This window comes from Bidens hawaiensis, unplaced genomic scaffold, assembly GCF_021521415.1.
Source record: "Bidens hawaiensis isolate Kalapana, Puna unplaced genomic scaffold, B.hawaiensis_p1.1 tig00012327_1, whole genome shotgun sequence".
Lineage (NCBI taxonomy): Eukaryota > Viridiplantae > Streptophyta > Magnoliopsida > Asterales > Asteraceae > Bidens > Bidens hawaiensis.
This window is the reverse complement of record NW_027492002.1, coordinates 391,815-449,108: the sequence shown is the minus strand read 5'-3', so window position 1 is coordinate 449,108 and position 57,294 is coordinate 391,815. Positions and strand designations below refer to the sequence as shown.

Here is a 57,294-nt window from a genome sequence, read left to right as displayed (position 1 = left end):
GAATATGATTGTGAAAATTGGGCCGTTAAGATAAGAAAATTGGGTTTTCTTTTGTTTATTTATATACCAGATAATTGCGGTTTTCATTATTATGGTTTACGGTTTTAATATGATAGTTATAAATTTAATTTTTTTGTCCAATAGTTTTATTTTCACTTGTAATTAAACTTGATCTAACTAATCTTGTTAACTCTGGTAGTTAAATTCATCAGTAGGGATGGCAATGAAACCCGAAACCCGACATAAATGGGACAGGTAATACCCGACCCATTAGGATTTGGGACGGGTTTGAGATTTCTAATATACCCGATAACATAAACTCATTTACCCGATTATATATCCAGATATATTTTATTATATTATATATATACTATATTCCAAATATATTATTTGTCAAAACTTGTTTATGTTAATTATTATAAACATTTTATCTTTATGGTAACCATCTTTGTAATCGATTAATAATATTTTGTCAAAACTCGGAAGAAACTTAACGGGTTTTGATCTGGGTATACCCGGCGAGAATTTTATCAAAACCCAATAAGAAACCCGAAACCCGACGGGTAATTACCCGATTAAAACCCGATGGGTTTGGGACGGGTTTTGGACGGACTTTCATAACCGGGTATGAGTTTGGAAATACCTAAATGCGACCCATTGCCATCCTATTCATCAGCGTGTCCCTTGCATGAGGGGCAATTTTGTTCTTTTTCTACCCAAATAAAGCCAGACCTAATTCCCAAATCCCATTTTAATCTTCGTTGTTCTTTCCTTTTCCTTCCACAAACTCTACATGAACAAACGAGAATTAGGATTCATCTCTGGTGGCTTCGATCATGACACATTTGATAGATAAAGGGGCCAAATGATTACACAAGCTGACGGGTTCAATGAACATAGTTAACGGGGCTAGTTGGATCAGGTTTAAATTGCAAATGAAAACAAAACTATTGGATGACAACCATATATTAGAAATGGTTGGATTAAAACCGCAAATTTGATCAAACCAAAACGAATGCAACAGTTCTCTCTCTCTCTCTCTCTCTATATATATATATATTGACTTTATATTGTTTTCAGTTTTACAACAAAACATTTTAATACTTCAAATGATGTAACATACTTCAATTTATTACATGTAGCATGTAAGAGTTCTCTATTAAATGATACAACTTTAAGCGTAACGAAATTAAACGTCACTTTGACACATGCTCACTCCGGGGCATGAGCGGTGAGCCTGGAACCTGACCACGAGAGGCGGACGAAGTTTTGCCCCTTTACAAAAATGCATATACATAATCAAGGGAAGGCGATTGCACTCTAGAGAACGGTCTTTAATTAAAAGATGTCCTTTATGACCCAGATTTTAAGTGTAACCTTATATCAGTTGGACAACTGACTGAAAATCTGCAATGCTCCTTTTTCTCGGTTTTGTATTATGCAGATGCTTGACACGAGGAGTTTGATTGGTGCGAGTATACAAAAAGGTGGTAAAATGGGGAGAGAATATCTTCTTTTCAATCAAATAAAACATATGATTATGTACGCAAATGCATATGATGGTTTTACATCTACGTATCTAAACTCTTTTCATAATTTTATTTAATATTAACTAGACTTTTACCCACAGACGTATTTAGTGTTTTTGTTGACTGGAAGTTAAACTTATACAAAACAGATGCTAGATGTTGATGTACACAAAGCAAAGTAAGTACTATCGATGAATAGTACTCTTTTGTGAAACAACACCAATTTCACAATTAATAAATTTTAATGAATAATATGTCACACGTTGATTTTTATAACATTGTACAATTCTTTTCGTACCCAATAAGCTAGCTACACATATGATTGTTCAAACTTGTGCAAATACCCTCTTGACACATAATATTTTCGTGTTACATCTTATGTGTCATCTTATATAACATGTTACGTGTCGAACTTTCCCTTAAATAACGAAAAAAGAACAAAAGATGCGCACTTTATACACAAAACACGACGGTCACAACTCATGGGTGTCAACAAGATAACAACTAACAACATGGGTATATGTTGATCTTATTATGGAAAACAACAAAACATGCCACCATACATATTTTCCCACACCTATGTAATGGACCCTTGAATACTTCTAAAATCATCAACTAGAACTTTCATGTTTGTTAAATGATAATGAAGTTTATGGCCTATATTATCTCATCAACATTCACAAGTTCACACCCATTTTTCAAAATTCAATATTTTGATGAGTTAGTATGAGTTTAAAGAATCTTGATTTTTAAGGGTGAAATCAAGAATGTTGGAAGGTAAAGCATATGTGAAGGACACATATATGCCATTGAAGATGCAAGTTCATGCAATGGATTCGGCTTCTCAAGCTCTTGATCTTTATGATGTCGTTGAGTGTACCGCCATTGCGGCATGCATCAAGAAGGTAGCTTTTTGCTTAAAGTTTTACTTTTTTTTGGCTTAATCTGGACCAATGTCATAAAAGTATGCTTACGTAATCGCTACAAGGTATGGCACTGAGGTGACTCTCTATAACTCCGCCTAGTTATTAATTATCGATCAAAGGTGGTTAACAGAGCCGGCTCCGAGAAAGCGAAATAAAAATTGGGCCGAAGACGAATTTTTTTTTGGGCTTTAAGTAAGAGGAGTATTTTGTTGGGTTTAAACAATTTAATTTTTATATGAGCTTACTTTGTTATAATTTGGGTTGTGTAATTTTTTCTTTATAAAAATAGGATTAAACATACCTCAAATGAGACTCAAACCCGTAACCTTTGGGTTATAAGTAATATTCATTTGCCACTAGACCAAGCTAGTAGTTATGTAATGTAATTTAAACACTAAATATACATATTGTTTTAAAAGAAATACATATAATTTAAAAAAAATGGGCCTAGAGGGGTGTCGGACATGTGGCCGTTGACCACCCAGCCCCACCTTATGGTCGGTCCTGGTGGTTAACCTCACTCAGAATTGATATAGTCGGTTAAGTTTTTGATCCTTGTTTTAGTAAAGATAAGGTATATTTTTTTAGCTAACATGGGTGGATGCGACGGGTTTTGAGCTAACAAGGAGCGTATACGATGAGTTTTGAGCTAACATGGTGGGGAGGCGACGGGTTATAAGCTAATATGGAGGGGAGGCGACGAGTTAAGAAACATATCGTCTCGATTTCCTAACGTAAAGCTGAAGACGAGTTAATAAAGGGACAAAAAAGGAATTTGAATTTTGAAGGGACATATTTGGAATCTCTCTTTTAAAACGAGACATTTTGGGAATTTTCCCTTTAATTTTCTTCATTTATTATATATATATATATATATATATATATATATATATATATATATATATTATGATTGTAATATCCAATCTTGAATGTTACATGCTTTGTGACATATTGGATTCATATCCATGATTATCATAATGTGTCAATTCCACCATTCCACCATTAGATTAGACCGGCTAATGATAAGATGTTTGGTTGGGATTGTGCTTAATTAGTGTCCAAGATTAGATCCACTAAATCAATGCAAATTATTTATATGTAACAAGATGAGCATTCTTATCAAATATCAAGTTAACAAAAATAAAACAAATCATCCTAAAGAAGAAATGATTGCTTACGTTCTATTTTTACAACCAAATTAACTATATTGTGTTTCTTGTTTTCCCAAACTGATTATGAGCAATGTTTAAAAAACGGGTATTTTACTTGTGTTGGATTGGGTTAAAAAATTGTACAACCGCTTGAACCGGGTTATGAATTCATTGTTTTAAATGGAATTTTGCGTATTATTCAGGAATGAATCAAGCTGGACTGGCGGAATGTATCTTTCGAGCGGTTAATTCTTGTCACCCTTATCTTCATCGTGTGGTTTACGAAAGGTAATTGGCATTTGACGTTTAATTATTATTATTCATTTCGTGGGTCGCGTGAATTTCACATCTTCTTTGTCTTTCTTGATTTGATATATGAATCGTGATTTTAAGTCAAAACTTGTGTTTCAGTATCATATTGACTGGTGGAAGCACATTATTTCCCGGTTTTGCCAAAAGATTGTGAGTTTCACTTTTGTGTTTAAATCTTTATTCTTATATCCACTAGGGATCAAATTTGAGTAGATTGCAGAGAAAGCGATTTGCGACCGCTTGTTCCAGATGTGTACAAAGTGAAAATAACAACTCAAGAAGAGTGAGTAATAATCATTTTCAGCAATTTTTTAGTATCTTATAATTGGGAAATATATATCCTGTATTCGCAGCCCTATATTAGGTCTTTGGCGAGGGGGTCGTTATTGCCATCTAGCCCTGATTTTGATGGCGATGCGTGTCACGAAAGCCGAGTATGAAGTGCATGGATCAGCCCGTTGTCGTAGGCGATTCTTTCATTAACCCGCATTCGAAAGGTACTTTTTTTTGTTTTGGTTTCTTGTGGTGAAACAGCAGGAGTAGGTAGATGAAGATTGTTAGTGTGCCTGTAACAAAAATGCTACCTTGTGGTGAAAAACCAGATCTGTAGATAAAAACAAGCATTTTTATTGACTATTGTTGTTCAAGATTTTTTTTTGATAGTTTGATCCAAGTAAGGTGGTGTTTGGTTTATAATTCGTATGATTTAGAAATTAGGCAAATTGGATTCCAATAATCCGATCTATATTCGTCTTATAATCAATGCCGACAATCTGACTCGGTGCACATCCAAACCGGTTTCTCTAACTGGTTAGTAAGTGGTCCCTCTCTAGCCGGTTTCTACCAGGAAAAAACCGGAAGTTAGTACCGGGTTATACATTTGGCCTAGAAACTGGAACCGCTTAACTGAAACCGGTTTTAGGTTTTTTTAAATATATTTTTCTAAATCCGGGTTTTCTTCAGTTATTTATCAGTTAACCATACCGGTTAGGGTTTTTCTGCTTGAAAACCGGTTGGTACCCGACCTGATTAACTGGTCTAGTCGGTTAGTTGACCATTGACCACTAACCGGTTATTAAATTACCTAAATCTGACTAATAACACTTTTATCTTTCACCTGCGGTATCAACGTCAAAACCTACCAAACAGAATTGAAGATACTAAGGCTATCCAACATCTCAAATTGAGCCCATAAAGTGGGCCCAAATGAGTACAAAACACAAAGCTGGTGAAATTTTCTTCGAGAGGCACCACAGTACCACCACGTGCAAATATCTTATCTCAGTACATGATGATATTTTTGTTTTGATGGATTTTTCCTTTACAAGAAATAAAATAAAATCTCTATGTAATATATTTGATAGTCACTAAAATTCTCACAACAATGATGATGAGCGAAATGGAAAAACGAACTCGCAAAATCAAGCATAAATCAAATGTAAATTGAGTGTAAAATCTATGATTGATTGAATTATATAAATTCAATTCTATTTTACTTTTTCTTAGACCATGCGTAGTCAAAACTACGCACCCGGGCATTTTACGTCATGTGGCGCTTAGTCAGTTTTTGGGCATTTTGCAAAATGTGGGTGTAGTGAGAAAAAGACTCCAAAACGCCCCCTCTCTCTCCTCCCACTCTCACAAAATCCTCAGAATTTGTGCTTTCTTTGCGTTTTATAAGAAACGCCTCCCCAAAACACCTAGAAGGCGGTGTTCCCCGCCGTTTTCACCCCTCAAAACGCCACAAATTGGCCGATGGTCTTAACAAAATACTCAGTCCTGACTCTTGATTAGATGCTATATAGATTATAGAGCTCCTTTTATTGGAATGTAGGCATCAAAAAAGTTTTATTTTATGAATTAAAAAAATAGCCTTTTATTTGAAAGTGAAGAAACGCATGCATTTTTAATGTTTAGACGTAGACCAGGACCCCTAAAATCGTAGAGCGGTGGAGCATCAACCGTTGTGTTTTATTTTAAATGAAGTGTTATTTGTTCTTATCTTAAACATATATGAACAAAATCTCTATAAATTCTCTCAAACTAACATATAACTTTATTTTAAATTGAGACTTTTTATGTATTTGACCTGAATTAAAATGTATTGATATACCAAACTCAGATAGTACTTAAACGAGTAATAGCATCTCATTAAAATTAAAAATTAGTTGATATCAAAATCCTATATAATATGGATATACTAAAAATTAGTATCCGATTTTTTTCTTAAATTTATTTTTTATAATCAAGAAACAATTTAATGGTAAAAGAATATGCGGGTCATGCGTCTCATCAAACCCGTATAGCTTTTAAACCGGGTTATAGCATCTCATTTATTTGTGAAACTCTTTCATCATCAAATCTTAAGTATATTATTAACAATCTTATAATAAATAAATTAAAATCTGAAAAATATATAAATATTAGAAACGAATACTGTAATTAACTTTTTTAAAATAAATAAATTAAAAATCCTAAAAATATATAAATATTATAAACGAGCAATTTAAAGCAACCCTATAATACGAGAGATAAAAACTAATTATTATTTATATTTTTATGTTTCACAACCACCTTATCTTTTAGAATTAGACCATGCGTGACGGTTAATGTCCCTTAAGGGGTATTTTCCACAACCACATCATCATCACCTTCTTTTTAGTTAAAAACATGTATAATAAATAATGTGCATTTAATCATTACACTTTAAGATACATATGTGGTTTATTGTAAAAACGTACATACCCTTATAACACTCCACAACTATAATTTATAGGAATGCGTATGTTAGATAAACGTTTTATCATGTATAACCCTCCGTTAGTTATGTTTGATAATCTTCTATAATAGTCAACCGTTATTTATATTCAAACAAAGAAAAATCTACTCCCGTTGTTTAAGTAGGCAAGTAGCCCATATTTCGTCTCAAAAAAGTTCAACCGGGCATTAAAGCTAGTCTAAACGATGTTAAATAAAAAATAATAATAAGAAAAAAATAGTAAATTTATTATCCTGGGAATCATATATCATGGTAACTTACTGAAGAAACACTAAATGACCCCGGCAGATTACGGATAATCTTAGGGTTAAGTAGATGTTTCCCACGAGGGTTAGGTCCGGCAAATATGGTTATTCTTCTTGACCTGCAAAACAGACACCATGAGCTCGTCACTGAGAAGGGGGGGTTCCTCCTTGTGACCACCCTCCGGCGTGAGAATCAGACTAGATTTATTTGAATATAAGTGTATATTGAGAGAAATAACTAGAGAGAGGATAAGATGATGATACCGTTCCAAGATGTTAGAGTATTTATAGCTGAATGTAGGTTTCCAAGCAGGTACGGCCAGCTGTATAATATTCCTTTTCCACCAACTACGTGCTACGTACGTGCTACGATGGGAGTTGGTGGGTAGGCAGCGGATGATAGTGACATTTTGTACTGGAGCGTGCTCCTCCTCGTACTATTGTCGGTGAGCAGTCACCCTGTGATTGGTTCATGGGCTGCTTTGGTTAGATCTTGTCTATTTTGTCCATACCTTGGCAGGTATAGTACAAAAGATCTTCCAGAAGCGTACGGACTGGCTCTTTTGGGCGGGAATATTCCCGCCTTGCTCATTCCTTCCTCAGGTGACATTGCTGAAGTATAAGAGTTAGTGCCTTATGCGTGTAGCCTTATTGTTAGTGCGGGTAGCCTTCCTTCTTGGCTTGTACCACAGCTGCGGGAACAGGTAGGGTACTGTACCAAGGGAGGCTTTCTTGCGTGAACAGCTGGCTTACTGCGTGTAAGGTCTTCATCTCTCTGAGCATGGTGGGTCCTGCGGAACCAGCTGGTCCTTGCGCAGACGTACCTCTTCAAGGTGTGTCTTGCGGGTCCAACTGGGCTTTGCTGGGACCTACCTCTTCAAGTCCCCCCAGTCCATTGTTCTTCTCATGAATTGTTAATGAGGTGAACTTTTGGACTTTAAGCAAGGGGTTTTAAAGAGGGGTTTTTTTGTTTTTTAAGGTTTTTCGTGGGGATTATTCCCGCATTTTCCTAATGTCACTTGCAGAAATTCCCGACTTTTCTGCCTGATCTTTGGTCATGATGCGGGTAGATGTTTAATCTCTTCGCAAGTCGGGAGCGTTGAGTTTCACTTGTATAGATTCTTCACGAGGTTTTGGTAGTTTTGGACATAGTGATCAGTTATGTTACCACTTCCACCTTGAAGTTTCAAACAATCTAGTTCTCAACGTTCCCGCCATGCGGAGGTGTTATTTCTCTTTCCGCAAGCATGGCCCATAAGATCCTTCTTGGTTTCAATTCCCTGCAAGTGCTAAGTATGTGAAGGGTTTCGCCTTGACACTGTACCCGCACTTGTCTTACGGTTTCTTGCTTTCCAAGGTAAGGGGGTATATTCCCTCTTATTTTTGAATCTTTTTGAAATTCGAAGAGTTGGTGAAAGGATAAGGACAGTCTAAACGGTTGAAGTGACGTTGGCGTCTCCTGACGGTTTCTTCTGACGGCTTCAGGACGTGCAGGAAGTTATGACGACGTGACAGTATATGGTCATTCCAGACGCTTTTTCAGGCGCGTGGGCGCGAGTTTTACGGCACGCGTCCTTTTGACAGCTGTTGCCAGCTTGCTTTTTCCACGTGTCGCCGTTTCATTGTACCTGCGCTTTCTCTCTCTTCCGCATTAAATTCATCGCATTCATTGCGATGCGTATATAAAGGGGGGAGAGGGTGCATCTCAATTCATACCTTCACTTCACTCTTCTTCTTCTAAGCGATTTCCGGCGAATACTCTAACTTTTCCGTCGAGCATTCCCCTGAAATCGTTCTCTTTCATACCTAAAAGATGTCTTCTACTCATGATCTCGAGGTTACTGTCGAGGAGTCCGATGCATACCTCGAGAACCCGACGTCCACGTCTGATAAGGACGATAAGAGTACTGTTGGCGAGTGCCAGTGTACTCTTTCTGTCGATTTGTATCACTGTATCGTCAAGAAGTTAATGCTCGAGCCTTACGAGCCTGAGTTTCCAGAGCCCCACCAGACAGTGTATGAAGCCCCTAAGGGCAAGATAGGGGTTTATGCCTCATTCTTCATATATGGGAATCTCAGATTCCCATTAACGAAGTTTGTATACCGTGTTTTGGAGAAACACGATGTACACTTGACGGAGGTGCACCCGATGGCGATCGCCAAGGTTCGCCATTTTGAATGGGTGTGCCATATTCTGGGCATCGAGCCCCGCTTTGACCGCTTGATGACCTTCTACTCCTGGAGGTGCATCCAGGGTTGGTATACCCTGGTCACTCGGATCAAGGGGTTGAAGATCTGCGCTACCAAGCGCAGTCTTCGGTCTTGGAAGCGGGAGTTTTTCTACATCCCCGCTCGCGTCGTCCACATCGCGATGACGTTCAAGAACGGGAGGGCGCTCCCTAACCTACACGCCTCCAATTACCAGGAGACGGAATGGTTCGCCAAGATCTCCCAGATCCAGACTCCGGTTTACCGCTTCGCGGAGTCTGGGATGGTGATGCTCGGCATGAGCCGCGTGTGGAAGGATGCCGGGTCTGGAACACGTGTAGAAAAGCAAGGTTTTTCTAACTCGAATAGAAAGAGAGTATGAGCTTAGGCTGAGGAACATCAGCTTCGAGACAATAGCAGAAACACAATCAACATGTGTGTGTGTATGTATATGAAATAAATACACACACATTAAGAACAAACATGGTCATAACTTAGGTAAAAAAAGAAAAATGTTAATTACATAGGGGTTTTATAGTAAAACGTATCTGTGTGGATTGATGGAGGGGGCAAAGTGAAAGTTGATTTATTTAATATTTAATTTTATTATATGCACCTTGTCTGTTTGTTATGTTATGTTATGTTATGAACATCTGTTTATTTTATTAATCTGTCTGTTATGTTATGTTATTCTATGAATGGATTTCTATGGTTTTTAGTACTTCAATATCTCTTATCTGTTTGTTATCTTGTATAATCTAGTCGCTATGTGGATTAATACTAATCGTAATAGATAGCTTGACAATGGAAGAAAATCATAATGACTCTATTATTATTATTATTATTATTATAAAGGGTTGTTTTTGTTCAATTAAAGTGTTGATACTGCTAATAGTATCATCAACATATTTATGCTTGCTTGCTGTTGGTTGGTTATTACTACAATTTTTAATCTTTTAATTTTTTTTATTTTAACATATTTTTGTATTAATATTTTTTAATAGGTGGAAAGCAGCATGATCATCCAAACTCTGCATCACAAGCAACTGCTGATTTTTTTTTTTTTTTGCTATATTTAGGGACTTCATAGAAACATCCAAACGATTTACAATGAAGTGGCAGGTAAGCGGGCAACAAGCTGCGCCGCAACCCCCTTTTGGATAGCAAACCCAATCCGACTAAAAACAAAGTTTTGATTCTTATGGGCTGATACGTTACTATACACAACTTTTTGAACCCTATTCAAAAGGTCCACGGCATCCGGAGCTAAGAAACTGAAGAGGTAGGTCCCAGCAGAGCCCAGTTGGACCCGCAAGACTCACCTTAAACAGGGACGTCTGCGCAGAGACCAACTGGATCCGCAGGACCAACCATGCTCAGAGAAGTGACGTCCTTACGCGCAGTATGCAAGCTGGTCCCGCAGGAAATGCCTCCCATGGTGAAGGACTCCGCCTGTTCCCGCAGCCTCGGATACAAGCCATGAGTGAAGGCCACCCGCGCAGCATGGCTACACGCACTAGGCACTTAACTCTCCCCAGTGTCACCTGAAGGAATGAGCAAAGGCGGGAGGGGGAAAACTCCCGCCTAAATGAGCCAGTCCGTATGATGGAGGATCTTTTGTGTGATACCTGACGAGGTACAGACAAAAGATCTGACCAAGAATGCGACAGCTCACTGACAGCAGCATGGCAGACAGCACGCCACAGCACTGTGACCAATAGCCGCCGCCTACCCACCAACTCCTGCCATACCACGTGCCTAGCCTGTTGTTGGCAGAAGAGGAAGAGTGCACGACACGCCTGCTCTGTGTCAGCCGCTACCTATCCACCACTCACAGGCAGGGCACGTGCATAGGTTACAGTTGGTAGCGTGTTGGGCCGGCTAAACCCCTTGGAAACCTACCTTCGGCTATAAATACCCCAATGGTATGATCATCTTATCTTATCATATATATACCTGATATCTGCTCTAGCAATCTCTTAATATACTTTTATATTTAAAGAGCAATCTAGTCTGATTCTCACGCCGGAGGGTGGTCACAAGGAGGAACCCCCCCCCCTTCTGAGTGACGAGCTCACGGTGTCTGTTTTGCAGGTTATCAGAAGAACCATCTTCCAAGGGTCTAACCCCTCGTGGGAAACAGCTCTCCAACCCCCAGGTTACCGGTAATCTGTCGGGGTTCGACTGGTGTTTCTTCATTGGCGCCATCCGTGCATAAAGCTAGAACTTCATTTTTCTCCAGTTTTTTCAAACTTCTAGAAAGATGGTTAAAGAGACTCCGGTAACCACAACCCCAGCTACTGGAGGGAATACCGGCAACACAGTTTTTACAAACACTACCCCGGTTACCCAAGCCGGGGCAAGTGAAGTAAATTTTACGAACACTACCCCAGTTACCCAAGCTGGGGCAAGTGCAGTAAATAATCGCCCACTGGGATTCACCGATACCCAGTTTAAAAAACGAACAAGACTCCCCCGCCAAACTCTCGAGGAAGTTAAGGCATGGGCGGAGGCACGACAAAAGGAATTCCAAGCTGAGTTGGACGAACGCTTGCGTTCAGTCCAACAGGCCGACGAATTCGAAGAATACTTGGACAATGACTCGGAGGAATCCGACTCCGACGCGAACCCTCGCCATAGGGCAAAAGGGAAGCGTAAGGAAACGGATTCCCAACCGAGAAGGCATTTTGGACAAGCCTTCAAACCAAAAAGCACAGGTGGAAGTCCACGAGACTTCTCCAAAACGTACAGACCGAACGTTGCAAATGCGGGAACGTCCAAATTTGCAAGGGACATTGCGGAAGCAATTGCCCCAAAAAGTGCCAAACAAATGCCCAACATAGGCACTTATGATGGTATGTCCGACCCAGACGACCATTTGAACAGGTTCATAGCAGGGGCAACCGTCAGCAACTGGACGGAACCCACGTGGTGTTACATGTTTCAAATGACGCTGGTGGGGGCTGCTAGGGTTTGGTTTGATCGTTTACCGGTTAACCACATTTACGACTGGGCAGACTTCCAGCAGAAGTTTAGCCAACACTTCAGCCAGCAGCGAAAGTATACCGAGGAGCAATGGACAATCCTCAAATGCATACGGGAAGAAGATGAATCTCTACCAAACTTCATCACTCGCTTCAACTCAAAGAAGTTAAGTTTGGGCAATATCAGCGAGGATCTTGTTCGCGCAGCCTTCATCCAGGGCGCGCAGGACCCAGAGCTTATCCGCACCCTAACGGGTAAAGATGGAATGCCATCCACATGGGATGGCATCATGACAGCAGCTAAACGCTATGCGGAAACGGAGAAGCAACTGGGTAGAGACCTTCCGCAGAGCACAAACCTGTACACCCAGAGGACGAGAGAGGACAACATCCTCACCGCCCGATTGAACAAAAAACGGAAGCAAGGCATTTGGCAGTCAAGGGTAAACTTTGACACCTCATCCGGCTTACAGCATCGATTGGGTGAAAGGGATAATGTAAAGCTGCACCGGAACTCCAGATGGACGCCACTTACCAAAAGCGTCACTGACATATTTGCTACTGAAGAGCTCCCATGGCCAAAGCCTCCAGTAATCCGACATCGTCACGATGCTGATCGGAGCAAGTACTGTGACTATCACAGAACAAAAGGCCACAACACTGAAGAATGCATAGACGTAAAAGACATGGTCGAAACATTCGTCAGAGATGGGACGCTCGCACACCTCGTGGCGAAATAAAAGCTAAGCAGGCAGGTGCGTGTGGAACCATGGCTGGGGTAAACATGAATAAAAAATCAGCTTCAATATGGAGACTACATGCTGCATAAAGAACGAGATCCCGAAACAGGTGCGTGTCGGCTCGATGGCACTCCTGTCCCAACATGGAAGGGAGTTCAATTACACAGTTTGCATGTAATCAATTCCAATTTGTACAGAAAAGGCCAAGAGCCACTTCTAATGGAAATGATTCTCTTTCAAACGTCGAAGCTGATGATTTACATTTATACTTTTGTACACACTAATATGCCGGTTTTCACCGCATAATTACAAAAAACGTCATTGCATGGGAAGGCGGTCCTACCCGCACGAACCCAAAAAGCATGATAAACCTTCACGCAGGTCAGTTGAAGGAGAAAAAAGTTACCATATGAAAGTGCTGGCCTATCCGCATGAATCATTCGAGGGAACTGCACCAACCTATCAACAACCGCGCGTGGGACAGTTCAAAGTTCTTAAGAGGAAAAAGTAAACCTATACGCAGGTCAGATATGGGTAAAGTTATGCCATCCTACTAAGTGCAAGTGACGGGTCTACCCGCACAATCACGAAAGAGGAAGCAAAACTTCACACCTATTATCAGCCACGTTCAAAGGTTAACTTATCCTCAACAGGCAAACCTTCACGCAGGTCAGTTGGAGTTCAATTATTCCATTAAATGAAAGTGCCGGTCTATCCGCACGAATCATGAAAGGAAGATGAACACTAACCTATCAACAACCGCGCGTCGAACGGTTAAAACTATCCAACACTGGTGACGGCATTCACATTACGTGAAGTCGTTGCATGGGAAGGCGGTCTTACCCGCACGAACCCAATAACGTGGCAAACCTTCACGCAGGTCAGTTGAAGGAGTTCAATTATTCCATTAAATGAAAGTGCCGGTCTATCCGCACGAATCTTGAAAGGAAGATGAACACTAACCTATCGACAGCCGCGCGTCGAACGGTTCAAAACAAAATTCTTAAAAAGGTAAGAAAACCTACACGCAGGTCAGGTATGGGTAAAAGTTTTGCCATCCTACCAAGTGCAAGTGACGGTTCTACCCGCGCTATCACGAAAGAGGAAGCAAAACTTCACACCTATTATCAACCACGTTCAAAGGTTAACTTATCCTCAAAAAGTAAGAAAAACCTACACGCAGGTTAGATAAAAGTTAAAGTTTAGCCATCCTACCAAGTGCAAGTGACGGTTCTACCCGCACAATCACGAAGGAGGAAGCGAAACTTTAACCCACTATCAACCACGTTCGAAGGTTCTTATTCTAAACACTTGGAAAATTGCTATTTTAAACTAAGTATGCAAGTCATAAGTTTATAAAGCAAAGAATCCAATGAAAGGAATAACAATCGTATATTTCAATGATATATTACAACAGTGGCCGGGTAACTACCCGCCTAAAAGAAATCTATACAAAGCTAAGTCTATCCTAGCAGTGGGAAGGGATCTTCAGGATCAGGCTTCAGGGCCACCTCCGCTTGGACCAGCACCGTCAGAGCGCGGCTGCCCAAGGAAAGCCTTAAGGATGTTTAGCCCATCATCAGCAGCAGCAGCTTCGTTCACCTTCTCCACCACTGGATGCGGGAAGGAAGCGTACTGGTTCACAGCTTGGTCATAAGCAGCTTCAGTATTAACATTGAATAAAGGGAAGTTGGAGGGCGGAAAGCCTCTCTCAGCAAACCCTAGGCCAAGCAGGAAGCCAGTCTTCTCCCCATCCTCATGAGAAGCGTTGAGGGCTGCGCTCATCGCATCGTCATAAGAGGTCTCTGAAAGGACCCGACGCACAACCTACAAAAGAAATACAAGTTAGAACATTTTCTAATTACGACCGGAAAGCGTAAAGAAAAAGATAAAGATACCTGAGGCAACGCTTCTCGAAGCAGCCATTGGAGGGTAGCTTGACTTTCTTTGTAAGCACGTTCGGCTCCGCTTTTATCAAGGTTGGCAAGTTGAACTTCCTTGGCGGCAGCCTCTTCGACGCTTTTGAGTTTCCTTTCAGTGCGGTCAAGCACCCCCCTCTGGTCAAGGATCTCCTGCAGCTTCTTGGCATCTTCCATTGCCAAGGCGTCATGAGCATGCTGAAGAGCCTTTAATTTGCATTTAAGCTGCTCATTCTCTTCGCGAAGCGGCTCAGCAACAGCTTCAGCCTTGGCAGCCCTCTCAGTTGAGTTTCGCGCAGTCTCCTTAGCCAGCCGAAGCTGTTCATTCACAGCTTGGGCAGCCTTGGAGCGGGCCTCGAGTCGCGCCTGGACCTCAACCTCGAGGGCCTTGAATGCCTTCTCCTTCTCGGCTGCGGCAGCGGCCAACTGCCGGTTCTCCTCCCGAAGAGCCCGCGCTTCAGATACATCTTTGGCGCGAGCTGCTTTTAACTTGTCGTTTTCACGACAAAGCAGCTCGACGCGGGGCTGCGTCCGGGCCTGGAGAACCCGAAGCTCATTGGTTAGCCTACCCTCTTGGTAGCTAGTCATGGCTTCCCCCAACGCACCATGAGGAGCAGCGTGGCGAGCCCAGTCCACGCACTCCACAGGGGTACGAAGGGTTGTTCCTCGGCGTATGTTCCATCTTGGAACATACACTTCATTGGAATCCGACACTGCAAAAGAAACAAAGGCAGTTAGGAAAAGATGACAAAAATATACAAAGGAAAAAGAACCCTACGTACCTGTAGGGTCAATAACAGGCCGATAGCCGCCAAACCCATCACCTGAACCTAAAGGAAATCCATCCAACAGGTCAGGCAGACGGGAAGGTGGCATAGATCGGCGGGAAGCCCGGCGCGTACCTGATGGTCCGGCCGTCGCTGCCGGTGGCGCAGGTATAGTGGCAGCCGCTGTGGTAGCCATTGTTGGCGTCGCCTCCTCAGCAACAGTAACCGCCGGCTCCGTGAAAGATGCTGTAAAAATTGCACTCACGGCCGGCGGAGACACCTTCTCAGCTGGAACAGCCTTGGGAAGGCTGGAACCAACGGAAGCAGGCGCAGACGCCTGGGTCGACGCCTCGGGAAGGCTGACCGAGCCTTCCCTCATTGGCGGAGGAATACTTGCTCCAACTCCACCCTGGAATGCGTCAACATCCACACCTGCACAAGCAAAAGTGTTAGAAAAATTTATTTGAAACAACAAATCTAGACAAGAATTATGGGGGCACTTACGGGGTTTCTTGAGCTTGAACGTACGGACGAGCGGGGGCGAACCCGATGGAGCCGGCCTCTTGACACCGGTAACCGTCGTCGTCGCTACAGCCTCCGGAGCGGTGGTCTCCTCACCACCGGGCTCCCCCGCCACCTCTGCACTATCTGACTCCGAGTCAGATAGGACTACCCGGGTCGGCCGTAGAGGCCACCTTCTCCTTGCCTTTCCCGACGGCAGCCTTTTTCTTCCGCACCAGTGGAGGACCTTCTGCGGATTCCTCAGAAGAAGAAATGTCAACTCCAGCAGCAGGCACAGCATTGAGAGGTTCAGGGTAGAAGATAGGCTTACCTGGCCGTCGGTGGCTCAGGATCTCTTGGCCTGGCGGGTAAACCTCCACGAACCGACCCGCGGTCTGCTCTAAGATGGGCAACTCGTTCTCGTCCAGAGCACGAGTACCCATCCGCGCGGGACCATCTTCCTCCCGCGGGTTCAGGAGCGACTGAAGATCGTTCCCCTCTGAAATCAACAAGAAAGTTAGAAAAAATCGAAGTCAGCAAAATGAAACAAGACGTACCATAAGGGACAGAGTTCGAACCATATTCAAAGACGATCGGAACCTTATCCGCATTCGCCGCCTTCCACACCCGGCTCATCCCCAGCATCACCATCGCCGACTCCGGAAAACGGAAAACCGGGGAATGGACCCGGGATATCTTCGAGAACCATTCCGCCTCCTCGTAGTTGAGGGCGGGAAGGTTCGGAAGCGCCTGGCCATTCTTGAACTTCATGGCGATGGGGATGGCGCGAGCGGATATGAAGAAGAACTCTCTTCTCCACGAGCGAAGACTCCGCTCGGTGGTACAAATCTTTAAACCCTTGATACGGGTTGTAAGAGTGTACCACCCCTGGATGCACCTCCAAGTGTAGAAGGTCATCAGACGGTCAACGAGGGGCTCAAGGCCCAGTATCCGGCACACCCACTCAAAGTGCCGGACCTTGGCAATGGCCATGGGGTGCACCTCTGTCAGGTGCACACCGTGCCTCTCCAGAACACGGTACACAAACTTTGTCAACGGAAACCTAAGGTTTCCGTAGACAAAGAATGCAGCATAAACCCCGATCTTGCCACTAGGGGCATCGTACACAGTATGGTGGGGTTCAGGAAACTCAGGCTCGAGAGACTCGAGCATGAACTTCCTGACGATATACTGGTACAGATCGACAGGAAGAGAGCACTGGCATTCGCCAGCAGTCTTCTGGTCATCAGCATCATGAGAAGGCATAGTGGAAGAAAGATGAAAAGAGATTTCAGGGTAATGCTTTACTGAACAGAAAAATTCACCGGAAATTACTTAAGAGATGAAAGTGAAAAGTGTGAATTGCAAATAACCCTCTCCCCCTTTATATACTAATCGCAATTAATGCGGTGAATTTAATGCGAAGGAGAGAGAAATCGAAGGTGCAATGAAACTATGACACGTGGCAAAAAGCAGACTGGCAACAGCTGTTGACAGGACGTGTGCCAGTAATTTCGCGGCCACGCGCCCGAAAAATCGCGCCCACGCGCCTGAAAAAGCGTCTGGAATGACCATATAATGTCACGTCACCATAACTTCCTGCACGTCCTGACAGTCAGAAGAAACCGTCGCGCGACGTTTCAGAGGTTTGGACTGTTCCTATCTTTCCACCAACCTTTCGAATTTCAAAATTCAAAATTTAAAAAGAAGCGGGAAAATACCCCCTTACCTTGGCAAACAAGTAACCATAAGACGGATGCGGGTACAGTGTAAAGGCAAAACCCTTCACATACCTAGCACCCGCAGGGAATTGAAGCCAAGAAAACCTTGGCGAACAAGTAACCATAAGACGGATGCGGGTACAGTGTTAAGGCAAAACCCTTCACATACCTAGCACCCGCAGGGAATTGAAGCCAAGTACCTCGGCAACCAAGTAACTATAAGACAGGTGCGGGTACAGTGTAAAGGCAAAACCCTTCACATACCTAGCACCCGCAGGGAATTGACGCCAGGAATACCTTGGAAGTAAAGTAACCGTAAGACGAGCGCAGGTACAGTGTTAAGGCAAAACCCTTCACATACCTAGCGCTCCGCTGGGAATTGAAACCAAGAAGGATCTTCTGGGCAATGCTTGCGGAAAAGGAAATAACATCCCCGCATAGCGGGAACGTCGAGAACTACGTTGTTTAAAGCTCCAGGATGGAATTGGTGGTTTTAACATAATTGATCACTATGTTCAAAACTACCAAAACCTCATGGAGAATCCACACAACTGGGACTCAATGCTCCTGACTTGCGAGGAGGTTACAGACCTACCCGCATCATACCCAAAGACCAAGCAGGAAACTCGGGCATTTCTGCAAGTGACAAGGACTTCCCATGGAAAACCTTACAAAACCCTTTTCAAAACCCCTTTTAAGTCCAAAAGTTCACCTCACTTTATTAAACACGCATGAGAAGAACATTGGACTGGGGGGACTTGAAGAGGTAGGTCCCAGCAGAGCCCAGTTGGACCCGCAAGACTCACCTTAAACAGGGACGTCTGCGCAGAGACCAACTGGATCCGCAGGACCAACCATGCTCAGAGAAGTGACGTCCTTACGCGCAGTATGCAAGCTGGTCCCGCAGGAAATGCCTCCCATGGTGAAGGACTCCGCCTGTTCCCGCAGCCTCGGATACAAGCCATGAGTGAAGGCCACCCGCGCAGCATGGCTACACGCACTAGGCACTTAACTCTCCCCAGTGTCACCTGAAGGAATGAGCAAAGGCGGGAGGGGGAAAACTCCCGCCTAAATGAGCCAGTCCGTATGATGGAGGATCTTTTGTGTGATACCTGACGAGGTACAGACAAAAGATCTGACCAAGAATGCGACAGCTCACTGACAGCAGCATGGCAGACAGCACGCCACAGCACTGTGACCAATAGCCGCCGCCTACCCACCAACTCCTGCCATACCACGTGCCTAGCCTGTTGTTGGCAGAAGAGGAAGAGTGCACGACACGCCTGCTCTGTGTCAGCCGCTACCTATCCACCACTCACAGGCAGGGCACGTGCATAGGTTACAGTTGGTAGCGTGTTGGGCCGGCTAAACCCCTTGGAAACCTACCTTCGGCTATAAATACCCCAATGGTATGATCATCTTATCTTATCATATATATACCTGATATCTGCTCTAGCAATCTCTTAATATACTTTTATATTTAAAGAGCAATCTAGTCTGATTCTCACGCCGGAGGGTGGTCACAAGGAGGAACCCCCCCCTTCTGAGTGACGAGCTCACGGTGTCTGTTTTGCAGGTTATCAGAAGAACCATCTTCCAAGGGTCTAACCCCTCGTGGGAAACAGCTCTCCAACCCCCAGGTTACCGGTAATCTGTCGGGGTTCGACTGGTGTTTCTTCAGAAACCAAAAGTGTTCTTATGGGCTGATACGTTACTATACACAACTGCTGATGCTTCTTCTTCTTCTGGTAAACACTTGCTTAGATTCTGTTCTGATGATATATTATTATTATTATTATTATTAAGATGTAGAGGAGCTTTGTTTTCCTTTTTCATCAACTTTTATCATTCATGCTAAACAGGTACAAAAGCTCTCAAGCGCCCTTCTGTTGAGAATCCATCAGCAACTGATCCTTGTGGTAATATATTCGTCTTTTGTTCTTACTTCTTGTCAGTTGCTGCTTGTTTTGTTTTAGCGCGTGTGTGTGCAATAAACAACTTTGTTTTACAAGAAAATAATGGTAATTTTTTCTAAAACTTTTAAAGTCTTAAAGATATTAGAAAAGCAACTGCATCATCCGGTTTGGTTTCGGTTGTAAAACATATGATGATTATTATTAGATACAGAAGAGGAGGAGGAGGAGGAACTTGATCCTTTTTATCATGTTTCTGTTGTGTACTTGATAGGTACAACAGGGGCTTCCAAGCGCCCCTGTGTTGAGCATTCATTGGGGACCGGCAACCACTCGTTTGGTATGTATACATTTGTGCCTTGTTCTTAGTTCTTGACAGTTTCTGCTTTAGAGTGCGTGTGTTTGGTTAAAAAGATGATATTGTTTCTCAACTTTAAAAGTCCTTTTTTAAGATATTTGGATTTAATTATATTTTTTTATCTTGTCTTGTTAATTAACAGTTGGAGATCATCCAAACTCTGCGTCACAAGTAACCGCTTCTGCTGGTAATCACTCCTTCCTCTGATGGTTTCTTTTTTTTTAATCACTTTTGTCATCAAACGACCAGATAATTTGTTTATAAACTAATTAGCAGGTACCAAAGCTAAAGCGATACCTTGGGCTTCATTAAAAGCAACGTATGGACAGCCTTCTGATCCAGGTAGGTAACAATGACGTCGGTGTTAAAAACTGTTAAATCTTTTTAATAATGAATCATAATTAATTAATTAATTAATGCAGGTTGGTATCCTACATACAGTTACTCATTGAAGGAAGGTCGCTTTGTTCGAAAACTCAGAAAGTGGGATGGACCGATTACGGTACCTGGTATCTTTACTGAACCCAGCAAATTTGTTTACCCAAAAAAACAAGATGCAGGTGCAGGTAGCAACCTACCTTTTATTATTATTATTATTATTATTATTATTATTATTTAACTGTATTGATAGCTAACTACAATCCTTGCTCTTGTTGGCTGGTTGGTTATTAGGTGCTCAAGTCAAGTGAATCCAGTCAATCAATCTAAACCCTCCTTATTAGTAATATATTATTTTACATGTTTTGGCTTAATTTGTTCCTAGTACTTTATATATGGGCATGGACTCTTTTATTTATGTTGTGGACTGTTCTGTAAGGGCCTGGAGCCTCTTTGAACTCGATCTTTCAAGGCAAGCATGAGTCTTATTTGTGGCGCCGATTAATCTCTTTTATTTTGTAAATAACTGATCAGCACTGGAATTCAGCTTAGTTGCTGTTCCTTTTGGTCTATTAAAGTTTTAGGGCTGGGGCGAGATTTAAAAAGGAAAAAGCCTGTTAACCGAGTCCGAAACCAAGTTGTAACTCGTCTCAAAATCAAACCACGAACCCAGCTTGTTTGTTACGTGCGGGACCCCATAGTCACCAACTATGCATTTAACTTTTCAAAATGACAGGGTCAAACTCTCTTCAATATGCTCTTTGTATTTCCCCTTGTTTGGCACAGTTTTTCCCTGGTAAAGTGACCAAGTTAAAAGTTAATGGGTTAAATTGTTGATTAACTTTATTAAATTTAATGATTGATTTCGACCCACTCTTCTCTAATTATAATTATATATTTAGATTGGACGATAATAGAGGTCGGAGTGTATATTATACTTTTTTCTAAATGTATAAAGTTTTAAATATTAGACAACTAGACCCCTGTTTGTCCGTCCGGTAGGCCCGGTGAACCGGTAGGCCGTCCGGTCCGGTTATGAAAACATTGATTATATGGTTAGATATTCCAAAAAAAAAAATTATTGATTTTATAATCTTTTCAAGTTTTACAACAAAACATTTTACTAAAAATATATACTTCAAATTTTGATTTAACATGTAAGAGTTCTCAACCAACAAGAGGCAGATGAAGTTTTGCCCCTTTACAAAAATGCATATACATAATTCATAAAATGGTGTACAACTCAACCAACAACTAATGGGACGCATACTTGAAGATATCTAAAAAAACTTCACAAGTCAATATTTACAAATTACAGTTCCGTAAGGGTGAAATTAATCTTTACTCTATCATAACATTTATTTGTATAAACTTTTGTGGAAAGACATTCTAACACCATATGAGGTGCATGAGGCTAACATGACTTTCTCAAGATGCATGGTATTATTTACTTTACACATTAGGAGTGGTCATATTGTCCTAAGGCTATGCGTAGTGGAGGGGCTACAAATTGGGGCGAATTGCGACACGTGACGCCCAGTTAGTAAGGTGTAAGAATTTGTTTTTAGGGTGTAATGGTGTAAGGACTACAAATAGTAATAATATATATATATATATATATATATATATATATATATATATATATATATATATATATATTTGGAAGGGATATTTTGAGAACCATGTTGAGTTTTAAGAACTTAAGAACTCAATTCTAGGCCACACATTTAATTAAATGGATTGTAATATGTGGTTGAGATTAAATCTGGCAAAAAAGTCAAAGTAAGAGAGAGAATAAATATGTAAGTGGTTACACTAACTTTTAGGTCCGTTACACATGTGTAAAAAGTCGACTCGGTGCGTAAAAAATTCTGTAATTTTTTTACGTGTATGTAACTTACATATACTACGCATGTGTAAAAAAAATTCGAAAAAAAAAATCGTTACACTGAGTTCTTTCGTGTTTTATTAAAACTCAAAGGAGTTCTTAATTGAAATCTCCCATATATATAGAGGAGAGAGTTATCCTAAAAATAAGTAGTTTCTTAGAAAGACTAAAAATAAATCATAGCCATTGGATCATATCAATCAATAGTTGAGATTTAAAATTACCAAAAACCGTCATAGTTTCCTAGAATTACTCTTTCACAATTATAACCGACATAGTTTCCTAGAATTATTCTTTCACCATAGGTTTTAATGCCAAATGTCAAAATTCTATTGGTTCTTACTATTCCTAGGAAACAACTTCTTTTTATTTGAACCCTTATATATATATGTGTGTGTGTGTGTGTGTGTGTGTGTGTAACACGCACACATAGTAATATAACAATAATAATATTTCTTTCTTCCTTCCAGCGACAAAATCCTCCCGCCCCCGCCCCATTTCGCCCCTGTCGTCCCGTGAAATTCGCCCACTACGTTGAGCCTAAGGTGTGGCATGTTTTCTATATGTTAGGTGATCATCCACACCCATTGCTTAGTCTTGAAGTTGTAGCGTCACATGATCTATGAATTTGGCATGCATTCTTTAGGGTTGCGGAGCCAACAATGATGTTCTGGCTCATTCACTAGCTTTTACGGTATAATAGATGTAGCTGCCCTATAGGGTCCTCGTATATGTCAGAATAGTACAGTACATGCACATTAGTAATATCTTTCCAATGTAATGCATCCCGAAGACTTGTTTTACGAACGTAACGTTTGGTATAACTTCCCTATGAATGCCAAATTTTCATTGCCAACATATATAATAATAATGCACACGTTGATTTTTATTGCATTTCACAACGGCTTTCGACTTTTCATACCTAATAAGCTACATATTTGATTGTTCACACTTGTACAAATACCTTGTTGACACATAATATTTCCGTGTTACATATTATGTGTCATCTAATATTACATGTTACGTGTCGAACTTTCCCTTTGAATAACGAAAAAAGAAAAAAAGATGCGCACTTTATACACAAAACACGACAATCATAAGTCATGGGTGTCAACAAGATAACAACTTACAATATGGGTATATATGCTGATCTTATTATGGAAAACAACATAACATGCCACCATACATATTTTCCCACACCTATGCAATGGACCCTTGAATACTTCTAAAATCATCAACTAGAACTTTCATGTTTGTTAAATGACAATGATGTTTATGGCCTATATTATCTCATCAACATTCACAAGTTCACACCCATTTTTCAAAAATTTATTTTTTTGATGAGTTAGTGTAAGTACAAAGAATCTTGATTTTAAAGGGTGAAATCAAGAATGTTGGAAGGTAAAGCATATGTGAAGGATACAGATATGCCATTGAAGATGCAAGTTCATGCAATGGATTCCGCTTCTCAAGCGCTTGATCTTTATGATGTCGTTGAGTGTACCGCCATTGCGTCATGCATCAAGAAGGTAGCTTTTTGCTTAAAGTTTTATTATTTTTTTTGGCTTAATTTTGAGCATTGTTATAAAAGTATGCTTACAAGGCCGTCGAGTACTCCCCGAGTAATCGTACAAGGTAGGGCGCTATTGCGACTCTTTATAACTCCGCCTAATTAGTAAGAATCGATCAAATGTGGGTTGATTTTGACTAAGAAAATAAAACATAATTCGTATTTCTATAATATTAAAAAACGAATATCATTTTTTTAATTAATGATTAGCAAATTTTAAAATAATTTAGTATTTAAAAATATATTTATATCAATATTCACCTGTTTTGTTATAAATATCAGTAAACTTATGATATTTGACATTTATATAATATCCAAAAATTAATTTTCTTTATATTTATCGGGCAGTCCGAGTACTCTCCGAGTGACTTGTGCAACCTTGATTTTGAGAAATAATTTATGGGCTTTTGATGGAATATTACAGGAATTTGATAGGATGTATGGTGGTGGATGGCAATGTGTTGTGGGTTCAAATTTTAGTAGCTTCTTTACTCACACAAAAGATCTTTCATCTATTTCTCATTGGAGACACTCAATTTCCTCATCTTTAAAGGTGCTACTTATTGATTAATTAATCAAATCAAGAATTAGTGTTTATGGATTGTTTCAAACAAGTTAAAGTATGCTACTTTTTGTAACATGTTTAATTAGTTATTGGTCATAAATTTTATTTCAGTTTAGTAGAAACAAATCTTTATGCGTTATTAAGTTACATTTATTTTTATATGGTAGTACCTAAAGAAATAAAATACAAGTCACTATAACATGATCGTGTCACGTTCGAATCTAGCTTCGACTAGTTTTTGTCTTCATCCACTTAGACAACAATACAACTTCTATGTTTTAATTGATCATATTGGTTAGCAGGTACTGGTGGGTCCCGTACGGTTACAAATAAATACATGATCATGTCGGTTTTTACCATTTTATTATGCTGAAAACACCACCTCAACTAGTATTAGAACTTATATACTGAATTTTTATACATCTACTAAAGAATTTAATTTTCAGGATTTAAAATAATGCACCAAAACAACAATATTTCATTTTATTTGCTGCAAAACACTAATTTTTTTTTCTACACAAGTTCCATAAGCACATCATCGATTAATCTGCTCAAAACCATCTTCTCCAAATCTAACACGGTTTCCTCGACTTCATATACCGTAAAACCATCTTTCCATCCCGTAGTACCCCACGCTCCACCGACTGTATTCCAACTCAAATCCCTTTCCAAAAATACAGAAACTGTATCTGCAGCACACCTCTCGTTCGGAAACTTACTATAGTTTTTAAAATTTTCAAGCTTTTTTAATATTTCCCTCGTTGTCTGATCCTCGGAAACGCAAACTCTTGATGGTAAAATGGATCTTGGAATCCACGGGCTTTGTCTTTGGTGTTCGTGTTCCAAAATCTCGTCTATGCAGTCTTGAAAGAGCTCAAAACTTGCTGGCTCGGGTTCTTGAAAATCTATTATAGTTTTCAAGATTCTTGCTTTCTGCATATTAATGTCGAAAACAACATTTTCTTCTTGACTGTTTCTTGTTTCGGATTGATCCATACACGTAATATTATCATCTCTAGCACGACATGAATCTTTTACAAAAGCTTCACAGAGTGACTCTTGTCTCACACTGCCAATTTCTGTAAAAGAATATACATTAAAATTTATTAATAAAGCATAAAACTTTAAGGTTGTGTATGTGATATACCTTTAATTTTAACTTCAAAATCTTTACTTTCTTCTTGAATTGGCGAATCGACTTGCAAGACTTCATGAACCTACAATGGCATGCAACAATGTTAAGAACTTAAGATCATACTTGACTTTTGACATAATATTTTTGTGATATTTAAAGCATGAAAGAACTCACTATGATCGGCTTTCCGATCTTTGTACTCTTCTTTTGGTTGTTTGACTTGTTGGTTGATAAAGCCGAAGAATTTGTTCGTTTTGAAACTTGACTCGAGAGAGCAGTTCTTTGTGGCTTCAACGAACTGTTTTTTGAAATTGACTTTGTGGATTTTGCATTCTCTACCGATTTTTTCTTAATTTGCGGTGCCGTGTTTTGAATCTTGTCTACTTTCTTTTCAACTTCTTGCTTTCTTTGTGGTTTTCTGGCAACAGGAACAGAAGCTTTCTGCCTATTTTTGACACTTTTATCTTCGGTTTTCGCCTTTTCTTGATGAACCTTTCGAATTGGATTTTCATAAACTTTAACTTTAGGGTCATCAGAATATAAACCAACTCGTTGCGGTCTCACTAAAATAATCGGTGACACATCATCTTCAAATCTTTTGCTACTTTGCTTGATTTCCCGCTTGTTGCTTCTCAAAAGTCCTTTAGATTGCATCATGTTGATGATTTCATCTAACGACATATGTTCTCGATCCGTTTTCTTCACGAAAAACTGCGGTTTCTTTCCATTTGGCAAATCAACATCGAAAACGGGCCTTGTTTTGCTACTAACATCCATTTGTTTCCGTGGCGGCTTTGCAGGAAACTCTTCTAAGCCCATGAGTTTTGCAATTAAGTTTAACCCTTTTGACTTTTCCTCTGTCGCCCTTGATGAAAAAGACTCGGAAGAAGTGAACTCGTGTGTCGAAAACACCATCGAAGAAGACGTGCTTGAGCTTGTTGAAGCAATATCAGGAGACAACTGTGGTTTTCTTTTACCTGCATAGTAAAAAAAATTCTAAAAAAATTTAATTTATGATATTTTAAACCTTTTTTTACAAACATTAAAGATAGAGAATCACACCTTCTAGTCCTTCTACGTATGTGCTTGAAAAGGCACTTTCTTGATAAGACTTTTGTTTAGAAAGCCCTTCTTTAATCACTTCTCTAAGCTCTGTGAAACAATCTCGTGACGACCCATTCGCCAATTTTCTGTCTTTTTGATAACCAGAATCATAAATTTCGAAACTTTCAAACCGATCCGAACCATTCCTGCTAAAAATTTCTTCACTTGGTTTTTCATGTTTCTTCTTGAAACTTGTCAAACTCACTTCTTGCAATTTTCCAAGCATCATTAGCGATTCTTGAAGATCAAGAGCGCCTTTTAGCAAATCCTTCGCGATAACCTTCGGCTGACTTTTAAAACCAACCCCTTTCGACCAGAAATCGATAGCTTCGTTTAGATTCCGAGCTCCGTTTTTCACCTCAACAAGAGACATCTTTTCCTTTTCTTTTGAACTCTTTGATTGCATTTCTGTTTCGGTTCTTCGGTAGCTCGTTTTCGTAGTATTAGTTTTTGTTATTTTGATTGTTTTCCCTTCAACTACACCTCTTGGATCTTCACAAGTGACAAATGATCTGTACACAACTGATCTCAGGCTTTCTTGAGGCATATTCTACTCACACACATCATTACATTGATAAAGTCAGAAACTTTATTAAAAAATATTCAAAATTCACATTTGTGTTACATTTGTTGCTTACTTAATCCACTATTTTCAATCCAAAAAAAGACAAATTTCAAGAATTCAAAAGATTTGTCCGGCTGCATAGTTCATGCCCAACAAGACAAAAAAAAATTAATAAAAATAATATAAATAATAATAATAATAAAATCATCAATTGCCGCCATTACAGAAACAAGTATCTTTCTAGACAAACAGTGACAGATCTAAACAAGACTCCAAATACAAAACTTGAAACAAATTAAGTTAAATAAGCATATGTTTTCCAAGAACAAGAAATGAGTACCTTTTTGAGTGTTTCTTTGCTACCAGACAGCAATAATCACCATTTATTTAACTTAAATTAATAATCTTGAAACTCCCATATGAAAAGATGTAAACTTGAAGGTTAAACCATCAAGATTTCAAGAATCTTTGCTTCCAGACAGAAATATTCAGCATTTATCAAACTCAAATTGGCAATCTTGAAACACCCATGTGAAAAAGATTAAATTTTTACAGAGTATGAACTATAAAAATCAAGATTTCAAGATTTTAAGAATCATGGGAGAAAGAAGGTAAACTTGGAGTCTTGAGTTGTGGTAAAGAAATAAAAACTGAATCTTTATAAATCAAGATGATGTTAAGAGCAAATTTGCAGGTGAAGCAACATATTTGATGAGAAGTTAAGTGTTTTTTTATATATAATTATATAAAAAGGGTGGAAATGTGAATATGAAAGGTTAAAGAATATAATAAGAATAATAATTGGAGTTTAAGGAAAGTTGGGATTTATGTTCTCATGGGTATCATCATGAATTCAGAGCCCTTAGTTTCATGGGCATCCCAAGATATTATACCTGTTTAAAAAATAAAAATAATAATAATAATAATAATAATAATAATAATAAAAGATTTAATAATTTATATAATCTAATCTAATCTAATAATAATAATAATCATGTTTTCATGTGATTAGATGATTACCGTTTGGCTCCTAGCATGTGATTTGGAGGCCCTCCAAAGATTATTAACATAATTATTTGAAAATCTAAAGGGATATTAAATTATTATTAATATTACTTACTAAGACCATCACTGTATAGAAGACGGACTTTAAAGAACTATTTCATAAAGCTCTGTTATGATCTAAAGCCTATGGCCCCACCACTTTCTCCTTACACCACCCGATATCCAAATACAGCCCCCCTACCACCCTCACTATGCCGGCGTGGTGTGCAAGAGCGTTAAAGCCCCCAATGCAGCCCACACCACAAATTCTATTGTGACATCCCACATCGGTTGAGAAGGAGAACTGAAGAGGTAGGTCCCAGCAGAGCCCAGTTGGACCCGCAAGACTCACCTTAAACAGGGACGTCTGCGCAGAGACCAACTGGATCCGCAGGACCAACCATGCTCAGAGAAGTGACGTCCTTACGCGCAGTATGCAAGCTGGTCCCGCAGGAAATGCCTCCCATGGTGAAGGACTCCGCCTGTTCCCGCAGCCTCGGATACAAGCCATGAGGGAAGGCCACCCGCGCAGCATGGCTACACGCACAAGGCACTTAGCTCTCAATCGTTCAGTGTCACCTGAAGGAATGAGCCAAGCCGGGAGCAATCCCGCACAGAGGCGGGAGGGGGAATACTCCCGCCCAAATAAGCCAGTCCGTATACTGAAGGATCTTTTACTGTACCTGACGAGGTATGGGCAAAAGATCTGATCAGAGATGCGACAGCTCACTGACAGCAGCATGGCAGACAGCACGCCACAGCACTGTGACCAATAGCCGCCGCCTACCCACCAACTCCTGCCATACCACGTGCCTAGCCTGTAGTTGGCAGAAGAGGAAGAGTGCACGACACGCCTGCTCTGTGTCAGCCGCTACCTATCCACCACTCACAGGCAGGGCACGTGCATAGGTTACAGTTGGTAGCGTGTTGGGCCGGCTAAACCCCTTGGAAACACTACCTTCGGCTATAAATACCACAAATGGTATGATCATCATATCTTACTACATTATCATCATATTATACCTGATATCTGCTCTAGCAATCTCTTAATATACTTTTATATTTAAAGAGCAATCTAGTCTGATTCTCACGCCGGAGGGTGGTCACAAGGAGGAACCCCCCCCTTCTCAGTGACGAGCTCACGGTGTCTGTTTTGCAGGTTATCAGAAGAACCATCTTCCAAGGGTCTAACCCCTCGTGGGAAACATCTCTCCAACCCCCAGGTTGCCAGTAACCTGCCCGGGGCTCGGTTAGTGTTTCTTCATTGGCGCCATCCGTGCATAAAGCTAGAACTACAATTTTCTCCAGTTTTTTCAAAACTTTATACAAAAGATGGTTAGAGAAATTCCGGTAACCACAACCCCAGCTATTGGGGGGAATACCGGCAACACAGTTTTTACAAACACTACTCCGGCTACCGAAGCCGGAGCAAGTGAAGTAAATTTTACGAACACTACCCCACTTACTAAAGCAGGGGCAAGTGCAGTAAATGACCGCCTACTGGGATCCACCGATACCCAGTTTGAAAAACGAAGACTCCCCCGCCAGACTCTCGACGAAGTCAAGGCATGGGCGAAGGCACGACAAAAGGAATTCCAGGCTGAGTTGAACGAACGCTTGCGTTCCGTGCAACAGGCCGACGAATTCGAATACTGGGAGGATGACTCGGAGGAATCCGACTCCGACGCGAACCCTCGTCATAAGGCAAAAGGGAAGCGTAAAGAAACGGAAATCCAACCGAAAAGGCATTTTGGACAAGCCTTCAAACCAAGAAGCATAGATGGAGGTCCACGAGACTTCTCTAAAACGTTCAGACCAAACGTTACAAATGCAGGAACGTCCAAATTTGCAAGGGACATTGCTGAAGCAATCGCCCCGAAAAGTGCTAAACAAATGCCTAACATAGGCACATATGATGGCATATCTGATCCAGACGATCATTTGAACAGGTTCATAGCGGGGGCAACCGTTAGCAATTGGACGGAACCCACGTGGTGTTACATGTTCCAAATGACGCTGGTGGGGGCTGCTAGGGCTTGGTTCGATCGTTTACCGGTTAACCACATTTACGACTGGGCAGACTTCCAGCAGAAGTTTAGCCAACACTTCAGCCAGCAGCGAAAGTATACCGAGGAGCAATGGACAATCCTCAAATGCACACGGGAAGAAGATGAATCTCTGCTAAACTTCATCACTCGCTTCAACTCAAAGAAGTTAAGTTTGGGCAATATCAGCGAGGATCTTGTTCGCGCAGCCTTCATCCAGGGCGCGCAAGACCCAGAGCTTATCCGCACCCTAACGGGTAAAGATGGAATGCCATCCACATGGGATGGCATCATGACAGCAGCCAAACGCTATGCGGAAACGGAGAAGCAACTGGGTAGAGACCTTCCGCAGAACACAAACCTTTACACCCAGAGGACGAGAGAGGACAACGTCCTCACCGCCCGATTGAACAAAAAACGGAAGCAAGGCATTTGGCAGTCAAGGGTAAACTTTGACACCTCATCCGGCTTACAGCACCGATTGGGTGAAAGGGATAATGTAAAGCCGCACCGGAACTCCAGGTGGACGCCACTTACCAAAAGCGTCACTGACATATTTGCTACTGAGGAGCTCCCATGGCCAAAGCCTCCAGTAATCCGGCATCGTCACGATGCTGATCGGAGCAAGTACTGTGACTATCACAGAACAAAAGGCCACAACACCGAAGAATGCATAGACGTAAAAGACATGGTCGAAACATTCGTCAGAGATGGGACGCTCGCGCACCTCGTGGCGAAATAAAAGCTAGGCAGGCGAGTGCGTATAGAACCCCAGCTGGGGAAAACACGAACAAATTTCAGCTTCAAAATCGAGACTACATGCTGCGTAAAGAACGAGATCCCGAACCAGGTGCGTATCGGCTCGATGGCACTCCCATCCCAACATGGAAGGGAGTTCAATTACACAGTTTGCATGTAATCAATTCCAATTTGTAAAGAGAAGGCCAAGAGCCACTTCTAATGGAAATGATTCTCTTTAAGAATATCGAAGCTGATGATTTTACATTTATACTTTTCTGAACACTAATATGCCGGTTTCCACCGCATAATTACGTGAAGTCATTGCATGGGAAGGCGGTCCTACCCGCACGAACCCAATAACGTGACAAACCTTCACGCAGCTCAGTTGAAGGGGAAAAAGTTCAGCACCCAAAAATGAAAGTGCCGGTCTATCCGCATGAATCATTAAGGAAACTGAATAATAACCTGTCAACAACCGCGCGTCGAACGGTTAAAACTATCCAACACTGGTGACGACATTCACATTACGTGAAGTCGTCGCGTGGGAAGGCGGTCTTACCCGCACGAACCCAATAACGTGGCAAACCTTCACGCAGGTCAGTTGAAAGAGTTCATCCCATTAAATGAAAGTGCCGGTCTATCCGCATGAATCATGAAAGGAAAATGAACACTAACCTATCGACAACCGCGCGTCGAACGGTTCAAAACAAAATTCTTAAAAAGATGAGAAAAACCTACACGCAGGTCAGATAAGGGTAAAGTTCTGCCATCCTACTAAGTGCAAGTGACGGTTCTACCCGCACAATCACGAAAGAGGAAGCAAAACTTCACCTATTATCAACCACGTTCAAAGGTTAACTTATCCTCAAAAGATGAGAAAAACCTACACGCAGGTCAGATAAGGGTAAAGTTCTGCCATCCAAGTGCAAGTGACGGTTCTACCCGCACAATCACGAAAGAGGAAGCAAAACTTCACCTATTATCAACCACGTTCAAAGGTTAACTTATCCTCAAAAGATGAGAAAAACCTACACGCAGGTCAGATAAGGGTAAAGTTCTGCCATCCTACTAAGTGCAAGTGACGGTTCTACCCGCACAATCACGAAAGAGGAAGCAAAACTTCACACCTATTATCAACCACGTTCAAAGGTTAACTTATCCTCAAAAGATGAGAAACCTACACGCAGGTCAGATAAGGGTAAAGTTCTGCCATCCTACTAAGTGCAAGTGACGGTTCTACCCGCACAATCACGAAGGAGGAAGCGAAACTTTAACCCACTATCAACCACGTTCAAAGGTTCTTATTCTGAACACTTGGAAAATTGCTAATTTAAACTAAGTATGCAAGTCATAAAGTTTATAAAGCAAGGAACCCAAAGAAGGAAATAACAGTCTTATACGCAAAAAGATTAATATTTCAATGATGTATTACAACAGTAGCCGGGTAACTACCCGCCTAAAAGAAATCTATACAAAGCTGTCTATCCTAACGGTGGGAAGAGATCTTCAGGATCAGGCTTCAGGGCCACCTCCGCTTGGACCAGCACCGTCTGAGCGTGGCTGCCCAAGGAAAGCCTTAAGGATGTTTAGCCCATCATCAGCAGCAGCAGCTTCATTCACCTTCTCCACCACTGGATGCGGGAAGGCAGCATACTGGTTCACAGCTTGGTCATAAGCAACTTCAGTATTAACATGGAATAAAGGGAAGTTGGAGGGCGGAAAGCCTCTCTCAGCAAACCCTAGACCAAGCAGGAAACCAGTCTTCTCCCCATCCTCATGAGAAGCGTTGAGGGCTGCGCTCATTGCATCGTCGTAAGAGGTCTCTGAAAGGACCCGACGCACAACCTACAAAAGAAAATTACAAGTTAGAACATTTTCTAATTACAAGTAGAAAAGAGAGAAAAAAAAGAGGATACCTGAGGCAACGCTTCTCGAAGTAGCCATTGGAGGGTAGCTTGCACTTCGTCACGGGCGCGTTCGGCTTCGCTTTGGTTCAGATTGGCAAGTAATACTTCCTTTGCGGCAGCCTCTTCGACGCCCTTAAGCTTCCGCTCGGTTTGGTCAAGCACCCCCCTCTGGTCAAGAATCTCTTGCAGCTTCTTGGCGTCTTCCATTGCCAAGGCATCATGAGCATGCTGAAGAGCCTTTAATTTGCATTTAAGCTGCTCATTCTCTTCGCGAAGCGGCTCAGCAACAGCCTCAGCCTTGGCAGCCCTCTCAGTTGAGTTTCGCGCAGTCTCCTTAGCCAGCCGAAGCTGTTCATTCACAGCTTGGGCAGCCTTGGAGCGGGCCTCGAGTCGCGCCTGGACTTCAACCTCGAGGGCCTTGAATGCCTTCTCCTTCTCGGCTGCGGCAGCGGCCAACTGCCGGTTCTCCTCCCGAAGAGCCCGCGCTTCAGATACATCTTTGGCGCGAGCTGCTTTTAACTTGTCGTTTTCACGACAAAGCAGCTCGACGCGGGGCTGCGTTCGGGCCTGGAGAACCCGAAGCTCATTGGTTAGCCTACCCTCTTGGTAGCTAGCCATGGCTTCCCCCAACGCGCCATGAGGAGCAGCGTGGCGAGCCCAGTCCACGCACTCCACAGGGGTGCGAAGGGTTGTCCCTCGGCGTATGTTCCATCTTGGAACATACACTTCATTGGAATCCGACACTGCAAAAGAAACAAAGGCAGTTAGGAAAAGATGACAAAAATATACAAAGAAAAAAGAACCCTACGTACCTGTAGGGTCAATAACAGGCCGATAGCCGCCAAACCCATCACCTGAACCTAAAGGAAATCCATCCAACAGGTCAAGCAGACGGGAAGGTGGCATAGATCGGCGGGAAGCCTGGCGCATACCTGATGGTCCGGCCGTCGGTGGCGGTGGCGCAGGTATAGTGGCAGCCGCTGTGGTAGCCATGTTTGGCGCCACCTTCTCAGCAACAGTAACCGCCGGCTCCGTGAAAGATGCTGTAAAAATTGCACTCACGGCCGGCGGAGACACCTTCTCAGCTGGAACAGCCTTGGGAAGGCTGGAACCAGCGGAAGCAGGCGTAGACGCCTGGGTCGACGCCTCGGGAAGGCTGACCGAGCCTACCGTCATTGGCGGGGGAATACTTGCTCCAACTCCACCCTGGAATGCGTCAACATCCACACCTGCACAAGCAAAAGTGTTAGAAAAATTTATTTGAAACAACAAATCTAGACAAGAATTATGGAGGTACTCACGGGGTTTCTTGAGCTTGAACGCACGGACGAGCGGGGGCGAACCCGATGGAGCCGGCCTCTTGACACCGGTAACCGTCGTCGTCGCTGCCTCCCCGGAGGTAACACCTGCAGCCTCCGGAGCGGTGGTCTCCTCACCACCGGGCTTCCCCGCCACCTCTGCATTATCTGACTCCGAGTCAGATAGGATTACCGGGTCGGCCGTAGAGGCCACCTTCTCCTTGCCCTTCCCGACGGCAGCCTTTTTCTTCCGCACCAGTGGAGGACCTTCTGCGGATTCCTCAGAAGAAGAAATGTCATGAACTCCAGCAGCAGGCACAGCATTGAGAGGTTCAGGGTAGAAGATAGGCTTACCTGGCCGTCGGTGGCTCAGGATCTCTTGGCCTGGCGGGTAAACCTCCACGAACCGACCCGCGGTCTGCTCTAAGATGGGCAACTCGTTCTCGTCCAGAGCACGAGTACCCATCCGCGCGGGACCATCTTCCTCCCGCGGATTCAGGAGCGATTGAAGATCGTTACCCTCTGAAATCAACAAGAAAGTTAGAAAAAATCGTAGTCAGCAAAAAGAAACAAGACATACCATAAGGGGTAGAGTTCGAACCATATTCAAGGACGATCGGAACCTTATCCGCATTCGCCGCCTTCCACACCCGGCTCATCCCCAGCATCACCATCGCCGACTCTGGAAAACGGAAAACCGGGGACTGGACCCGGGATATCTTCGCGAACCATTCCGCCTCCTCGTAGTTGATGGCGGGAAGGTTCGGAAGCGGCTGGCCATTCTTGAACTTCATGGCAATGGGGATGGCTCGAGCGGATATGAAGAAGAACTCTCTCCTCCATGAGCGAAGACTCCGCTCGGTGGCACAAATCTTTAAACCCTTGATACGGGTTGTAAGAGTGTACCACCCTTGGATGCACCTCCAAGTATAGAAGGTCATCAGGCGGTCAACGAGGGGCTCAAGGCCCAGTATCCGGCACACCCACTCAAAGTGCCGGACCTTGGCAATAGCCATGGGGTGCACCTCTGTCAAGTGCACACCGTGCCTCTCTAGGACACGGTACACAAACTTTGTCAACGGAAACCTAAGGTTCCCATAGACAAAGAATGCAGCATAAACCCCGATCTTGCCACTTGGGGCATCGTACACAGTATGGTGGGGCTCAGGAAACTCAGGCTCGAGAGACTCGAGCATGAACTTCCTGACGATATACTGGTACAGATCGACAGGAAGAGAGCACTGGCATTCGCCAGCAGTCTTCTGGTCATCAGCATCATGAGAAGACATGGTGAAAGAAAGATGAAAAGAGATTTCAGGGTAAAGCTTTACTGAACAGAAAAATTCGCCGGAAATTACTTGAAAAGAAGAGATGAAAGTGGAAAGTGTGAATTGCAAATAACCCTCTCCCCCTTTATATAGTAATCGCAATTAATGCGGTGAATTTAATGCGGAGGAGAGAGAAATCAAATGGGCAATGAAACTATGACACGTGGCAAAAAGCAAGCTGGCAACAGCTGTTGAAAGGACGTGTGCCAGTAATTTCGCGGCCACGCGCCCGAAAAATCGCTCCCACGCGCCTGAAAAAGCGACTGGAATGACCATGTTCTGTCACGTCACCATAACTTCCTGCACGTCCTGACACAGTCAGAAGAAACCGTCGCACGACGTTTCAAAGGTTTGGACTTATCTTTTCACCAACCTTTCGAATTTCAAAATTCAAAATTTAAAAAGAAGCGGGAAAATACCCCCTTACCTTGGCGAACAAGTAACCATAAGACGGATGCGGGTACAGTGTTAAGGCAAAACCCTTCACATACCTAGCACCCGCAGGGAATTGAAGCCAAGAACCTTGGCGAACAAGTAACCATAAGACGGATGCGGGTACAGTGTAAAGGCAAAACCCTTCACATACCTAGCACCCGCAGGGAATTGAAGCCAAGAAAACCTTGGCGAACAAGTAACCATAAGACGGATGCGGGTACAGTGTTAACGCAAAACCCTTCACATACCTAGCACCCGCAGGGAATTGAAGCCAAGTACCTCGGCAACCAAGTAACTATAAGACAGGTGCGGGTACAGTGTAAAGGCAAAACCCTTCACATACCTAGCACCCGCAGGGAATTGACGCCAGGAATACCTTGAGAGTAAAGTAACCGTAAGACGAGCGCAGGTACAGTGTTAAGGCAAAACCCTTCACATACCTAAGCGCTCCGCTGGGAATTGAAACCAAGAAGGATCTTCTGGGCAATGCTTGCGGAAACGGAAATAGCATCCCCGCATAGCGGGAACATCGAGAACTACGTTGTTTGAAGCTCCAGGATGGAATTGGTGGTCTTAACATAATTGATCACTATGTTCAAAACTACCAAAACCTCATGGAAAATACATACAACTGGGACTCAATGCTCCTGACTTGCGAGGAGGTTACAGACCTACCCGCATCATACCCAAAGACCAAGCAGGAAACTCGGGCATTTCTGCAAGTGACAAGGACTTCCGCGGAAAGAATCCCCATGGAAAACCTTACAAAACCCTTTTCAAAACCCTTTGCTCAAGTCCAAAAGTTCACCTCACTTCATTAAACACTCATGAGAAGAACATTGGACTGGGGGGACTTGAAGAGGTAGGTCCCAGCAGAGCCCAGTTGGACCCGCAAGACTCACCTTAAACAGGGACGTCTGCGCAGAGACCAACTGGATCCGCAGGACCAACCATGCTCAGAGAAGTGACGTCCTTACGCGCAGTATGCAAGCTGGTCCCGCAGGAAATGCCTCCCATGGTGAAGGACTCCGCCTGTTCCCGCAGCCTCGGATACAAGCCATGAGGGAAGGCCACCCGCGCAGCATGGCTACACGCACAAGGCACTTAGCTCTCAATCGTTCAGTGTCACCTGAAGGAATGAGCCAAGCCGGGAGCAATCCCGCACAGAGGCGGGAGGGGGAATACTCCCGCCCAAATAAGCCAGTCCGTATACTGAAGGATCTTTTACTGTACCTGACGAGGTATGGGCAAAAGATCTGATCAGAGATGCGACAGCTCACTGACAGCAGCATGGCAGACAGCACGCCACAGCACTGTGACCAATAGCCGCCGCCTACCCACCAACTCCTGCCATACCACGTGCCTAGCCTGTAGTTGGCAGAAGAGGAAGAGTGCACGACACGCCTGCTCTGTGTCAGCCGCTACCTATCCACCACTCACAGGCAGGGCACGTGCATAGGTTACAGTTGTTGGGCCGGCTAAACCCCTTGGAAACACTACCTTCGGCTATAAATACCACAAATGGTATGATCATCATATCTTACTACATTATCATCATATTATACCTGATATCTGCTCTAGCAATCTCTTAATATACTTTTATATTTAAAGAGCAATCTAGTCTGATTCTCACGCCGGAGGGTGGTCACAAGGAGGAACCCCCCCCTTCTCAGTGACGAGCTCACGGTGTCTGTTTTGCAGGTTATCAGAAGAACCATCTTCCAAGGGTCTAACCCCTCGTGGGAAACATCTCTCCAACCCCCAGGTTGCCAGTAACCTGCCCGGGGCTCGGTTAGTGTTTCTTCAAGAACTAAGCCTTCTTTATAAGGAGGTGGATACCTTCCCCATCATAACGCGTTTTGGGCGCTTAATGGTAGTGGATGAGAGGAGAATTCCACAGTTAAGCGTGCTCAGGTGGGAGAGTATGAGGATGGGTGACCACCTGGGCAACCAAAAGCAAATCCGTGAGGCGATGGTGGTACGTCCCGACCAAAGCGGACAATATTATGGTGCGATGGTAGCTGGGTTGTTACAAATGGTATCAAAGCCAGGGCCGGACCGGTGGTGCCAGGTCCCGCGAGGACGCTGGACCCCTAAGGGGGGTGGATTGTGGCATCCCACATTGGTCGGAAGGAGAACTAAGCCTTCTTTATAAGAAGGTGGATACCTTCCCCATCATAACGCGTTTTGGGCGCTTAATGATAGTGGATGATAGGAGAATTCCACAGTTAAGCGTGCTCAGGTGGGAGAAGTATGAGGATGGGTGACCACTTGGGCAACCAAAAGCAAATCCGCGAGACGATGGTGGTACGTCCCGACCAAAGCGGACAATATTATGGTGCGGTGGTAGCTGGGTTGTTACATCTAATAAGGTGTTACATTTGCAAATGAACTTTAAATGAGTCTGTTCAAAACACGACAAGACTTTAAGTGTGTTTAGGTTGTAAATTGATGTTTTTGCTAAAAAAAACCCATCAACATAACTCTTGTTTTAGTTATATAAAAAAATTGTATTATAACATATTAAAAATAACAACTTCTTATAAGTGAAATATAATGGTGTTTTAAATTGGAATAGAATCACAAGTCTTGTTTGGCTGGATTTAGCATCTTTTCGGGGTGGAGCTTTAAATGTAATTTAATCCCCACCAATCTTTTGTTTGCCTCTTGTCTGCTAGACATCAATTTCAAATCCTACTTCAATTTATGATATGTCATATATTGGGTCCATATGTTTTCAATTTGAACCTCATTTCACAAACCATCTTCCTACTATTCGCATGTATATATAAACTACTAGTCTAAATGTGTAATGTTTCAAAAAATCAAGACGTGTGAGTTAATATGTAAAGTTGTCAAGATCGTTATGTTTCTATGAATCATTTTGTCTTTGTAAGCTTTTAAGATTGCAAATTGAATCGGAATCTGAATATTCTACAGAAAAGTGATAACTTTTTCTCATGTGTAACGTGTTGTGTTTTTATTAAACGCCAAAAAAGTCACTTCACGCATCGTATGAATTGACTTTTATAGTTATATAAATTATACTAGGTTGTTTGGAGTAAAATCTCAGGTGTTGAAATGTTGAGGTCGGATAATTTTTATGTTGTTTTAGTTATGTTCGCCTACTTATAGTTTTCTTACACCCTTATGGTTAAACACTTAAAAACAAGATCTTGTGTAAGATCTTATAATTATAGAGACCTTACTTGACCCGGACCGACACACCTATACTAAATAAAAGTATTATATCATAGGATGTTAAGATGAACACTAGATTATAAAGTTGAATTGAAACAAAGGTTACTCGGGTATTTGGGACAGTTTCAAACGCTGTTAAAAAACAAGCAAATGTTAGATGATGTATTTGCACCCACTATCAAAATAAGTTGGTACTTTTTAGAAAAATGGGTAAGAAGAAGGATACCTGACATTATGGAGTGTGGTGGTGGTGGTGGTGGTGGTGGTGGTGGTGGTGGTGTGGATACAATACAAGCAGTGGGGCAGGATGGCAGGAATGGTGGTGGTTGGCAATCAATTGAGGTGAGTATTATGGGATGGGTTGTTTTGACTTTTGACTTCGAGTACAAATTTATGTTTTTTATAATATTTAAATTCAAAACTTTAAAAATAATTTTTAATTAAAAATAAAGAAAATACACTTCTGGCTAATAGTAATACCTTTTAAGTTTCAAAGTCACAAAGTGAGTCAAGGTGTATGAATGAATAATGATAATCACTTTACAATGTGTATATTGATATTTAATAAATAGAATAATGTGTCCCTTTATCAATTTCATATATAACTTTTATTTTATATACGGGATTGCATAGGAGCCCAAATTACATAGGTGAATTTGAAACATTTGAAACGTCTATGTTTATTTGTTTCAAACTTACCGGTGTATTGTATACATACTCGTTTACCCAAACTATACCGGTAAACATTTTAATTTGATTTTCATTTCTAAGTACTAGAATATACTAATCACAAAGTTTTAGTAATAAATTATATAAAAACACTATAACAACATTTACTTGACAAATATTGGGTCAGATGTAAAACACGATTTTAAGATGACACCGAAAACAAAAACTGAAATTACCAATACTCATTTCATTATAGCCACTCTTTAAATAACCAATCTAAGCTCAAGAAATAAGTAAGATGAGTTATTATATTTTATATAAAAGTATATTAAAAATTAAAAACTGAAAAGATTACAAACTATCACATTCCACATCTGAAAATCTACTTATGTGTGGGTGTTTATCTATTTGGTTTTCGGTTTACCTAGAATGAAGATTTTTTCGGTTGAAATGGAAAACGAACCGAACCAAATTCAGGTAATTTAAATTGAACAGAAAACCGGATTCAAATTCAATTTGGCTTTCTGGCGTGAACAAATTATAAACCCTATCATGATGCTCTATTATAACCCCTATAGATTCAGATTATACCAATTTAAGACCCTCTTATTTCAATTTTTGACCACTTTTTATAAAAAAAAAACATGCACCCCACATTTAAAAATCTCAAAAACACCAATCAAATTCATTTTAACCTCTTATTTGGGTCTAAGTAATTTATCTTTTTTTCTTTTCTTTTCTTTTTTCCTGCAAATGCAGAAACCATAATAATCAATCAACAACATTTCAAACCTTTGTCAAATGGAAGCAAGCACGACGCCAATAGACGAACAAGAACCTGTTGTAACGGACAATGATCACGCTTCCCTGATTAAGTTGAAGCGTCATGGTACATTTTTTTAATAACTTTCATGTTTCGGTCTGAAAACGTTTGGAGAAAATAGAATTTTGTTGTTTGTGCAGAGTTGGAACAAATGAAAGAAAGATTTGCTAAGCTTCTTTTAGGAGAAGATATGTCCGGTGGCGGCAAAGGCGTTTCTTCTGCTTTGGCTTTATCAAACGCCATTACAAATCTTGCTGGTAATCTTGATCAAAGTTGTTTAATTTAATAATCTTTGTTCATTTTTCATATTTTGTTGTTAAAGTTCATGATCTTTATCTATAAAGTTGTTTAATTTAATGATGCTTTGTTCATTTTTCATGCTTTTGTGTTAAATTTCTCAATCTTTATCTAAAAACTTGTTTAATTCAATGACTTTTTGTTCAGTTTTCATGTTTTTTGTAATTAATTTCTCATTCTTTATTCAAAAAGTTGATTAATTTAATGATTTTTGTTCATTGTTCATGCTTTTGGTGTTAAATTTCTAAAATCTTGATGTAAAAAGTTGTTAATTTATTAATATTTTGTTCTTTTTCATGTTTTTTTGTCAGTTTCTTAATCTTTATCTCAAAAGTTGTTTAATTTAATGACTTTTGTTCATTTTTCATGTTTTTTTGGTTAAACATGCAGCTTCTGCGTTTGGCGAGCAACATAAACTTGCACCCATGCCGGAAGACAGGAAAAAAAGATGGTTGGCTTCTTTCGGTTACTGATTACGTCGTTGAATTTGTTGCCTCGCAACAACCATCCAAACGCGGATCAAACATATATGTTTGTATAAACAGATTATGCATAAGATTATCTAATTATAGACTTATAGTTATAATCTGATTCTGATAATCTTTTAGGTTATGACGACAAAACAAAGAGGCGATTTGAGGATGAACATCCCGGCTTTAAAGAAGCTAGATGCGATGCTCATTGTAACGTTTCAAATCCCATTTCTGATACAATATTAACATCTTTTTTAAATAATGAAGACGATGAAAAATTGAAAATAATATATGATTCAGGGTTGTCTAGACAATTTCAAGAATCAGAATCAGTTCTGGTACGTATCAAAAGACGCAGACGAGTCCGAAAAAGGCGTTCAACGAGGCGATAAATGGTGGTTACCGACGGTTAAAGTTCCACCGGAAGGACTTTCTGAAGAATCAAGAAAATGGATGCAGCATCAAAAAGATTGTGTTAGTCAAGTTTTGAAAGCTTCCATGGCTATAAATGCAGAAATACTTGCAGAAATGGAGATCCCGGAAAATTATATCGACAATCTCCCAAAGGTAAGAAACGGGTCGGTTTCAGTACGGGTCAAAACAGGCCACCCGACCCGAAAACACTTTTGCATTATTTAATCGATAAAAAAATGGAGATCCCGGAAAATTATATCGACAATCTCCCAAAGGTAAGAAAACGGTTCGGGTAACGGGCCGGTTTCAGTACGGGTCAAAACGGGCCACCGACCCGAAAACACTTTTGCAATATTTAATTAATAAAAAAATGGAGATCCCGGAAAACTATATCGACAATCTCCCAAAGCTAAGATGAACGGGTCGGTTTAAATACGGGTCAAAACGGGCCACCCGACCTGAAACACCTTTGCAATATTTAATTGACAAAAAAAAATTAACTTTTAAACAGAATGGAAGAGAAAGCCTTGGAGATACAATCTACAAGAATATTACAGTTGACTCGTTTGACCCGGCGCAGTTTCTATCAACAATGGATCTCTCAACCGAGCTAACGGTTCTTGATCTTAAGAATAAGATAGAAGCTTCTATAATATTTGGAAAAGAAAGATGAATCAAAAGGACTCAAAATCTTCTTGGAGTTCATCAATTGTAAGTATGGAGAAAAGAGAGCTTTTTGAAGACCGAGCGGAAACTATTTTACTTCTCTTGAAACAACAGTTCCCGGGACTCCCTCAATCGTCACTCGAAATTAGCAAAATCGAGTCTAATAGAGTATGAACGCGTTCAAAAATTCATATTTTGTTGTTTTTTTTCTTGATCAGTCATTAAAACTTAAAAGCTGGCGTTTGGATACACCTTTTGAAGAAAAAGTGCATCCAAGCAACTAACTTTGTTCAAAAAGTTCTTTCGATTGACTCGTTTGTAAACAAGAAACCAAGCCTAAGTCAAGGTTGGCTCGCTTGTTAGCTGACTCGTTGTCTCGTGTAAATCAAAACCCAAATTTATATACATTAAAAATTAAAAAAAAAAATACTGAAAACTCCCATTTGGCTCGATAACTTATGCATTTGTATTTTACATATATTATTAATATACCAATATGCATAAATATACAAATATATGCATAAATAAACGAGCCAGCTTGAGCTTTTGTCAAGCTAAGCCCGAGCTCAAAATTTCAACTTGTTAAAATAGACGAGCCGAGCCCGAGCTCAACATTTCAGCTCGTTAAGATAGACGAGCCAGGCCCAAGCTCAACGTTTCAGCTCTTTAAGATAAACAAACCGAGCCCGAGCTAAACGTTTCAGCTCGTTAAGCTCAACGTTTTAGCTCTTAAAGATAAACGAGCCGAGCCCGAGCTCAACGTTCCAGCTCGTTAAGATAAACAAGCTGAGCCTGAACATTTCAGTTCTTTAAGATAAATGAGCCGAGCCCGAACGTTTCAGCCTGTTAAGATAAACTAGCCGAATCCGAACGTTGCAGCTCGTGAAGATAAACGAGCTGAGCCCGAACGTTTCAGCTTGTTAAGATAAACGAGCCGAACCCAAGCTCAACATGTCAGCTTTTTAAGATAAACGAGCCGAGCCGGCTCGACTCAGTTTGTAAACGAGCAGAGCACGAGCCCACCCTGTCTCTGCTCGGCTCGTTTACAGAGCTAATCCAAACACTTCTAAAAAGAGTAACATTCTTATGATATTTTGAGCTATGTAGAATGTTGGTCATGCTATATTGGAGAGCTATTCAAGGGTTTTAGAAAGTTTAGCAAACACAGTGATGAACCGCATCGAGGATGTCCTGTATGCAGATAAAGTGGCACAAGATCCATCATTGGTAGCAAAGAAGAGGACAATGTCAACACGAGGGGTGTTGGATGAATCCAACGGTCAAGTATCGGGTCAAACTCCAGATCAAACACCTACAGGATCACCTACATCAATGACACTATCGGATGTTATGGGGTGGAGTGTTGAGGATCAAACAACAAGTAGCGCCTCTAGCCCTAACGTAGAGGATAAAGAGACCGAAAAGTATCAGAGCAAATCAGCCAAGATTTTGGCAAGAACAAAGAACTCGTATATGGAGAAACTAGAGGCTTATAAACTAAGAAGCCCGACAACCCGCCATTAGTGGAGATTAAACCTTAGATTAGTAGACATGATTGCAGATTCAATGTATATACTCCTATTATGGATCATTCATTGTACACATTTTTTTCAAATATGATTACTAATTTTTTATTTCAAGTAGTATTAATAATATTACTAATAATAATAATAAACTATTTTTTAGATTTTGGGCTCTAATATAATAATAAGTACATAAAATGTATACACATAACGAGTTAGGTTGTTTAAAAACAAATTATAATAACAAATAAAAAACAGAGATTTTTTCAACACTAACATAAATAATAATCATATCAAATTAAACAAATAACCTTAGAATTAACTTATGAAAAAAAAACTTCCAGTACTTCATACATATTACACAAACCAATTAATCAACATTTTAATGCATGAATTATAAAATAATTATAATTAATAAGGATATACATTTGATGATAAAACTTGCATGATTGCATCAACATACCTCGAAACAATCCATTGATTCAACACGCTTAACATTCACATCCCGAAGATTTTTGTTGCCGTGCACTAGCCACATCAATGGTATCCGGAAGATAGCTTCATGAATAATTAATAATTAATCACGAATTTTAAACTATTATAAAAAAAATATAATATAAAGATACTAATCTATGATTAAGTAGCGCTTCATAAATGCATACGTTTCTTCCTCGGGCTCATTATTAAGAGCGTTTTTGGCTATACACTCGAAAGCAGCTTCAACATTAAACCCTTCTTTAGCCGATGTTTCAAAGTAAGGAATATTTCCTTTTGAAGCGCACCATGCTTTTGCTTTCTTTTCAGACACCTGAAACGGGAAAAAAAAAGTAATTAACTTTAACGCAAACGCGTTAAAAGTTGACAAAAATGAAACAATCGTATTACCACTCGGCTATTGCCTCCATCAATATCTATCTTGTTACCCAATACAACAAATGGAAAGTTTTCTGGATCAGCAGGACTCGCCTGCCAAAAATAATACATCCTCGGTTAACAAATTAATACTTACAGTAATCTGGATCTTGTTTCAATTGTGACGGTTGTTACCTGAATTAGGAACTCTTCCCTCCAATTATTAAGGTTATCAAATGACTTCATGACATTAACATCATGTACAAGAACACAACAATCTGCACCGCGATAAAATGCAACACCTAGGCTTTGAAATCTTTCTTGTCCGGCTGTGTCCCATATCTATATAATGTGTTTAGCATATACAGAACATGCATAACAATAAGTGAGTATTCATGAATTTACTCTGCTAATGGTTGAACATTTTTGTATATCATAAAGAAACAGACCTGTAATGTGAAAATCCTATCTTCAAACTGTATTTCTTTCGTTAAGAAATCAGCTCCGATAGTAGCTTTATACTGGTTACTGAACTTCCGATTCACATATCTAAAATCGCATGATTTAAGCCAACAATATGATGTTTTTTGTTTAGAACAATATTGATATGTTCGTTATGAACCACTAATTACAAGTAGGCCTGCAAACGAGCCGAAAGAACACAAACGGAGCATGTTCGTGTTTGTTAGTTCGAAAAGAAAACGAACATGTCCGTGTTGTATACGTTTGTTAACAGTATAAACTAGCATAAGCGAACAAACAAAAATGAACACAGGTGAACGAACATTACCAAGCTAAAACCAATTTAAAGTTAATGCAAACAACAATGTGTTGCCGTGTTGGGCCTAAAAGTTAATAATGCTAGACTAAATGTAATGGGCTTAAATATTTAAATGAAATCATTAACCAACTTAAATTTTCATAAACTAACGAACATAAAGTCATAAATCACGGTAACTGAATGAGCATAAACATAATTAAATGAACGAACGTAAACGAACAAACGAGACATGTGTTTAAGTTCTTTCGTTAAACTAAAAAAACAAACTTTTTTCTTCATGTTTAGGAAACGAAGTAAATTAACAAATTGTAATGGGCTTAAATATTTAAATAGAACCATTAACCAGCGTATACATTCATTAACTAACGAACATAAAGTCATAAATGACAGTAACCGAACGAACATAAACGAAACTAAATGAACAAACGCTAACAAACAAAAACAAACAAACAATACAAGTGTTCATATTCATTCATTAAACTAAATTAACAAACTTTTTCACTCATGTTCGTTCATTTATTAAACAACCCAACTTCCCACCAAACCGTTCACTGAACGTTCGGTTTAAATCTGTTTTAAGAAATTTTCAAAATTGCAGCAAACTGAAATTAGGGCAGTTGCATGAAACCAATCGATCTAGAAATTAAAGTTTTAACTTTTAAATGAAACAATAACTAACATTGACAAATGTAACCGAACGAACGTAAACAAGCATAAACAAACAAACAATACACGTGTTCTGTGTTCATATCCATTCATTAAACCAAATTAACAAACATTTTCACTCACATTCACTCCGTCACTAAATAAACCAACTTCCCACCGAACCGTTCACGAACACTTCACTAAAAACATTAATTTCCTTCAAAATCTTGAAAATTGCACCAAATTAAAATGAAGGCAACTTAATAAAACCAATAATTCCACAAATCAAGGATACTGATTCATCAAAGACGTCTTTCCAACCCTGAAAACAACCAATAAACATCAGAAAACACTTTAATTGAACTCAATTTACTGATTCAGTAAACTATTGACCGTATATATGAAATATTGAAAATTGATGAAATTAAAGAATTAAACCCGCTGTCACCGAGGATTATGACTTTGAGAAGTATACGACGACGAGACGCCATGGATTCAGAGCTTCAATTGGTTCAATTTTGATCTGAGAGTGAATTTGGGAATTAGGGTTTCTTGATGCTTTACAGCAAATAACGTGGAAGAATAGAATATACCAAGATTCTCTTTTAAATAATATATAACTACCTGTTATTTCCGTTATGGTTGGAGAATATTATTAAAAGGCCAAAATATTATTATTATTCTTTCAAATTTTCAAAATAACTTTAATAATAAAAATGTCATCGTATTGGGAATTTTTAACATGGGTGTGTACGGTTCGGTATGGATTAGTTTTAAGTTGAAACCGAATCAAAACCCCGAACTTAGGTTTTTGAATTTTGGAGAACGTTCGGTTTATGTGTTTTTCAGCTTTGTCAGTTGAGCATGAACTTTTTAGATGAAAATAATAAATTAGGGTCTAAGTTATTTTGTTTGTACAAATTTATTAAATTGTTATAAAACAATTAACAAGAAAAGTTAAAATCTATAAATTTGGTTCAATTCGAGTTTTTATATTTTATTATATGCAAAACTAAAACCAAACAATAAATTTAGTTTTTACAAAAATGTAAAACCAAATCATCCGTTTTTCGATTTCAAAACGGATTTTTCGGTTTGGTTTTTGGTTTTAAAATGTTTTTTTTGCATGCACATCCATATTGTGTTCTTTTTGCCATCACCGCTTTGGTGGGAGTATTAGGAATTTTACCTTATATTCTCCTGTTTAATGTTTTGGGTTCGAATTTCACTCATGTGTCATATTTAAGCATGGGTAAAGCACCACTAGTTCAATTATTTAACTCAAATTTTGGGTGTGTTTAGTGAGTGATTAATAAACAAAAGGTTGAAATTGTTGCCTATTAACTAAAATTTAAATTGGTCGAAGTGGAATTCTGTGTCGTAATCGATGATTCGTTGTACCTTTTGTTGTAACCAGGTTTCGTTATAGTGATGAAGGATAGGTTGGAAATGCTCTTATATGGTTGCTAGCATGCCTTTGTTTTTTTTTTTATGGAAGTTGTTCAAATAAAATTTATTTCAATATGATTAAAGGACTTATTAGAGATGTGACATATGTCACTTTTAATTATCTTTGTTTGCTAATAGGATATCACTCTTTAAACCTCATAATTTATAGTCATTTCTTAACTTTGAAATAAAATATCTTTAACATGCCATAAATTATTAGTAGGTCCTGTTTGACAATATAATATATAACTAGTTGCCTTTAAAGTCTTGGCAACATGACCCACAATAACGGTTTAATTGACAGCTACATTATTTCTAACAGTTGTGATTGATATCCAAATTCAAAGCAAAAATGACAACACAACTTAAAAAAAAAAAAAAAAATCAAAACTTTAAATCATCAAATAAAAGAATTTATGTTGTATAAAACAAAATTAAATACAATCAAACCAAAGAAAAAATCATACTAGTTAAAAAAATAGAACAAAATATAATCAAGAATTAGCAAGAAACTTTATACACGAGCCCGTTAACGATCAAAACCCGTCGCCATCTCTTTTATACTTACCCAGTTCCATTTCTCGGGTATCCTGCCCTTCACCACTTGACCCGGATGGATACAACCCGTAATCACTCGTGGGTCGGCTATATTCACTGCTAGCATTATATTCTTGCGTACCTAAAGCCATCTTTCTGAACTTAACCATATCATCGTTGTACTGGCCCGCATCATAGTCTGAGCTTCCGTGGGACCCGAAGGCCGAACTGTGTCCGGGCAGGATTCCTTCGTTTAGGTCTGAGAGTGACACGTCACCTTCCAAGGCCCGGACCACTTGGCTCATCCTGGGCCTGCGACGGGCCGAGTGGCGGACGCAGGCGGCGGCACAAGAAACTATGCACGCCAGGTGTTTGATTAAATGCCAACACCAAATTTTATTTTAATTTCCCTTGTTTCCAAAAACAAAAAAAGTTTTTAATTTCTTAAGTGATTTATGAGGGCCTGTGGTGGAGAGCCGGGCCCTAGCTCGGGCACGGGGATTAGGCGTTGCCCCTTTAAAAATTTTCATTTTTTCAAAGATGGTATCCCGGGGTACAAGGGGTACTCTAGGTTACTCATGCATTTACAGCGGGATCATTTCAATGTAAAGGAAAGGAGAGATCAGTTAAATGAGCGTCTTGTTTCGGACTTGGAACTCTACAATGACGTTGTCAAAACCTTGCGTTTGCTTAAGAACTGGGTATGCGGGGAGTGCATGGCCCTGCATGCCTTGAATAGGCCTTGTCAGCATGGAAAAGAAGAGGTTAAATGCCACCCACGTGCAGGAGGCGACTTTGATTTTATTGTGGGGATCCCTCAACCCCGCGATCCGCAGGTGGAACTTGGGAGTGGTATGTCTGAGACGTTTGTGGTAGATGTCGCTCTCCTTGAGCGCATCCTCGCCATTCCTATTGCTACTGTCAAGAGTATCCCGCCCGCGTGTCGCATGGCTTTTGCCCATGCCTTGTCAAGGGGGCTCCGTAAAGTGGTGGATGCCCGGGGGTCTATTGAGGCTTGGGTTAAACTTTTGTTGTTGCCTCGTTGCACGTTACGTGTTGTCAAACCGGCTACTAGGCAGGAACGAAGGTCCGGTAATAGGAAATCGCTTCAATGTAGCTCCTTTATGCGGGCTTTGGCTGTTTGGAAAGATGGGGCAGGTTTAGAAGAGTTGGTGCTGCCACTCATTGAACCTCCTGTGATGAGGGATTGCCAACATAAAGAAGAGGGAGGAGGCAATATCAAGCAGTGCCTCCGGAAGGTAGCGGATGACCATTACACAGCGGCGATCAAAGTCCTGTGTTCATCCGGGGTCGCGCCTGCTGGGGGGGATACATTGAGAGCATTGATAGTGTGGTGGACCCCCCGACCATGCCCTCCGTCTTGCCATCGGAACCAGCCTTGCAGGTGGACGGTGATTGTGTGCTGGAATGTATTAAAACCTTCCCGAAAGGTACATCTTGCGGGAGGAATGGTTTGCGGGCCCAGCATATTTTAGACGCTTTCTGTGGCCAGGGGTCTCCAACCGCCTCCGGCCTCTTAAAGGCTATCACTGATGTTGTCAACTTGTGGCTTGGGGGGGCTTTGTCCTAAAGTTCTAGCGGAGTTCATTGCTTCGGCACCGTTGACCCCCCCCCCCCCCCGTTGAAACCTGACAATGGAAGTAGACCCATCGCTGTGGGGGGCATTTGGAGAAGATTAGTGTCGAAAGTCGCTATGCGTAAAATAGGGAAAAAGGTGGCTGCTTATCTAGAGGATTTCCAATTTTGGGGTTGGGATCCCTAATGGGGCAGAAGCGGTATTGCATAGTGCTAACAGATTTTTGAGCGCGTTTCATTCTGACGGGTCCCTGGCTATGCTCACTGTTGATTTTTCTAACGCCTTCAACGAAGTGGATCGGACGACCATTCTCAGGGAAGTCAGCTGCATATGTCCATCCATCTTCCCATGGGTCCAGTTTTTATATGCATGTCCCGCCCGTTTATATGTGGGGATACTCATATTGGGGCTTTTACTGGGGTGCAACAAGGGGACCCCCTTGGCCCTCTTCCTTTTGCGTTGGTCCTTCATCCGCTCATCCTTAGGGTGCAGGGGGCATGTTCCTTGCTCTTCCATGCTTGGTATTTAGACGATGGCACTATCATTGGTAAGTCTGAGGAGGTTGCTAGAGTGTTGGGCATTATTCGCTCAGAGGGGGCGTCTCTAAGGCTTAGACTTAATATTCGAAAAACAGAGATTTTTTGGCCGTCATGTGATGATTCGAAGAAAGTGCCGGGTTTATTCCTTGGTGAGATTAGCAGGCCTGTGACGGGAGTTAAACTCCTGGGGGGAGCGGTTAGTCGGGATGCAGGGTTTATTCGGTCTTTGGCAACTAAAAGAGCTTTGAGGGCGGTTGAACTTATGAAACGCCTGCCAGACCTGAGGACCCCCAAAGTGAGCTCCTTTTGTTGCGCTCGTGCATGGGGGTTGCTAAGTTAGTGTTTGGGCTCCGGACCTGTCAACCTGAACATGTCAAAGAGGCTGTAACATCCTACTTTCGGTTATATTATGTAACACCCCGACCGATGGCGGATTATACATCGGGGCGCCACGTATTGTTTCATTACTCGCGACACTATTTCGGTGTCCATATTTAATAAATACATTTTCATTGCGCACGCGCAGAACACAAATCTCATAAAGTAACATAAATCATATCATAACTCAAAATATCCAAATAACATAATTTGTCTTGTTACATTTTAATCTAGGTCCAAAGAAAAAGAAAACATCCTACGTGTCCTTGAGATTCCAAAAGCAGCTACAGCAAACCTGAACATGTGTTAAAATAAAACGTCAACACTTGCGTGTCGGTGAGAATTCTCGTACTTAATCCCCTTTTATTTTTAACGTTTTGGGATGTTCATGTGTTCGTACAACTTGAGTCTTAAACTTGTTTATGAAATTTATGTGCGCAAAACCCCATGTGTTATGGACGTTTACTTGGCTGTTTATTTGTATGTGTGAATCATTAACCGCTTTGTTCGGCCTATTCCGAAGTTTTCATGGATCCATTAGATGAACACGGGAGACCTATCGTTTACGGTTTTCTTGTTTTGTTTACACATGCACGTATGATTACTTGTTTTTGTGCTCGATTGGGAGCACGGATTGAACTATGAGCTATGATCTATTTAGGCTTGATCACAATCTGATTACACCTTATGTTAAACCCCAGTTAAGCACATGTTGCGCGCAGTGTTTGTCTGTAACACCCCGACCGATGGCGGATTGTACATCGGGGCGCCACTTATTGTTTCATTACTCGCGACACTATTTGGGTGTCCATATTTAATAAATACATTTTCATTGCGCACGCGCAGAACACAAATCTCATAAAGTAACATAAATCATATCATAACTCAAAATATCCAAATAACATAATTTGTCTTGTTACATTTTAATCTAGGTCCAAAGAAAAAGAAAACATCCTACGTGTCCTTGAGATTCCAAAAGCAGCTACAGCAAACCTGAACATGTGTTAAAATAAAACGTCAACACTTGCGTGTCGGTGAGAAATCAAGTTTAATAGATATAAATAGATAATAACAAACACTGCGCGCAACATGTGCTTAACTGGGGTTTAACATAGGGTGTAATCAGATTGTGATCAAGCCTAAATAGATCATAGCTCATAGTTCAATCCGTGCTCCCAATCGAGCACAAAAACAAGTAATCATACGTGCATGTGTAAACAAAACAAGAAAACCGTAAACGATAGGTCTCCCGTGTTCATCTAATGGATCCATGAAAACTTCGGAATAGGCCGAACAAAGCGGTTAATGATTCACACATACAAATAAACAGCCAAGTAAACGTCCATAACACATGGGGTTTTGCGCACATAAATTTCATAAACAAGTTTAAGACTCAAGTTGTACGAACACATGAACATCCCAAAACGTTAAAAATAAAAGGGGATTAAGTACGAGATTACTCACTTGTAAACGGTGCGTTGAAAGATAAGCAAGAATCCAAATTTTAAACAAGCACAAGTTAACCTATAAATAAGAGGTTATTGGTTTAACGATTGGTTTTTATGTCTTGAATATATGCAGTAAGTATCGATTTTTGCTAGTTAAACAAATTAAAACAAAATATATATATATTTATATTTACCGAGATTCTGGGCAGAACAGAAGAGAAGACGGAGGCAAAGAGAGGGGTGGCGTCGCTGAGGAACTACGGCAGAGAGCAAAGGGAGAGAGATTTGGGGAGTGTTTAAGTGTAGTGTGTGAAGTGTTAATAAACAAGAAAATAGCTTAATTTATAGGAAAACCCAAGGGAACACAATCCCTTGAAAAGAGGAAATGATCTTATCAAATCAAGCAAAAGCACAAGAAAACAAAAGCAAAATATATCCAAAGATATGCCGGCAGCTGCAGGGGATGGGGAAAAGCTGACAGGTTACAGATCAAAGCATGGGAGGTGTCAGATAAAACACTGTTCAAGACATGCAAAAGAAGATTTCAAAAGATTATGTCAGTCACTTTTTCTGTCAACCAATAGGATTGGTGCGCATGCTGCGCCGAAAGTGGCTTTTCGGACAGATGTCGGAACTGACCTACAGTGCTCATACAAAAGATAAGATATTTCAAAAGCATACAGGCTAACTGAAGAAAAGACTTAAGGTCTAGCGCGAGAAGGCTCGAGCGCGCGCGAGGGCGAAGGCAGACAGAGAACAATCCTTAGCGCGCCGCGGGAAGAACTACAATCCTTAGCGCGTCGCGGGAAGAACTACAATTCTTAGCGCGTCGCGGGAAGAACTACCATTCTTAGCGCGCCGCGGGAAGAACTATAATCCTTAGCGCGCTGCGGGAACAGTTCGCCTCGCGTATCGCAGGAACAGTTGGTCTTCGCGCAGGCTTCCTTGTAAGGAGTCTGGCGCGTGGAGCTGCGCAGACATCCTTAGGCGGGAAGAACCAAAGGACAAGCAAAGAGTTAAGAGAAAAAAAAAAGGGTTCAAGGCTTAAGGATTAAGCTGAGGGGCGGAACGGCGACAAGAGAGGAAAAGGCGGGACGGCGGAAAGGAATTTTTATTATTAGTAAGTATTATAAAAATATATATATATATATATATGATTTATTTAATGTTAAATTTACAAAGATTAATAATCAAATTTTAAATCATAAAAAGAATCGGATTCGAAAACGGGTACCTGGGTCGGGTCGGATTGGGCAGTTGTCACATATTAATAAAATAAAGTTCGTTTATTTTATAGCGGGTCGTTATCGGTTTAGTTGAATAGAATACGAGATGGACTTGTGTTAGGTAAATGGATATGGGTATCAAAAATATATATACCCTTAATCCTCCATTTAATTCATTTACACATATCCCTTACACCATCCAAAACACACACTTAAGATTCTCTCTCTAGTTCTCTCTTTCTAAACCGATATCAAGAAGGAAACCGAGAACCGACCCGAGGTAATGATAGTATTTTATTGTTTGAGCTTAAATCCGTTAGATATAATCATGAAACGACGAGCCGACACCGTTATACCGTTTAAGTCACGAGATCCGGGTGGATTCGGGTATAAACCGAACCTATGATGAGCTTAGGAGTCACCCTAGCTCAGATCTGGATTGAACGGGACGAAAAACGGTGAAAAACGAGCTAAAACCCATTTTTCCGGCAAAATCGCGTTTTTCCGGCGGCTTTCCGGCAATGACGGCGCCGGAAAGTGGTACGAGGTTAAGGGGGAATGTCAGGGAATGTTCTGAAATTCCTGATCTAACCCTAGTTCGCTACAGGAATATAGCGAATTAAAGGTGATTCGCTAGCTAGTTCGTCCATGGGAACATAGCGAACTGATTACAGTTCGTGTTCAATTCGTTAAGGGAAAGGGGTGACGAATCACCCTTGATTCGTTATGACCAGTTCGTTAAAGTAGATAACGAATTAGGAGGTCCAATTCGCTACTTGGACTGGTTCGCTACATGGACTGATTCGTTAAGAGTCCAGCTCGTTAAAGGTTCCAATTCGTTACAAGAACCAGTTCGTCATGGTAAGTCAGTTCGTTAAGGATAAGTAACAAGTTAGAAGTTTAACAGAATGACAGAATGGTCCCTGGACTTAGAAAAGAATGATTTAATTACAAATAAACCCTTGAACTTTTAAGTAGCATATTATTCAATGATTCAAAATGCTAATGGAAAATGTGATAAGACAGTTAATGCTAAAGTTGTAAACTTGATGCTAAGACGAAGCTAACGAACCCATAAACCTTTGCGGCTCGATTAAATGAACCCTTAAACCTCGTATCGAACGTTTTTAAGCTTAAAGGTCCAAGCTTTATAGTATGTACGGGTTATATATGAACGAAAACGGTTAAGAAACGATAGTGGGTGATGTCGAGCCATAACAAGGGTATTAAAAATCGCAAGATGCTTGTTACGATTGATGAAAATTATCCCGTCGCTGGACAACTTTGCTGTAAGCAAGTTCGCCCGTAGATAACTTCGCTGCAAGCAAGTTCGCCCGTAGACAACTTCGCTGCAAGCAAGTTCGCCCGTAGACAACTTCGCTGCAAGCAAGTTCGCCCACTGACATGTTCGCTATTGGTTAAGTTCGCTTACGCGTATGTTCGCTTACATTTATGACCGCTTGCGAATACAGGAGAGTTAAAATAATAATTTAAAATCCTAATGAAAAATACGTTAAGACAGTTAATGGAAATAAAATTTTTCCAAGCTGACCTGGCAGCTTATCCCCAGCCAGGGGCTCTGCCCCTTGGACCCCGCTGCCAGGGGCGCTGCCCCCGGACCCCCGCTCGTTGAGGGTAATAATTAAACTAGAAAAACGATATGTGTAGTGATAGTTATTGATACGTATAATTATTATACAGTTAGTCGCGCACAGCCAAAGAAGGGGATAACCGTAAACGGTGAACGCAACCGCCTTGAGGTGAGTTTCTAGCCCCACTTCCTTGTTATATTTTCGGGGCTGTGTGCATACTCGATGTGATAATTAATACACTTATCTTAAGTGGTAAGTGTATGCCTTGTATGATTTATGTATGATGATTGTTTGACGGTGCATGAACGATCTTCGGATATTGCATGTACCGTCAGGTGGTAGTTAAGATATGATTGATAAGTATGATGAAAGATAGGATGTATGTATGAATATATGATGTATGCATAATGTATGTATGTTATGATGATGGTACGTGAACGCTCTTCGGAGATTGCACGTATTGTCAAGGAAAGTATGTATGAACAGGTACGGTACAGTTACACGAAACAAAGGGACCAGACCCTAATAATATCAGTGATGTTAGGGACCAGACCCTTATAATATCTGTGATGTTAGGGACCATACCCTTATAATATCTGTGAGGTTATAGGACGAAAGGCTCTTTAAAACGTATGATTATGTATGTAAAGGAAGTATGAAGGTAAGAATGAAAGTTTATGCACTTACGTGTGTATGTAAGAAAGTTAAGAGGTTAAGTATGAAATGTAAGAAGGTATTGTATGATTATGTGATTAACTAGAACTCACTCAGCGTAGCTGACTTTTAGTATGCACGCAGGTGAGTAGGATGAGGCAGCTCGCGTGAGGAGACACGTGGCACTGAATAAGGGGCTGGCATCGGAAGACGCAAGACGTTTAAGTTTAATGTTTTGTTTATTTTAAAAGACAAGATGTTGTTTTAAGACAAGAGGTGTTTTGTTATGAAATGTTTTATGAAAGCTTTTATATTCCGCGAATGTTTTAATTAACTCTGATATTTAGAACTGCGTTTATGAGTAAATCCAACACGAAAGTAGGGCTACCGGTAACGGGGCCTTACAGAGGCTGTGTCCATCTTTGATGCGGGCCTGCGGGGGGTAATTGAAGATATTGTTGTGTGTGGAGGACCGCATTTTGGGGACCTCCAGTGGAGGTTGGCTTCCTTCCCTATGCGTTGCGGAGGCTTAGGAATTTTCTCGGCTGAGGATGTCTCCGCATATGCCTTTGTGGCTTCCAGGTCCCAGTCGTGGAAATTGCAGGACCACATCCTGCGAAACGCTGGTGTTATGGGGGTAGATCCTGACTACTCTTATGCACTTGGTAATATTGGAACAACTCTCCTGGACCTTGATCTAGGCGGTTATACTGATAAGGAGACCGCCCCAAAGAAACCTCAACAAACCTTGGCGAATGCTCTTTATGGTAAACACGTTCATGATTTGGAGGAGCGATTCGATATGACCCCGAGACAAAAAGCAGTTTTAGCTTGTCTCAAGGGGGCTCATGCCCAGGATTTTTTGACTGTTATGCCCATTGAAGGTCTTGGGCAACGAATGTCGGCAGTTGAATACAGAGTCATCCTTAAATACCGGCTTATGATTCCTCTTTTCCCTCCAGATGAATCATGCCCCATTTGTAAAAAAGCTTGTTTGGATAGATTTGGTGAGCATGCCCTCCACTGTAAGGAATTGCCGGGATTCAACTATCGTCATGACTGGGTTAGAGATGTCTTATGGGATGTGCTTAGGCGTGCCGGGATCTCAGCAAAGAAAGAGGCACATGTTAACTTTCTGTCTGATCCGCGAGAGGGAAGATCTACCTTGCGTCCTGCGGACGTTCTTGTTTTTGGCTAGGCAGGGGGTAAGCATGCGTGTGTTGATCTCACTGAGGTGTCCCCGTTGGTGGGGCTGAGAGACAGTGGCTTTGTACCGGGACAGGCGGTTTTGAGAACGGAATCTAGGAAGGTTGCTAAGCATGAGGCAGCGTGTTTGGAGAATCAGCACGTGTTCATTCCCTTTGCCTTCGACACATTTGGATCCCTAGCTCCCGAGGCGGTTCGCTTCTTGAAGCGAGTGCAGAAGGTGGTCCACAGTGACTCGCAGAGCCCGAGGAACCAAGGATTTATATAT

At 41.1% G+C, this 57,294-nt stretch overlaps 3 protein-coding genes and 2 pseudogenes across 7 annotated transcripts; 2 read left to right on the top strand and 3 right to left on the bottom strand.

Annotated features, from left to right (window-relative positions):
- Positions 1-23,299: 23,299 nt before the first annotated feature.
- LOC143540708 (uncharacterized) lies at positions 23,300-24,569 on the top strand (annotated as a pseudogene). Its single transcript, XR_013136631.1, has 2 exons — positions 23,300-23,848; positions 24,314-24,569. The product of XR_013136631.1 is annotated as an uncharacterized LOC143540708 (transcript).
- A 974-nt stretch (positions 24,570-25,543) lies between these two features.
- On the bottom strand, positions 25,544-27,957 carry LOC143540707 (uncharacterized). 4 transcript variants are annotated; one of them, XM_077033691.1, is made up of 4 exons: positions 27,599-27,957; positions 26,652-27,243; positions 25,764-26,566; positions 25,544-25,671 (listed from the first exon to the last, which is right to left on the bottom strand). In XM_077033691.1, exons 2-4 carry the CDS (start codon positions 27,238-27,240, stop codon positions 25,579-25,581), a joined length of 1,485 nt encoding a protein of 494 aa, XP_076889806.1. In that variant the 5' UTR covers positions 27,241-27,243; positions 27,599-27,957; the 3' UTR covers positions 25,544-25,578. The 4 variants fall into 4 exon arrangements, with proteins under 4 accessions (XP_076889806.1, XP_076889807.1, XP_076889809.1 ...); XM_077033694.1 differs by having other exon boundaries at positions 25,547-25,671; positions 26,652-27,205; XM_077033692.1 differs by lacking the exon at positions 27,599-27,957 and having other exon boundaries at positions 26,652-27,256.
- A 12,770-nt stretch (positions 27,958-40,727) lies between these two features.
- On the top strand, positions 40,728-44,164 carry LOC143540705 (rho guanine nucleotide exchange factor 8-like; annotated as a pseudogene).
- A 274-nt stretch (positions 44,165-44,438) lies between these two features.
- LOC143540704 (ras-related protein Rab7) lies at positions 44,439-46,989 on the bottom strand. Its single transcript, XM_077033690.1, has 7 exons — positions 46,839-46,989; positions 46,696-46,722; positions 45,424-45,523; positions 45,170-45,316; positions 45,008-45,088; positions 44,785-44,930; positions 44,439-44,680 (listed from the first exon to the last, which is right to left on the bottom strand). Exons 1-7 carry the CDS (start codon positions 46,889-46,891, stop codon positions 44,614-44,616), a joined length of 621 nt encoding a protein of 206 aa, XP_076889805.1. The 5' UTR covers positions 46,892-46,989; the 3' UTR covers positions 44,439-44,613.
- A 1,396-nt stretch (positions 46,990-48,385) lies between these two features.
- Positions 48,386-48,691, bottom strand: LOC143540686 (proline-rich receptor-like protein kinase PERK1). Its single transcript, XM_077033678.1, has one exon. It carries the CDS (start codon positions 48,689-48,691, stop codon positions 48,386-48,388), a length of 306 nt encoding a protein of 101 aa, XP_076889793.1.
- Between the last annotated feature and the right edge of the window lie 8,603 nt (positions 48,692-57,294).

Excerpts from the sequence above, each read along its gene's own strand:
- LOC143540704 (XM_077033690.1), bottom strand. The coding sequence starts at position 46,891 with ATGGCGTCTCGTCGTCGTATACTTCTCAAAGTCATAATCCTCGGTGAC. Across the intron at positions 46,723-46,838 it reads ATAATCCTCGGTGACAGCGG|GGTTGGAAAGACGTCTTTGA; the intron begins GTTTAATTCTTT and ends GGTTGTTTTCAG. Across the intron at positions 45,524-46,695 it reads AAGACGTCTTTGATGAATCA|ATATGTGAATCGGAAGTTCA; the intron begins GTATCCTTGATT and ends ATGCGATTTTAG.
- LOC143540686 (XM_077033678.1), bottom strand. The coding sequence starts at position 48,691 with ATGAGCCAAGTGGTCCGGGCCTTGGAAGGTGACGTGTCACTCTCAGAC.
- LOC143540707 (XM_077033691.1), bottom strand. The coding sequence starts at position 27,240 with ATGCCTCAAGAAAGCCTGAGATCAGTTGTGTACAGATCATTTGTCACT. Across the intron at positions 26,567-26,651 it reads ATACGTAGAAGGACTAGAAG|GTAAAAGAAAACCACAGTTG; the intron begins GTGTGATTCTCT and ends TTTACTATGCAG. Across the intron at positions 25,672-25,763 it reads AGATCGGAAAGCCGATCATA|GTTCATGAAGTCTTGCAAGT; the intron begins GTGAGTTCTTTC and ends ATGCCATTGTAG.